Genomic DNA, 60,948 nt, shown 5'->3' on the forward strand with positions numbered 1-60,948 from the left:
TAGTGGGTTTATATTAGTAGTAAGTTAGGGATTAAGAACTATAAATAGTAATTAGTTATTTTATAGGTCTAATTAAGTAATTATAGGTCTTTAAAGGTCTTAGTAATTAATTAAGGCTTTAATAAGAGTTATAGAGTAATTATTACTTAGGTATAGCTAAAAGTATTATAAGTAATAATTATAAGTTAATTACTAAAGAGCTATAGAAGTTTATCCTTAAGCGGACTTAAGTCTATCCTATATATAGGTCCTGGGTAGTCCTATTGCTAGGTGCTGTATATGCCCTATATGGCTCCTATATCCTTGGCATATGGCTTCCGTCTTTCTGGAATATAGATGCTGTATCTTGATTATATGGATCTAATCTCTTATCTTATTGTTATGTGACCTATACTATAGTTCTTCCGTTCCTAAGGGATCCTTATATGTTCCTATGATCCTATATATAAGTGTGTTATTATAACTGCTTAGTATCCTAGTGGGGCTTCCTTTGTTGGTTATGCCTAATGGGTTGTAATATATACTATCTTTAATATAAGAGATAAATAGAATAGAGTAAGCCTTATTAACTTCCTATTAGGGTATAGTAACTATAGCGTAGATAATAATTAAGACTAATCTTTTCTTTTTAGCATAGCAGTTATAAGTCTAATATACTTAATATACCCTACTGCATTAATATTTATAGAGGCTAGATTTACTAGAGACTTTACTAATCTATAATACCTCTATAGGTAATAATTATAAAATAGCGCTAAAACTAAATATCTAGTTAGTATACTTAAAGTGTTACTTAGTAAGTTATATATTTTAAGATTAGAAGTAGATAAATTACTAGATTATCTCATATAGAGATAGGAGATAAGTACGTTATAGGGAATATAGGAAAATAAGATAAGTAAGATAATAAAGTTATATAGGAATAGCCTATATAACTAGTTAATAATAATTAAAGTACTTTAGCTAAGTTAGCTGCTATATATCTTAATATATATAATACCTATTATAACTATTAAACTAGCCTTTTCCCTAAAATTAGGTAGGCTAGTCTTTACTAGTGCTACCTCTATGCTTAGTCTATAATAACCTTTCCTATAATAGCTAAGTGTTAGCTAGTAAAGAGCCTAACTAATTATCTAATTAATCTATATAATAGGTATAGATATTACTACTAGTAGACTCTTTAGGTTAGATAGGAGAGCAACCTCTTAAAAGATATAGTAGTAGCAACTAGCCTCCTCTAGTAAATAAAATTAGATACCTAAATTGCCTATAAGGAATTTATTCTATCCTAGCGCCTATTACTAGGTCTACCTATATCTAGCCTAAGTAGTAGATAGTCCTAATAGATAGTAGTAGCAATATAGCATTAGTATAGCGCTAAGCAGCTAGCTAAGAAAAGGTTATATAGTAGCAGTAAAAAGGGTACAAATAGTCGTCTAGACTTAGTAGGCGCTTCGCCCTATTTTTTGCTTTATCTAATTATTAGCATCTTAGCGGGCGCTTTACCTATCCCAGCGCTAAGATACTTCTAGTGGGGTATACCGGTGCTCTACCATCAGGGCTACTACGCCCGGGGACCTACACCCGCCAAAATAGTAGTTTATAGCGACTTAAGCGCTTCTATTTCCCCTAGTGCTACGAAATCTTCTGGGGCGGAGGCCGGTCTATATCTACCTTAGACTCTAGCGTATTTATTAATTATCCCGGCCGTTCTAGTAAGAAGTCTTAAAACTACATATCTATAATATTTCCTTTACGCTCAGTTTACATAGAAGGATTCGCCTTCTATATATATAGCTATAATTAGTTTTATAGATACTATTCTACCAACCTATATACTTCACCTAACTATCCTAATAATGCAACACTAAAACTATTACCCTCAGCTACTTAGGCCTCTTAGTCTCTAGCATTAGAAGCTTTAATATCCTTTCCCTCTTCCTTAGATACTTCCTTTAGGACCTAAATAGGGACCTAGACGGTTATTACTTAGATAGTAAGCATTATAGAGGCATAAAGCTCTAGCTATAGGATAATCTTAGATTTATATATTAGGCTAATAGTAGGCCTCAGACTTATTCTTATAGCTAGAGTTATATTTATAGCCTAGCGCTTAATAAGCTAAAGGAAATAGTGCCCCCTAACCTCTAGTGCGTAATTTATTATAGTAATAATTAATAATTAGAGTAATAGCTATTACTCTTTTATAGGCTAATACTTCCCTAGCCCTAACCTCACCTTATAGCTCTTTTATCCTAGCAATAGGTATAGAGCTGCCTATAGAGTTGCCTATTAAGCTACCCACAGAACCTTATATTCCTCCCAGCAAGTATAAAGAGACTAAAGGTAGCATCTAATATAGAAATAGACTATAGGCAACTATAAATACAACCTTATGGGAACTTTCTAGGAATAAGTATATAACTAGTTAGTCTTACTATAGTTTTAATTTTAAAGCCTAGGCTGAGGCTAATATTGCCCTATATAGATTAGGTACCTTATCTAAAATCTAGCGTCTTAGCGCTAACTAGAAGCTATAGCGCCCTTCCTAGTAATTATTATATAGAGTAAATATTACCTATAGGCAATAGCATTAATTTAGCTATTTAAGGTCCTACTGTGTAACTTTATAGCCTACATTTATAATAGCGTCCCTATAATATATATATATCTAAGGCGTCTATAAACCTACCTTTATTTAGGTATAAGAGGCATATAGATAATATAATGAGAGGCACTAGGGACCGGTATACTAGCGTTTTCACCTATAATATAGATATTAGTTACCTTATAGGGCAGTAGGCTAATTAAATAGCTCTAGCTTACCAAATAGTTACCTATAAGATAGCATATATATATAAAATAATAAGGACTAAGACTTTTATAACTACCTTCTAAGAGGGGTAGTATTATAAGATCCTCTCCTTTTATATACATTTTCTAACTCCCTTACCTATCCTCTATATTATTAACCCCTAGCGTAGTGTATCTTATATAGCTATATCTATATAGATTTAGACTAAAGTAAGCTACTACTTACCTTATACCTACCCTAATAACGATCTAAGAGTATTAAAGCTAGGCAGCCTTAAAGCCTACTTAAGCAACTAGGCGATACATCCGCCTTAAAATTCTTAATAGATAGCAGAGTAATAAGTAAAACCTAATAATACTGCTATTAGCTATCTATAGTCCTCACCTTATTAGTCTCTTATATAAAAGCCTTAGTATGCCTACTCTTATTCTATAGCTTAATAATCTAAATTACTATTATATTATACTATTATTTCTTTATAACCCTAAAGCTTTAAGTATTATATATAAATAGCTATAAATATCTATAAAGAACTAGTAAATAGGGCAAAATGCCTAAAGGCGGATTATAGCTTTAATAATATATCTAGTAGGGAGAAGTATAAAAAGTGCGATACTAGCCTTTCTTAGACCGTCTAGGCGTAATATCTCTATAAGTTATATTATCTTATATCTATCTAGTTAGTAAATCTAATAACTCCTTAGCTAATAAGAAATATATTAAAGCTATCTTAGCTACTTTATTATATATTAGTCTAGTCTTTATCTTTTAACTATAGCGTCTATATTTTAGTAACGTTATAGAAGCTATCTTTCTGTAGCTATTATTAAATCCTTTATCTCTAGTCGTTCTTTAAGTTATTATCTCAGCTAGGAAGATTAAGGCCTATAGAGATATAGAATTTAGTTCTTATCTACTCCTTTAGAATATAGCTAGCTATTTCCTAATTAATAATTCTAATTATTCTATTTATATAATTAAAAATAACGTTACCTAGGCTTATATTATAGTAGTAGAAGTTAAAAGAGGAATAGTCTATCTCTAGCTATTAATAGTTTCTTAGAAGAGCCTTAGGACTTATATCCTAGCCCCTACTGCTAGCTAGGCGTTCCTCTAAAGGGTAAAGACCGTTAACACTATAGATTATATTACTCTCCTATATAGCTAACTCTTTATAAGCGTTAACTACTTAACTAATATAGTAGTCTCTAGTCTTCTTATCTATAGTCTACTACGCCTCTACTATAGTATCTCTACTTACTTAACTCTAGATAATAAAATAGCATCCCTAATGCTCACCTTAATATATAACGGATAGCACCTTAAATATTATAGGTTGTTTCCCCTTAATAAAGTCTAGAGTAGTATGCTCTTATATAGAGTTAGTATATTCTAAGGCCTTTACTTTATAGTATACCTTACTAACTCTTTAGACTGCTAATTATTTCTTAATATTATAGATAAGTTAGATACTACCCGAACTAGAAATTAGTTGAGACTGGGGTAGAGTAGACTTTAACTAGGAGACTATAAAGAATCTACTATTACTATTACTCTAAGACGTATATAAAGGTAAGATCTTATAAGATAAGATAATTATCTCTCTAATAATCTAAGTGTTTTTAATAACTTCCTATAGGGATTCCTTAATAGGATTAGATAATATTTTAGTAGTTTATAACTAGAATAATATAAAGTAGAGGATATTTATTTCTATTAGAAAAAAAAAACTTAGTTATTTAAGCTACTATAATAGTATATAATTATATAGTCTTCTATATTAGTAACTCCTAAAAATTAATAATATAAAAAGCCCTTAAAAATTTTAACTTTATACTTAGATCCCTATTTATAATAAGCATCCCTTAAGGGCGGGAGATACTACTAGTACTAAATACCTAAGGTATATTAAGCTTATAGTTACTAGTATTATTATTTACTAGTAGGCAGTTGCTATAGCGGCCCTATTACTAGCACTTTAGTAGTATAAGTCTCTAGGTGCCTATATGCCGCGCGGCCCTATTACTAGCATCTTAGCGACCCCTACTGCTTATTACTAATAGGCTGGGTTAGTGCCCACCCTTTTAGCTAGTTTCTAGTAGGTAGGTTGCTACGGAATAGGTCTATAGGCGCTTATACTTAGTGCCCCCTCTTATTAGCATCTTAACGCCCCCTATATATACTAGCTTATTACTAGTACCTTAGCCTATAGCACCCCTATTAATAGTTAAGTTTTTTAATCTTAAAATTAGATTTTAAAAAATTAATTCCCTTATAAGGCAAACTAGTTAAAAGCGCCTACTATCTATATTAGTATAGTTATCCTATATCTATAAGTAAAGCTATAATTAGTAAATATAATTAACCTTTAAATAAATAAAAATATACTATATATAGAGTCTATTATATAGTTAACTTTATACTATACTAAATTTTCTAGCTTTATACCTAATAATATAGTTATCCCTACTAAAGATAGTAGCTCTAAGTATTAGAATAATTTAAAATCTATTAACTATAGTATAAAGACTAATAATTATCTAGCTAGGCTATATACTTATTTCTAGTATAATTTAGTATAGTTTAATAGGATTACTTAAAACCTTATTGCTTCCCTTATTACTTAGGAGTAAATTCTTTATAAGAAAGAGAAGTAGGATATACTAAAGTTATAACTTAGGTTTAACTATAAGTAATATTTTAAGAGCATTAAAAATAAAATAGAAGTTAATAAAGCCTACCTCTATATAATAAATATTATTATTAAGTAATTCTAAAGGTTTATACCTACTATAGATATAGATATTAGCAATTTTTCTATTTCCTTAAATTGCTTTTAAAGTTATATTTTAAGTATAGACGCCTAGAGAAGGAGTTAGAATAGAGAAATTAAAACTAATACTAAAGAGTAGGGTTATAAATAAAACCTTATTAAAGAGTATAATAATAAGCAGCTAAAGAAGTAGAAATAGGTAGATAATAATAAGTAGCTAAAAGAGAAGTTTTAGGACCTAAGCTGTAAATAAAAGGGGGTTGAGGAGGATAATAATAAGTAGCTAAAGAAGTAGAAATAAGTAGATAATAATAAATAGCTAAAGGAGAAGCTTTAGGACCTAAGCTATAAATAAAAGGGGGTTGAGGAGGATAATAATAAATAGCTAAAGAAGTAGAAATAGATAGATAATAATAAGTAGCTAAAGAAGAAGATTTAGGACTTAAGCTGTAATTAAAAGGGGGTTAAAGATAATATGACGCTACTAAAGAGATAAAAGCTTAGTAGTATTTAAAATTAGAAAAGGAAGGGGTTAGAAGAGTATAAGGATAAGCAGCCTAAGAGGCTAAAAGAAGATAATTAATACTAAATTAAAAGGTAGATAGGGAAATTAGGTATAGAGTAGCTTATTATCTACTTCTAGGTTAAGTCTTTTTACTCCTTTAAGATTAATTTTAAGTTATTTATTAAAATATAATAAAATAGTAGGTAGTTTTATCCTAGAAAGTAATAATATTATAATTAATTTATTAGAATTCCTATAGTCTTTAGACGTAATAATTAACTAGTCTAAGTAAATTGCTATCTAAAGGAGACGCTATTATTATTAGTCTTTAACTTAAACTATAACCTCTACTTAACCTAAGTATTATAGAATTAGAGTAGCATTAAATAGATATAAAAAGGTAGTTATAGTTATAATATAATAGAAGTAAGATAATAGTAGACACTAGCTATAGGTTTTTATATTCCCTATAAGGTATCTTATATACTAGACTTATTTAATACTCTATTATTATTTCCTATCTACTTTTATCTAGAGTTTATAATTAGTCTAACTATCTTACCTATAATAATTCTATATATATTCTAACTATAAGTTAAATCCCTAAATAATAACCTCTATATCTCTATTATACTTATAAGACCTATACTAGAAAACTCCCTTAGCGTTATTTGACTTATATATTTTATTAGTATATTATAAGTAGCTATTGCTAATAGAGGCTAGGATACTATATAGTAGATAATGGGTTTTCTCAGGTTTAGGTTATAAACCTCAGCCTATATAGTTTCTTTTAGACTTATAGACCGCCTTTATTATTAAGAACTAGGACGTATATAGTGCGTATAAGGCTCTATAGCGACGTTTAATATAGTTACTCTAGCTTAATAGACTAATAATGCTCTCTATAGGTATACTAAACTAGACACACTTAGGATAATTAAATAGCTAGTTAAAGTTATTTATTTTAATTATATACTATCTATATATATATCTAGTTAGGCCTCCTCTATAGTAGAAGCTTATAGTATAGAGTAAACACCTTAAGAGCGTTTATATAACCCTAGAGGGTAATATAATCTTATCCTTTTAAAGTAGCTAAGATATATATCCTAGGATATATTTATAGGCTAGTTCTATAGCCACTTTAGGGCGGTTTTATAAGTATACTACTACTATATATATAAATACTATTAAGCTTTATTTAATAGTGTGATTTCGCTAGCCTAAGAATTACTTAATAATAGTAGCTACTTTAGAACTTATTATATACGCTTGCTTCTAAATGAGCGCATATAATTCCTAGTGATTAATAGATATTAGCTAACTAGCAGCTCATAGGTCGTCAGCTTACTTAAAGTATTACGCCCTTTTAGCCTTAATTATAAGCATTTTAAGTATATCCTTAATAGTATAGATCTTACTTATAGTCCGTTTAATTAGTAGATTATTAGCTTAATAGTTCTTTTAAAGCTTATTATATTCTTTTTATAATTCTAATATATCGTTCTAGCTTTCCCACTCTTTTATATCTCCTTAAGTTATATAAATTAGTACGTTCTCATCCTACTATAGACTTAAATTACTAACTAAAGCGTAAAACCTTCTAAGGTCTTTAAGGTGAGAGACTTAGGAGAAGGCTATCCTTAAAAGGTCCTTATTAATATAAATAGGCTAATAGCTTTCCTAAAATATATTAGGGCTATATCCTAAAATATAATTATATAGATATAATTCTAAACCCTCTATATATAGTGAGTATAGAGTTTTAATTTTAGAGATAATTATATAGAATATACTATATAGCCTACTACCTATATTAACTCTTAATAAATATAGATAAGAAGGGTCTTAGATTCCTATAATAAGAAGAATCCTATACTATATCTTATAGAAATTATAATACTTAATATCTAATATAGGCTAGTTAAGTATAGCTTCCTTCTATTATAACGCTATAAAGTTAACGCTCTTTATATTTAGACGCTTAAGAATATTATTAAGGAACTTAAAGGGAACTTTAAATACGTCTAGCTAGAGAGCCTATATAAGTAAGAGGCTTATAACGTAAAGGAGGGGCTATAGAATAGTTATAAGGGTAATAGAAATACTATATATAAGCAGATTAGATAAGAGATAAGCTATATAATATAGATAGTTACTTATATATTATCCTACTTCTTCTTAATAGTAAAACCTAACTATTTATTCTAATATATAACGTGGTTAATAAGTAAGTAGATTAGATAAGTAAGTAGATTAGCTGACCGCGCAAAACCGTCTTCTAACTTCTATATTATATCACACTATAACTAAATATATTATTATAGAGTAATAAAGGTTAAATAAACTTAGCAATCTAAGCTATTAAGAAGATACTAACTCTTAGTATTTAAGCTATATCTTATATCTACTTAGTGCCCTTTTTAACTTTACGTTATTATTTAGAGGGAAAGGGATTATAATATAATATTATACCTAAGTTATAAAATTTAATTATACTTAAAGAAGAGAAGCTAGTTAAGTATATTCTCAACTTAGATTTCTAATTATTTCCTCTCTATATTAATAGTACAAAAGATATAGCTAATTAACTACTTACTAATTATAATATACCCCCTATTAGGAAGCATTAAGCCTTAAACTTTATTAAGTAATAACTATAGCTCTAGATATACTTTTTTTATAAGTATAACTATATAAGGGCTTAATATAAAGACCTAGATATAATAAATATATAGTTTTAGCTTATAGTAAATATAATTATAAAATATAGTATTATAGATTTAGATATCTATAACTTTAATAAGACTAGGTTTATAATAGGCTAGATTGTATTTAAAATAGTTATAATAAGCGCTAAGAGGCATTTAAATATAAAAATAATATAGCCTAATAATTATAAATAGGTTATAGTTATTTAGGCTATTAGTTTATTAGGCTATAGCGTTCCACTATATATTATTATTTTAGGGTAATATTACCTCTCTACTTAGTATATAGAAATAGGTCTCCTATATAACTAGGTTATTATAATATCTAAAAATAGATAGAAAAAAAATAAAAGAGGCTTAAATTAGCTCTAGCACTTTAATTAGTATATAAAACTATATATAAATAGTAGATATTACCTCCTTATTATTAATAGGTATAAAAGTCACTATACTACTAACTTTAAGATATATTATAAGGAAAACAATATTATTATACTTTATATACTAACCTATTCCTCTTATTTACTTTAGCCCTTAGACGTTAGGTATTTTAGACTACTAAAGAAGGTATATAGTTAATAAATTGAGGATAAGATATACTAAGGTAATACCTATATTATAAAGGAAGACTTCTTCCCTATATTTTATAAGGCTTTTATATAAGCCCTTATAGTTAAAAACATCTAGGGAGGTTTTAAAGGGGCTAGGCTTATCCCTCTTAGTATAGAAAGTATACTATTAAAGCTTAATATTAAGTTATATACTCTAATACCTCTAGAGTCCCTCCTAATAATACCCCCTATATAGACTTCTTAGACGCTAAATAACCTAATAGAAGCATCTTCTCAGTCTAAACTTATTAAGAGAAGAATTTCCTATTATTAAAATAGCTTACTAACTTTAATTATTAAAGCTATAAAGTATCTATTAAAGGGGGCATATAGATTTATATACTAGATTGCTTTATTAAGGTCTAAGGTCTAGATCCTTTAAGAGGAGAACAACCTACTTAATAGACGCTAGAGGGCTAAGAAAACACGTCTTAGATAAGGAGGAAGTCTCACTATAGCTAAGGTAGAGGACCTTTAATTGCAGAGAGAGGCTATAGCTCAGATTGAGGAGGAAACGCGCTAGAGTAGTGGTTGCTAACTGAGGATAGAGATAGGCTAATAGCGATATAGCGTCTATAGGAATACTAGTTATAATATATAAATATATCAATTTGCTAAAGAAATATCTAAAGAAGAAGATCTTAACTAGTTTATATTAAATTAATTTGCTTAATATTAGTTATTAGTTATAAATATGCTATAGTTACTATTAGCTGATCTACTCGCTTATCTGATCCACTCGCTTATTAACCACGTTAGTAATTTTTATAATTAATTTAGTTCTTTCTTAATTCGCTAGATTATATACTATAGCTATCTTAACCTACTTAAAAGGTAGCTATATAATTATACTTAGTCTGAAACCTATAATACTTATAAGAAGTAGGGCGGTATAGAATAAAATCCTTATCCCTAGAGCATATTAAATATCCTCCACTCTCCTCTAGAGAGCATTAAGGTAAAGTATTATATCCTTAGCTATTATTAATACTTTTATAAACGTCTAACTATAATTAAGGCTAAGCTTATTAACTAGACTTTCTCACACCCACTAATAAACTAATTAGACTTAATTTCTAAAATAAAAATAAGCAGCAGACTTACTAAAGATATCCTATAAATAGGCCTATAGTAGCAGTTTATTCTAGTTATACTTACTTTATTAAAGGTAAGCCTCTAGTAGTATGCGTTTTATTAATCTTATGCCCTCTTTGTCTAAAGTATAGTCTTATCCGCCTATAACACTAGGTTTCTCTAGAACCCTATAATAGCTACTCCTATATTTATAGAGGCTACCCATTTAGATTCCTCTCTATCTTCTATTAGAAGCTTTACACATTATTTACCTAAATCTCTAGTATATACTAAGAGAACTAATTAAATAATATCTATAGCTCTATTAGTATTAGAGTAGAGATTAATCTAAACCTAGTTAGGGTTAATTTCTAGAATCTCTCCTATATACCTCATTAACGTTAGCATCAGACTACTATATAGCTAAGTGCAGGAGATTATATATTTTCTAGTAAGCCCCTACTTGCGAGCGCCCACCCTTTGTTTTGGACCCCACACTGGCCCGGTCTCATAAGGGTACCTGTGAGACCTTTTTTAGGTCGGCTTGGGCTCTCGCCTTTTGGGATATTGGATCGCCAGGCAAACATCGTCTGCGGGACTCAGTGTGGACGGTTCGACGAGGAGGCATTGTCAGACTGGAGTCGCAAGCGCCGGCATTCACGTGTCGGAATTCGAGAAGGTGGGAGAGAGTCTGAGAGAGAAAGGCGAGAAGGACGGTGGGAAGATTGGCGCCGCGAAAAAAAGTGGCCTTGAAGCTCATTTTCAATTTCTGGAAAAGAGAATGCAGCTGCACGCGCCCACATCTGCCCGGTCTAACGTCACGCCCGTGGTCCCCCGAGGCCGACCGCAAGCCGGCGCCGACGGGCATGCAGGAGGAAACGGAGGTTGTGTGGGCCCGCTGAACGGTGTCCGAAGGGAAGGAATTGTGGGTCGGTCGTTCCGTTAGCGGTCTGCTTTGTCAGCATAGGCTCTCCCATAGCTAAGCCTGCCCTCACTGGCTTATCTATGGGAGAGCGGACGGGATCCCGAGTTTTCCAGTGGGTATGGTCGTATGTGGTGGCTTAACGATAGCAAGTTGCCTATGGACCACCCGCTGAGGCATAGACACATAGAAACGCTTTAGCTGTTGGCGAAGACTACATCGATAGGCAGCAGAATATTTCTAAAACACTTCAAAGCTATCGTGGTCTATGGAATTCCGCTTCTCAACTTCTCAAGAGAGATGTTCTCCTTGGGCAACGTCTCAGGAGCCCGGTCCCAGGCAAATTTCTTAGCATTAGGATCATAGACAGCCAGGCTTTTCCTCACTGCATCGTTTCCGCGTTGCAGCATTTCCTCGTTGTACGATGAGAGAGCCTCTTTGATCTCCTCCCCAGCGACCACTTGGCCAGGAAGATTTCCGATTGCCTTTGCCAGATTCAAAGCGTCTATGATAGCCTGGACACCTCCTTGCCCGCCAACTGAGGAATTCTAGTCAGCACTCCCATCTAGAACGAGTTTGAGATGCAAACTTACAAGGAGGCATGCAGTGTGCCGCATCACCAAGAAGAGTTGCTCTGCTGGAGGGGAGCCCAGGCGTGATCAGAGTCCGGAGTGGGAAAGGGTTGCCAAGAATCCGGTCGACAGACGTCGCATCAATAGTACGACGGAATTCCGTGTTCAGAGCTTTCGTGGCCTTTTGCACAAAGTCGTACAACTCTTGCTGGCTTGCGTGCTTGGTCCAAAAGTCTTCTTTTCCGGCCTTCTCGTCCCGCCAAGTCAAGATCCAGTAGAAGTCGGCCGAGTTTCCGTCGGGGTGAACCCTCTCCAGGGCCGCGAACAGTGTGACAAAGTTTCCAGAGTTTGTATCTTCGGCGTCATCTTTCAGGAATACCGTGTAAGTCGAATGGCCCAACTCCAGCTGCCTTTCCATGTACCGGCCGCCGAGACTCAGCTCGCCGCCAATGACACCGAGCGGGAGGTGTTCCAGTGGATCGCTGGTGAGCAGGTGGCTTCTCACTGCTTCAATGTCAGCTTGTACGGAACTGATACTTGGTTTTGGTCGCAACAAACCAATGCTGTTGACTCCATCTGCCCCAACAACGATGTCCCCAGTGGCAGACGTTCCGTCCTCGAAATGAACCGTCACTCCTTCAGATGACTCTTCAACACGAGAGCACTTCTTGCTCATATGGACGTTCACATTCGTAACGAGGACTTGACGCAGCTTTTCTCGGTTGCACCTCAAGAAATCGTTGGATCCTGCGGCAGTTGTTCCAAAACGGACATCGGGGTCGTTTGATGGATATATCACCGACTGCGATGGCAGCTTCAGAGGCTTCAGATGATCTGCCTCTTCAAGGCTTGGGACGTCATCTGGGAATGAGGCTTGAAGCTCTTCCAGCATGCTGCAAATCGTTGAAGTGTCAGAGGGCTCATCAGGTCTCAGACATGGGTACTCACGTATGAAGTGCGATACACCAACCAGTGGTCCTTGGCTCGGGATCTCTCTCAAAGATCTCATAGCTGATGTTTCGCTTTCGTAGAAGTTGAGTCAATGTCAGACCGCCGATTCCAGCTCCAACTATGAGAACATGAGGCCTCTTCGGACCCTCGTTAGAGTCCGTCATGATGATCGATCTAGTGTTTGCGATGATTGCACCGATGAGAAGAAGAATGAGTGCAAGAGAACGAGGAAGCGCTTTAAATCCTGTTAACTACCTCTCAATATGTAGTTCTTCTGTCCTCTGAATGAAGTTTGTACTCAACGGCGGAAACCTATTCCCGACTCTTCCAAAGCATGGACTGCGCGGACAGCGCTACCGTCACTGTGAACGGTCTCGGTGTTTTTTCAACGCCGAAGCCGCGAGGTTTTCCATGATAACCTGATATCATACGACTCGTATGCAGGGATAACGCGAATACATTCATGCTGGCGAGCTCAAGACAGCTTAGATGGATGTGGCGGTCACCATCAGGTCCGACCATACCTCAACCAGCATTGAACAGGACTCTATAAAATTAATAGGCCTAGCTCAAGACCATCTATATTGTTCTCTAGGCTTGCCAGTCAACGTCCAAGATCTAGCATAACAGGATTCTACACCACCACTCTTATTTTATATCCCCCGATAGCTATTCGGGCCGCAACGAAACATGCGCATGATGCGAAGCACGCTGAGCCGGCAAAGACCTTCATGTGAGTAAGATTCCCATTGTCTTGCGAGATCAGTGCCGAGCCGATTGGCGGTCCGGTCAAAGCAGCAAAGGCTGCCACGGCATATGCGGCGCCGTTTCTGACCCCGATCTCTTCAATATTCGAAATCTGAGCCACGATAGCTGGTGGCAAGCTAATGCCAGCTCCCGTAACCACCCCGATGGCGGCTGCGTAAGCATAGAAAGCACCCGCAGACGAGGCCGGAATCCAGAAAGCAACGATGAAGAGTGCTGTCAAGAAGGCGGCAACGACCATCGTGTTTGCTCGGCCATATCGATCGCTGATAAAACCGGGAATAACCCTCCCGAAAAAGGCACCTGCGTTCAAGATGGACACGAGGTAGTGCGAATTGGGTATGGCCATGTTGTTCTGCCGAGCATCCACAGCAATGAAGATGGAGGGTAGGAACATTCCCCAGTTGAACAAGAACATGGCGGTGGCCACGAGAGCGAACCTGAGCTCGCCCCACGGTCGGATGAAATCAACCCAGCGAAGAGGTCGTTTGCGGGGCTTTATTCGGGAACGAATCGTGAGGTTTGCGAACGCCATCAACACGAGGATCAGGAAGCTGCATATCCGCATCGTCCACGGAAAGCCAACTTCCGGGATGAGTTTGGTGACCATAATCGGGAATATCACCCCTCCGACCGAGGTTCCCGCAAACGTCAAGCCAAGGGCGGCGCCGCGTCTGTTGCGGAACCAGGTAGACACGCTTGCCAAGGTAGGATTGAAGATGAGACTGGCACCCACAGCGCTGCAAATGCTTTGGGATAAGAGGAACTGATAGTACTCGCGGCAGAGCGACGCCATCATGAGGCCGAAGACGTGTAGAATTGTCCCTGTGAGGAGGACCCAACGAGGGCCGTAACGGTCGAATAACACGCCCGCAATCGGGGCACCGAAAAGCATGAAGAAGACTTCGACTGAGACGATCCATCCGATGTCGATTGTTGAGTATTCTTGGAGCAGTTCGCGTGCGTAGTACTCCTGGAAGACACCGACCGAGCTAATATCTTTCGTCAGCTGGTTTTGCTAAACAAACAAACACATTTTCCATACCTAATCCAGCCGAATGCGCAGAACGACGACGCAGCAGCGCCAGCAACACATAACCACGCTTTTGCGCCACCGTCGGGGAACTCCCAAGGACCTTCAACGCTTGCTCCAGGCGTTTCGCAGTTGCTAGGATCTGTTCCACCTTCGCCGGCGGAGTTTTGACGACCACCTTCTGCAGAATCAGAGCCACTGCTGTCTGTACCGGAAACTGTCTTTTCTCGCATTATGTTGTACGGCCAGGAGGATTGATTCGGTTTTACGTGGCGAACGCGAGTCAAATGGATTCCGAGTAAGGAACTGTTGCAAAAGCAATCTTCCTATGAAGGGGAAGGTAAAAATTGGAATGAGCGAAAAGGAAAGGGGAAATGCCCTCACAAACATGACTCTTATATTGTCCACGCGGCAACTGCACCACCAACATGGATAGAAGAGTGAGTTGGAACGAACCACCGGGAGAAAATCGAGGGGGGCAGAGGTCTTTTCGAGGGGGAAGATCCTTTCGAGTGGGCGGCCGGCCAAGCACCTCTTCGATGCATCGGCCTGTACCGAAATCCGAAAGACGAGCCACCGATCGTGACCCCTGGTCTGAAGATATACACAGGAGCGTCGCATTCGCGTCTGGTTCATGTCCGGCGCGGCTGGTGCCGCATGCGGGCCATCTTCGTTCACCGCTGCAATGGCATTGACATGCGAGTCCGGTGAGATGGACTCACAAAGTTCCGAAACTCGCCGCGCAAACGATGCTGTGGTTTCTGACGTAGTCACCACATGGCAGTAAGGATTCTCTGTCAGTTAGAAACTTCGGCTTTTGTATCGATTTCTCTTGGTGAAGAAGCGAATTCAGCAGGCTCGGCTGAGGTGCGAATATCACGCGGACAAGAAACTGCCGGATGATAGTCATGAGGTCAATGATGTTTCATTTGAGTCAAGACTGCCAATTTGATCGGACGTCGAGTTGAAAAGACTGAATGAAACAGTGAACAGTGAAATCTAACAGTACCAGTATGGCGTGGTGTAGTGATCATATTGTGTCGGGTGACTCTGGTCCCCTCCCTGCCACTGCGGATGCCATACACCACTTAATCGACTCAGATAGATCCAGACGCTTGCGCTGAGTTGTCGTTGGATGAAGGGTGAATCCACGTTGTGTTTTCCAATGCGGACCAACTTATACGCCACATGACAATCTACCAAGTAATATGGACATTGAAAAGCTTGTTCTATGACTCAACTACAAAATGTTTTCTGAGACTTGCCGCCGCTCCTCAACCTGAGTACCCGTTCCAAGCCAGACCTACAAGCTGATGAAAACAGACTTCATCTCTGTCCAGGCTTCAAGGGCATACTTGCTGTATTCTTTGCCCGTACCACTACTCTTCCAGCCCCCAAGAGGCATGTCCATCGCCAAAGTTGGGCTCGTACAGTTCACTCCGACCGAACCAGCCTCAAATCGCTTAGCAATGCGTAAAGCCCGAGATATATCTGCCGTAAACACCGATGCGTACAGCCCGTAGTCGCAATCGTTGGCGCGCATCAGAACTTCTTCTTCGTCTTCAAAGGTACAGACGCAGGCAACAGGCCCAAAGATCTCCTCCTTCATCAGCCGTGAGTCTTCCGGTGGATCCAGAATGAGTGTGCCTTGAACCAAGTAGCCCTGGGTGCCATCGCGACCTCCCCCGGTCTTGATGTCAAACCCGTTCTTTCTCGCGTAGTTGAGGAACTCCAGAACGCGGGCGAATTGAGATCCGTCAGCCTGCGGACCCCTCATGGTGGACTCATGCAACGGGTTGCCGGCCGGAGTCTTCACCATGATGGCTTCCAACGAGGCAACAAACTTGTCTCGGATGCTTTTGTGGACATAGAATCTGGAGCTCGCGATGCAGGCTTGTCCGCTGTTCATGAGAATCGACAGAGCCGCGGCCGCGGCGGCCTTTTCGACGTCTGCGTCCTCAAACACGATCAACGGGCTTTTGCCGCCGAGTTCCAGCGTGACGTTCTTGAGATTGGAGTTTGCTGCCGCCCGGCTGATTGCCCTCCCCGTTGCCGTGGAACCTGTGAATGAGATCTTGCGAACCTCCATGTGCGTCGCAATAGCTTCTCCACAAGGCTGGCCAAATCCGTGAAGAATATTCAGAACGCCGGCAGGAAGCCCGATTTCCTCGCAGCACTTGGCAACCACGGAGCAGCTTAGAGGTGCTTTTTCTGACGTCTTCAGAACAATGGTATTTCCACATACGAGACCGGGCCCGACTTTCAGCGCGAGCGCCAGGACCGGCGAGTTCCAAGGGATAATGGCTCCGCAGACTCCGTACGGCTGACGCAGTGTCAGGTTCAACATCCCCGCGCTGTTCAGCGAGCTGTCTCCTGCGACGTCCAGTGCCTTGCCTGCGTAATAACGTAAGACCTCGATAGCTTTGCTATTCAGTACTGAAACGATTAGCTTTAGGCACATGAGTGATTGACGACACTTCTTACCGTCAAAGTGCACGGGCTTGCCCATGTTGATTGCGTCAAAGTATGAAAGCTGCGGCAGAGCTTTCTCAAGCGCATCCGCCAGCTTGAACAAGTACGAGCCGCGCTCTGCTGCCGAGAGACACGACCAGGTTGGGAAAGCTACTTTTGCCGCCTTGACGGCTTTGTCGACGTCGTCGGCATTGGCTTCGTAGACAGAATAAGTTGGTTTCTGGGTGTAAGGGTCGAAAAGGTCAAATGTACGCCCAGAAACAGAAGTCACAAAGCTGCCTGCAATGTAAAGGCGGGTCTCGGGTTCGTAGGAGGCCATTGTGATCGTTTCAACTAGACTTGCCGGTGGGATGAAGTCATGTAGTTCTTCAAGGGGATGAATTGCATGAGAGCACTCACCCTCGTCAACTCATCGACCTGACGTCTTTATATGACGGGGAGGAAAATTATGTCAAATAGGAGGAGTACCACAGATTCTGCGGTTAGCGCGGGAGTTGGGTTTCGCAAGTTTGGACTTCGTGCTTGGAGTGCCGGTGACCAAGGCCAAGGATACTCGCTCCTGTTACAAGTCCGAGCCGGTGGGTGATATGGAAAACTGAGTTCTCCGGTATGGGCGAGTTCTAAGTCGGTACTCTCATCCCCTTTGAGAAGTCTACACGCAGGCAACTTGTCCAAACCGAGTGGTTCTCATGCAATAGAACCAAGCCATGCTTGAGCCAAATGTGTAGTACCGCTGTAGGCGCGATGGAAGACTAAGACGCTTCGGGAAACAAAATGCCGGCGATAACTGAGTTACGAATAGATTCACAGAATACGTGGAGACCCGGATGGAAAGCACAAAAGTCCGTCAAGGCCGAAGAAGCAAACTAGGGTAATGGGGGGATATTCGTGTCGCTGATCCCACGAGTACATGACTGGCATTTCGAAAGGTCTGGTATTCGAAGTCACCGCTGATAGTTGCGGCTGTTACCCACGTCACAAACGTAAACGACGTTTGTCATATTATTACCTCGTTATCCTTACGTCGGATGGTCTCAGATTCTGGAAAAAGCGTGAGATTGCTGCCTTAGAGTGACTACGCCCAGCTCGTATTTAGTTGCCGTATAGGGTCCAAATTTTGACGTAGCAAATTCTCAACCCCAGCGACGAACCTCAACAATCTCATTCACTTTTATCTCTCTACACTTGTTCAGCTCCTTGACGCAGTATACCATGACTTCTAAGGCATCTGAGATCCCGATCCGAACTCATTATGACTACATCATTGTTGGAGGAGGTACATCAGGCCTCGTTGTCGCGAAGCGCCTTTCGGCGGACCAGAAGCTAGCGATTCTGGTCATTGAGGCCGGCGCAGACCGCACCGACGATCCCCGAGTCTTCACGCCTGGGTTGATGAACGACATGTATGGCAATGCGGATTTTGAATGGTTGATCTCCGGTGTCCCGCAGGTAGGCGTGATCCTAGCATTTACGGCTTGTCCCTCGTCTAATCATCACGCAGCCCCAACTGAATGGGAGAACTCTGGTTCATCCTGTTGGTCGTACCTGGGGAGGTTCCTCCGCCATCAATATGTGCTGCGTGGTATACCCCTCGAGAGCCAATTTTGACAGCTGGGCGGCTCTGGGAAACACAGGGTGGGACTGGAATGCCATGTCACCCTATCTGCAGAAGTTTTCCTCCGTTGAACCCCCATCCGAGGAGACTTGCGGCCAACTCTCTTTGCCAGCTACTGGGAGAAGCCTGGGAGGCGAAGGACCCATTCACGTATCATACGCACGAAGTTACCTGCCTTGTCACAGGGCCTGGGTTCCTACCTTTGAGAACCTCAATCAGCCGCCGCATGGAGATCACGTCTCCGGCACCTTTTCCGGGCCGTTCCTGGCCGGCGTCACGATCGATCCAGAGACTAAAAGGCGGAGTCACGCTGGGGCCGATTACTGCAGTCCAAGAGCGACCCATCGGAGCAACATAGCGGCACTCACCGAAGCCCAGGTTCAACGGGTGATGCTCAAACGTGAGCAGAACGGCTCGGTCTCAGCCGTTGGTGTTGTGATCAGGACCAAGAATGGGATGGGGCACAAGATATATGCCCGCAGAGAAGTTGTCCTCGCTGCTGGCAGTTTCAAGACTCCCCAGTTGCTCGAGCTTTCGGGCATCGGGAACGCATCCCTACTCCGCGCCCACCGGATCGACGTTTTCATCGACAACAAGAACGTGGGTGAGAATCTCCAGGACCACGGACTTGTCCCCTGTTCCTGGGAATTGGCGGACGGCCAAGTGTCCGGCGACATGATGAAAGACCCCGGCATAATGGCGGAGGCAATTTCTGCGTACGAACAATCCAAGGACGGACCTCTCGCCGAATTCCCCTTCATGTCCTCATACCTGAATTTGCAACTGCCCAAGGAGTCAATCAACCGGATTCGCAATCATATGTCGGTACACGGCTATCTGCCTCCGGGTAACAATAAACAGCAAGATGAACTGTACGGAATCTTGGACAACACAGACGAGCCTATCGGGCAGTGTAGCCTAGTGCCGCGTCAGCTGAAGTCTGGTGACGATTCGACGGCTAGGTACATGTTTGGCTTCGATGAGGAAGGGCAATACATCACATTCTGTGGAGTGCTGAACCACCCGTTCTCACGGGGCTCGACTCACATTCATTCGAACGACCCGAACCTCAACCCTACCGTCGACATAGGATTCTTGCGTCATCCGCTTGATCTTGAACTTCACGCCCATATCCTGCTGTTCGTCGAAAGGCTGGCATCAACCGAGCCTATGGCTAGCCTACTTAAGCCCATGGGTCGAAGGCTTCACCTTGAGGGCGGGAAAAAGTCAATGGACAGTCTGCGGGACGCGAAGCATGTGGCGAAGCAGAAGATAGTCTCGAATAACCACCCGTGCGGAACGTGTGCGATGTTGCCCATGGAGCAAGGCGGAGTGGTGAATTCCCGACTGCTTGTCCATGGGACGAACAACTTGAGAATAGTCGATGCGAGCGTATTCCCGTTGATCCCGCGAGGCAACATTCAATCTACCGTGTACGCCGTGGCCGAGCGAGCGGCGGATCTCATTCTCGAGGATCAAAGGAATGCTGGGTCTCAGGAAGCACGTCTGTAGTCAATAAAATTATTCCATGCCTTTGAACGGTTGGATACTATTGGGCGCCAAGATATTTGAGTACGCATCGTAGAATATTTAGGAGATATTTTCCGTAACTCCACAGATAGACAGAACAACGCAATGCAGCCGATTCGACAGTTGATCTTAATCCCACAAGTGGCAATCCCACCGGCGTTCTTGCCGCGTAACTCTTCATCCATATCGGCTTATACAAGGTAGAACCGGGGTGCGGACAGCGAAGTTTCCGGGAGCGGGATTTGCGGCAGCGAGATTTCCACGAGAGTCTCTGACAACTATGGTGTCCATGCCGAACGCGACCTAACCTTGATGTTGGGGGTTAGGGGTTGGGGATTGTCGAAGACTGAAGTCCGCCGTCGTGCCGAGAGCAAGCATCGATTGCCTTTTTGTCGACCTCTGTCAGACCTACCTCGCATTATTTCTAGCAAGACGGATCGCCCATTTCGACATTTAGAATCGGCATCTGATCCTGCTTCTATCAGTCAGTCATGCTTAACTTCCAACCCATTGGCCTATATGGCGTTCTCGCCGCTTTGCTACTCGCATCCGTGGCTAAGGTAACTACATCCACAAACCACGCCGACCCCACGAAGTACAACAATCCTTCAGGGAAAGCTACTCAACTAACGCCTGAATTCACCAGGTGACATCTGCGGCTCTCAGAAACCCTCTTCGACGGATACCGGGACCCTGGTATTCCAGCTTCACTCACTACGTATTGAAGTTTCACACCATCACTGGTCGCCGGATGCACTACGTTCACAGCCTTCATCTTCGCCACGGGCCCGTCGTGCGTATTTCTCCTCAGCAAGTTGCCATTGCAGACCTCAAAGGCTTTTCCGCCATCCACAAGATCGGATCTGGTTTCCTCAAGACGTCATGGTGCGAGCAGCTGATAGGGGGTGCTCTCGGCGGGCTCGCATTCTTCGCCATGCGAAACCCCAAAGACCATTCCTCACGTCGAAAACTATTTGCTCGGCCGTTTTCACAAAACTTCCTGCGCGAAAACTGCGAGGCGATCATTAGATCAAAAGTCGAGATGGCAGTCAGCCGAATACAGAACGAGGCGGCCCACGGAAACTCGGATGTGTTGAAATGGTGGGTATTAATGGCTTCCGACGTCATTGGAACCCTCTCATTCGGGGAATCATTCGAGCTGCTGCAATCTGCAAAGGTAAAAAACGTCTTTACGCAGGTGCCGAACAAGTGTGGACTAACACTCGATCTAGAAGAACGAATATGTCGAAGTTTTGGAAGCCGCCGCTTTGAGCACGACTCTCCAGGTCGAGTTTCCACTGCTGTGCCTGATCTGCCGCTACATCCCTATCAAATCTATTCAGCTAGCACTCAACTCCGGCAACAAGCTGATCGCCTTTGGTCGGGAAGCCGTCGCGAAGCTCCACAGGAGCAACCATGAAAAGACCCTCTTCGCCAATATGGTAGCCAAGAGTGAGTCGACAGGCGAGGCTCAACACATCCTTTCGGATGAGGATATCCGGATCGAAGCCAGCGATTTCATACTCGCTGGAGCTGATACGACCTCCAACACTCTGACATACATCACCTGGGCTGTTCTCAGAGACACGGATCTTCGGGACCGACTCGTTGAGGAATTGAGCTCCTTGCGCCAGGATTTCGACGACGCGGCATTGGAACAACTTCCTCTGCTGAATGCTGTGATAAAGGAGGCACTCCGCCTGTATGGCGCTGTCCCTGGCAATTTATCCAGGGTGGTTCCCAATCACGGCATTACTATCTGTGGCCACTTTATTCCTGGCGGATACGAGGTCGAGACCCAAGCATACAGCATGCATAGGGATCCCCGAATTTGGCCAGATCCGCTTCGGTAAGTGCTTTGCGAGTAGAGACGACTTTACAAGTGGCTGACGATGTCAAGATTTGACTACACTCGGTGGATCGATCCCGCTAAGCTCACCCCTGAACAGAAGGCGAGCTTTTGCCCGTTTGGCGCAGGCACTCGCGTTTGCATTGGGATACATCTGGCGAGAATGGAGCTCCGGCTAGGCGCAGCTCTGCTTCTGAAGAGCTGCCCGAGACTGAGGCTATCGGACAACATGAACGATTCCATCATGGAGATGTACAACTTTTTCCTGGCAGGGCCGGTAGGAAGACGCTGCGAAGTTACATCGTTGTGAGGGTACCGTGCAGGGTTTGGCTCGCCTTGTGTGGAATGAAAAGCCTATAGGTATACGAAGATGTTGCGAAGGAGACCGAAGGGTTCGTTGTTTGTTATCAACTGGATGGGTCTGTATTGTCTGTCAACTGTGCGAGATTGAGGTTTGGGAATGTGTCAATACGTACACAAGTCCAGCATTCTAAATTTTCAACAAATCGGATGCTTTTCTTTCTTAGTTGAACACTGCTTTTGGTAGATAATGAGCTGTGCAGAGCATAGTCATATTTGTGCGGCTGGATGACAGATTTGGCGGCTGGATGTACTCCTCCACGTATGACATCTGGATGCGAAAGCTTGGTCCGTAACGCGAAGCGCAACGCAGGGATGTTGAAATGCTGTGAAAGTGAATAAGCCAGCTGACAGATCATCGTGGCCACTAGCAGCATAATGAACGTGGGATCAGTATGGTTGTGTTCTCTTGAATAATCTGCTGGCCCTGCAGTAGATTTGCATAAACGATTGGCGCGTATCCCCTGTCTGAGTCTATTCTGACAACAGGTGTTTTATGAGAGTTGACATATGGTGAGTTTCACGTAAGCAAGCACATGGTATTCCTGGTTCTGGTACCATTTCTATATCATAACACGTATACAGGAATAGCAGCTGAACGACACAGTCGGACTGTAGAACGGAAACTTCAATACTCAGGATGACGGACTGTTCGTGCGGGAAAGGGTTTTCCCCGAGCTGTCGAGGTGCTTTGGCGCGACTGGCGTCGTTCCGCCCCGGACGATGAATCTCGGCTGGAGATCAAAGCATTCGGAGCAGCCGGGCGGGCCGCGCCGCTCGGGTACGGGCCGCCCCTCACAAGCACGACCCGGTTCACTCTGGTGGACTGGGCACGTGAAGAGAAAAACGCGGTAGCGTGGCAAGAGACCATGAGGCAGAGTGAGGAGAGTGACTAACGATCCGTTCGCCGATCCCGACAGTTTCTACATGGCCAAGTTCGCCTAGCTCCGATCAGGCTCCCCCTGTCTTAACAAAGCGAGGAGGATGGGTTGGACCGGGTTCGTCGACACCATCGAGAGCATCTTTGAAACCTTTTCTGAGATGTCGCCCTTGGCATGCTGCCTGAGATGCGGGCTGAGTCGGCCCAGCCCTTGATTTGAGGTGGCTGTTGACGTGGAAGTACTGGTCTCTTAGCTCTGCATCTTAAAGACATAGGTACATCTAGAAGTTGCCACAAGATTGAGCAAATAAAGCCGCAGTTCTTACGTGTTCTGGACGTAGCTTTCCTCGATAGCGGAAACCTATTCCCGACTCTCTGGCGTGGTCATTTCAAGGCCTGGAATACGCAGACAGCGCTCTCTTCCACCGCAGGAAAAGCGGTTTGTAACTCGTAGTGAATTGCCTCCTCAATGCCGAAGCCGCGAGCTTTTCCATTGCCGCCCGAGTCATTGTACGACCCGTATGCAAGGATGATGCATATGTGCTCGAAGCTGGCTCGACCTTTAGACGATGGGATCATCGGACGAACGGACGAAGTATCTCGGCGTTCACTCCAAGGGTGGAAATGACATCTCTGGACCTCTTTAACCGCCGTGCCGAAGCAGACAATCAGCCCCGCTCCGCTCCGCGACGGTGTGAATGTCCGCCGAGCGGCCGGATGAAACGGACGGCCCGTGTGGGATGCGGCGGCCGAGAGCCCCGACACAACCGTTTCTTCCACCTGAGCTCCCAATTACTCCGTCAACACCTTGAGAGGCTTGAGCGTTGGTAATTGATATATATTGTGAATGGGGCTCACTCGGGGCCGGGCAATGGAAGCCTGATCGCATATAAAGACAAGGTGGCCGTGTTGTGCGAAACCCGATCATTCTTCTGGGTAGACGAAAACTCAGCAAAGTACTCTATATTCTTTCCCCAATTGCAAACATGGGTGTCGTAGCTGTTGCTGGCGGCACAGGTGGTGTGGGCAAGGCCATTGTTGAACAGCTTCAACTTGCGAAGGCTTCGTTCATCGTTTTGAGTCGGGAGGTAAGCGGGGTGACACATTGGATCATAGCCCTTGCTGATATCATCAAGAACAATGCATCGCCAATCGGTCCACCGTCAGTGAAGGTCGACTACGAAGACGTGGAATCGTTGACCGAAGTCTTGAAATCAAACAAGATCGATACGGTCATCAGCACCATTTCCATAGACTCCGAGGCATCCTTTCAAGCCCAGCTCAACTTGATCGATGCAGCAGTGGCTTCGAAGACGACGCGGCGCTTCATACCCAGCGAGTTTGGGGTTCTCAACAGACCCGAGTATGACCTTGACTCCGTTTCAGTGTTTCCACTGCATGCAGCTGACGTGTTCATGACAGAGACGTCAAAAACGAACCTTACACGACACCGTGGATGAAGACTGCCGAAAGGCTAAAGGCTTCGGGCCTCCAGTACACCCGTTTCGTGAACGGCTTCTTGATGGACTACTGGGGGATGCCTCACTTCCCTAGTCACTTGTCGCCAAGTATTTTTTCCATCGATGTCGGCAACAGGAGAGCTGCGATCCCTGGCTCCGGTGACGATGTCCTCAGCCTGACTCACTCCAACGACGTCGGCCGCTTCGTTGTTCGTTCCCTCGACTCCGACGACTGGCCCGAGTACAGCATTGTTGTCGGATCGGACATGACTTTGAACGAAGCGCTGGCCACGATCCGGGGTGTTCGAGGTGAGTAGCTGCAATGCCTAAATGTCTGTACCGGAGAGCTGATTCACGGCGCCAGGCGGCACTTTTGATGTGACGTACGACAGTGAAGAGAGACTCAGAAACGACGATGCCACTATTTTGGAGGATTTAGAGGGAGACGCGGCCCGGCAGGCGAAGCAGATGAATTCCTTCTTCGGACGACTTATCATCAATCATCTGATGGAAATGCCAAAGGAGAATCGGTTGAATGCCAAGTACCCGGACATACGCCCAATCACTGTCCAAGAGATGGTAGAGGAAGCTTGGAAGGGGAGGTGAATGATCTTGGCCCATTCATGAGTAAGCAAGCCCTTGCAATAGTACCCTCTCTTCTCGTGAGAGGTGCATCCGTATGCATGCAGTCGTCAGCCTGGTCAGCCAATGACAATGCCTGGATGGGCTTGCTTCATGCAGGCTGACCTGAAATCCACCAACTAGAACATAGAGATTGTGTGATGAGTCCTCGTGATCTGCATGAGACTTTGTAACTGTGCCACTCATCAGATAGAAAACCTTCAGACATGCGAGCGGGGAAAATTGAGACCTCGACAAGACTTCAATCATTCACACATTCTGTTCAGCTGTGTCTTCTCCACGATCCAATGGAATGCACCGATGACGGTCCCAAGGAACCAAGTTCCGTGAAGGGGAATCGGGAACTTTCGTCATCTGAGTTCTCCTACCCAAACGCGAGCGAGAACGAAGACGTTGACGGGATAGCAGAATCGAACGATGGGAACTACGACGACCACGATAACGATGACCTCAACCGGCAGGTGACAGTAATCGATTCATCGGCCTCCCTGGATGAAGATATGCGAAATTCTTTAAACAAAATGGCGTCACGGCTCTGCTCCATCTGTCGAGAGTTTCCGCGGGGGCATATTGAAGAAGGAGGTGACCGATTGTACCACCCTTCTCTTGCGTCACTAAGGCGGTCCGTTGACTACGGCTGCCCTCTTTGTAAACAGCTTGAGGAGGCGTGGAGTGAGCTCCACAAACAGTCAGATCCTCCCAAAGGCCAAAAGGAGGCATACTCTATTAAGTGCTCCATATCCGACACGAGTTTATGGTTGCGTCACTCAAGTTTATGGTTCAAGTTTTATTCTTTCCGCTACAGACTTGGAGTGGGAACATACTATCTACTTAACGGATGCTTATTTCAGTTCAATCGGCCTTTTGAGGCCGGGGCCTGAATACTTGGGTGTGTGAGGCAACAATCACTTTTCTTCGTCATTTGGGCTAACTGATCGCCAGATCCTGATCTTGAGACAACGACGGCCAAATCAGCGACCAGCATCGAGCTGGCTCGATCATGGCTACAACAGTGCTTACACCATGTTCCTTGTCGGTCTCACAAAGTCACCCAGAAGCGTCTTCCGACCCGTTTGATTCAAATTCGCAAATCCGGCAGTTCACCCTCTGGCGTTGCGGCGAAGCTCTGCGAAACGAGCGATTTGCCCGCAGCAGAGATTCGATACGTCACGCTGAGCCATTGTTGGGGGACAACTCCTCAGTTTATGTTGGAAAGCCATAATTATAGAACACTTACACAGGAAATACCGGTTCAACAACTATCCAAATTGTTTCGAGATGCATTATACATGGCTGATCAACTGGGTATCAACTATATCTGGATCGACTGTCTTTGTATTATACAAAGTTCAACAGACGACTGGGAACAAGAGGCAGTGACCATGGGAGATGTCTACCGATATGCGGAATGCAACATCGCGGCAACTGGGTATAAGGACGGCAGCCTGGGATTGTTTGGAAAGCGGAAAGCACTGCCGCTCAGTGACCCCCCAATGCGAGTGGATTGCCTTCTGCCCACTTCGCTAAGCGGGGAGTACATCAAACGACACAAAGGCCTCTATATCCCAGTGGACGTGTGGGGTTTTACTGAAAAGATCGCCAGAGGCCATCTGAGTTCACGGGCCTGGGTTGCTCAGGAGAGGGCTCTTTCGCCTGCCGTCCTTCATTTTACTCCAGAACAACAACTGTGGTGGGAATGCTCGCGTGGCATCGCTAACGAGACTTTCCCGGAGGTCGGTATGGGGCCATCATTGCCATCCCCGGATCCTCACAAGACAATACGCTCCTTGAATTCTGAAAGTACGAAAAAACGAATTTATCACACGTGGAGACTCTTCGTTGAGTTTTACGCTGGGACCCAGTTGACTGTCCCGACGGACCGGTTTCCAGCAGTCGCTGGAATCGCACGCCTTGTCGGAGCAAACTTGGATGACAATTTTGTTGCGGGGTTCTGGGAGGGTGATCTTGCCGGCTCGTTGGTTTGGCGTCCACGACGAAGGGCGCGACGGATCCCTTCTGTATCCCTCGCACCTTCGTGGTCCTGGGCTTCCTTGGGCGAGGAAATCACAATCTGTGATTTGAAGCTACTTGAAGGTATGCGGATACAGGTCCTCTCCGACATACCAGGCTTTCAATCCGACTTAAGTCTCAATTCGGTTCAGAAGTCGGGCGTACGAGGACTTGCCATCAGGGGACCTTTGACAACGATGCCGGTAGGATTTGAGGAGACCTCAAGCTTTGTCATGATGCATAAAGACGTGGAAGACATGTCCTTCTTCTCAGAACACGGCATTCCCATCCCTGCTGAGCAGCGTTGGCGATGGGAAGTTTGCACACATCTGTTCCCTCTTTTAGTGAGTTATACACATGACGACTACCTAGAAGAAGTACACGGCCTTCTATTAGGGCAAACATTGGATTCTGATGAACCCAACACTTTTCGCCGACTTGGATATTTTCAGTTTGGAATTCCATCAGGTGATTGGGTCTCTGAATGTCTCGGTCTGTTGGAAGATAATGAAAAGTTCAGACCGGGTCTGCTCTTCGCAGAGTCCGGTTTCCAGGATTTCATCTTGATCTAAGTTCGTCTCGGTCAAGACTGTCTCCCCAAACATCCATAAGACTGGCGTTGTTGTGTTTTCGGGGGTTTTTTTGCAACACAACGATCGGTTTGGTCAGGCTTTTGGTCCTTGTTCTCAACAACAGAACAGTCCAGCTTGGGCTGTAAGATCTTGCTCGCAAAAGACATCAGACATTCTCCTCTGTTATCCAAGCCCGCCCCGACTGCAAACCATCATCGAATGCTATGGCTCGGCAGGAACACGGATTTGTACTTTCTGTTATCCATAGAGACTTAGGGGACTTACTCTTCATTGCGGGATTCCTTGGCGTGACGGATACCTATCCCAGCATGGCATCCCATCAAGTGCCACAACACGCCAGAGACCCCTCGCGCGGAGTGAAGCCAATTACCGCAGCTGGCGGAACATGAAAGATACGATTTGAGCGTTTTTGGCGTGTTGTAGGACTCGATGGGATACAGCTGTGACAAAACATGAAATGCTGGAGCTAGACGGTGGAGAGGTGAGTTACACAACATATCGCCCCCAATTTAGACCTAATACCATGTTTATCCCTTTCGAATCTAGCAGCATCGACCTCATGCATGCCCCTGAACCTCTAAGCTTACAGTCATGGTATGGCTGCATCACTGATGTGGCTTGGTGAAACCTCTCGATTGGGGACCTTTTGATCCAAGTAAGAAGCAGTCACGTGTGTCGCGGTATGCTGTTGGCACATAAATGGCTTGCCGCCCGCATCTCGCCGTCCGCCAGAAGCGCCTGTGACACATCGACCGATCCGATCGGCAAGTCGGTCCAACTTCACAATGCCCCACGATCCACAACTTCACTCCGCCTTCGTCGAAAGCCTGCCGCGCGAGGTCCGCGACGCCGTCTACCTCCACCCGTGGCGCTCACGCGGCCTCCCGCCAGCACATCGCGTGGCACGGCCACCGCCGCGGACAAGCACTTCTGTCGCTGGCCGTGCACGACAGAGTTCCAGGTCGAGGACGAACTGCAACGGGATTATCGAGAAACGGGCTGTCCGGCTTGGGGTCGTGCCGGGCCGGGAAATCGAGAGAGACCGGCACGACGGCGCGCCTCCGTACTGGCAGACGCCTACAGTCCCCGTGGATGAATCACTGGCGCTGCGGCGAGCGCGGCTTCGAGAAGCACGGCATTGAAGCTATTCGGGGATCGAGTACCTCGATCAACGTGTGCTGGAAGATGAAGAAGGGGAAGAACGCTCCCGATGGCCCCCCGTCGAGCGTGTATCTTCCCATGCTGCTGTCGTGCAAGCTGATGTAGGTCGCGGACAACCTGAATCCAATTGTTCGAAAAGCTCCTCGGTACTGATCGCCCCAGTTCCAAAGAGCGTCTCCAATCCATACGAGTCGACGACGTTCATCTTCACCGATCTGCGGACAATCTAAATGTTCTTCGGCCACTGCGCCCTCCACCCGGCCATGAAGACAACGACCAAAGTAAGAGCGACGCCACCAGCTTTCTTCGAGCACGCCCGGAGCCTGGAGCTCTCGCTGAGTCCGGACTTCCCGGCGCTGCTGATGTGCGCCAACTGCAGCCTGCCCGGGCTTCCGCGCCGCCACGACGTCTACGACTTCCACTGGCTGCGTCTGGATCGGTTTCGGGGCCTGCGGCGGGTCGACGTCTGGATCGCGGGCGTGCGGGATCGACGCCGAGAGCAGCTTCCGCGGCATCAGAAAGTCCAGCAGCGCCGGCGAGTTGAAAGACGTGCTGGCTGCGTTCAAGACCATCGGATCCGTCAGGCTGAGTACCCCGCTGAATCAAAGCATACGCCCTCAGAAAGGCTACGTGGACGTTGGAGCAGAGTCCGGCGTGCGAGTCTACAAACGGGGGCGCGCGGGTGACAGGTTCCATCCGTTCCTGACCTTGATCGATCCGGAATGCGTGTTCGATCGGCTGATTTACACCAGCCGTGCCGAGTCGGTTTACCTGTTCGTTTTGCCGCTGGTATGTGCTCATCATGTTCATCACAGGGAGGTTCGGCTTGCCCACCACGACGGTACTCGTGACGTGATGAAGGATGTGTGATTGTTTGATGGCTGCGCTGCGGGCAAGACGCGTAGCGAATAATAACTCTGCTAGCGAGGCAGATATGTCCTACACCATCGAACATACCTACGTGCGATGACGACGACGTCAACTGAAGGCGAAGTCTCATCGTTTTGGTATTCCCTATCCCATCCTGCACGGCATCATCACATCATCACGAAAGAGCAGAGGTTGTGGCATGTCAACAGCAAGTTATATTGCTCTTAGCTCCCGCACGTTCGGCTCCGTCCATTCCCAATCATGTACAAGAAAGCGTACTTTTGTTCCCGCGACCGAATATCCCCTCCTCCGTGGTCCCCATCCGGTACATGACCATCCCCTTCCCTCACTCCGGCATCAGTGACATGACAGAAACGAAAAATTACACAAAACGCAGGTCCCATCAGACAGTGTCGTGGGACCACAACCAGACGTCTCTCGAGGACAGTAACTCGGAGTCAGAACACGGTGTAAACGAAGAAGAAAAAAACAAATGTGGTATCTTTCCGGCAAAGCATGCGCTGCGGAGCGGTAAAGACATGAGCAGCTATATGGGCGAAAAAACAACAACAAATAAGTGAGCTGTAGATCAGGGGTATGATGTTGGAAAAAGACAAGCCATGCCGGGTAACGACCGTAAGAATGTGTTTGTCCCAAGGAACCGATGCGCCGCCGCTTGGTCGTCCAAACGTCCAAGTGTTCCTTTAAAGCCAGCCATAAAAAACAAGCAAGGCGAGAGGGAGGCGGCTGTTCTAGGCCTCCTCCATGATGCCGCCCTCGCCGCCTCCCTCGTCTCGCCACTCACGGCTCTTTGACGTGAGTTTCTTCACACCCGTGACCCGGCCGGCCCAGAGAGATTCGATGGGTGTGCGGAAGGTGAACGCGCGCTGGGAGCTGATGACTCCGATGGCCTGGAGCACGGCCTTGCGGCTGTCGCGGCCGAAGACGGCGGGGTGGCTGATCCACTCCAGACTGCTCTCCAGCTCGGAGTCGAGGGCGGCGACGGTGTTGGCGTCGATGCCGGCCCCGAGGCCGAGGCCGTCGTTCGAACGGCTGCGGCCGATTGCGCCGGCGGGGGCCAACCCGTTGACCGCGGATGAGTTGGCGGATTGAGTCGGTGACGGGGACTGCTTCCTGTCGGGGGTGATGGAGGGCGAAGCGTCGTTTCCGGGGTGAGGGGTGGATGGAAGGGACCTGTTCGGCGGGGGCGGCGGGGGAATCGGAGGAAGGCCGCCCTTTCCGAGTCCCTTCAGGATGGAACGGGTCTCGTTCAGTAGGGTGTGCGCTCGGTCGTGCTGGCCGCGCGACACGAGCGTCAAGGCGCGGGTCAGCATGTCCGACGTCAGCAGCTCCATGCGGCGCTGGACGATGTGAGGGTGGGGTGGGATCGGGGGCGAGTTGGCCCACGATTCCTTCCGCTTTGCCTGGGCGGGGAGCATCGTAATCGCGAGGAGAGAGGGGCGAGGGAGATGCGACAGCGTGCCGTCGCGCAGGATGTCTCCCCAGGTGAGGTCTGCTTGGATGAGGGGCACCTCCTCCACGGAGGTGATCCGGGGGTCGTCGCCCTCGCCGGCTCCGCCCAGCGCCTCCAGACCAGAGACGATGTTGTCCCAGGGATCTTGGGGAAGCTGCTCTTGCGACGTGTTGTCCGGCACGATGACGAGCTGCACCAGGACATCGCGCTTGTCGCCGAACCTGAGGTCGCCGAGCGAGGCCTCGGCGTCGCGACCGGTAGCCCGCTTGGTAATTTGCAGGGCGCCGGAGATTTTGTGGAACTTGGCCGGCGATCCTTCGGGCAGCTTCAGCTTGAGCTTCACGTTCTGGTGCGAGAGCGTCTGCATGGAACCGAGGCAGCCGGCGAGGCACTCGCGGAGCATCATCCAGTCCTTGACGTATGTGTACGAGGCCTTGGTGCGGGTCGACAGCTCAATCATGGTGTCGGGCTTGTGAGTCATGCCCAGGCCGAAGGAGTGGATGGTGATCTTGGCGGCCTCAGCTCGCGAGACGACGAAGTCTACGCTGTCGGCATCCGAGGTCGACGCGTCGCTGATGAGCATGATGGTGGCGATGGGGTTGTTGTACTTCCGCTGCATGAGGAGGTCCATCGCGACGTTGGCGCCCTCGACGACATCGGCACGGTGGCTCTTCTGGCCGACCGGCTTGATGGAAGAGAGGACGTTGCTCCAGCCGGGCCAAGCCTTGGTGGTCATGCCGACGATGGGCACGCCGCCGCCGCCGGAGCCGAAGGTGACGAGACCCATTCTGTCGCGCTCGCCGAGGGTGTTGACCATGAACTTGAGCGCGTCGCGGACCAGGTTGATCTTGACGCCCTGCATGGACGACGAGATGGGCACCACAACGACGACGTCGATGGGGACGTGTACAGATGCGGGCATGGTGGGACTCCTCTGGAAGTTAGTGTACTCTGTCGGAGCAGTGGTGACAGACTTGGGTCCGCCCCAGGACGAGGCGACTGACGATACTCTCTGCTGTCTCGATCCGCGCTGCCAGTCATCCTCCTCCGTCTCTGAGAATTCGCCCCTGTCGTACTCCGGGCTGCGGACAGGCGACGTCTCGACGGCGTTCAGGTCGAGCAGAGCCTGGTGCCACAGCTTCAGCTGGTTGCGGTTTTCGAAGCGGAGGTGGAACTGCGGCAGCTCGGCCACGGAGAGGTTGAGCGTGAGAATGTTCTCATCGACTGCGTGGATTGATTAGCGCCAGGTTCTGTGGCCTCTCGAGGGGCACTCACTATTACCAGTTTCTGAGACCTCGTTGAGGTGCTTCTTGATGAGGATTGATCCCTTGAGCGTGCACTTGGTTGTCTTCTTGGGCATGCCGTTCTCGTCCCACTGCCCGGGGATGGGCACCTTCTTCTCCTTGACGCAGATCAGCATCTCGGCGAACAGGAAGCATTCCAGCTCCTGCCACGAGGCCTTGTCCTTTCCGACGCGCAATGTGCCGTAGAGGCGCAATTTGCCGAATCTGGAGAGTGTCAGTCATCTTATTGGCCGAGAGCCGCTTATTGAATCTCACCTGCTGAAATCCAGCCCGTGCCAGTTGTCCACGCGATTCCTCAGGGTCTCGGTCATTTCTTCCAGCACCTCCCGAGACTCGTAGGGGTAGAATCGCGGTGCGCTGCGGGCCGGGGACGGCGGTCTCGCGAATGCCTCGTCGATTCTGGCGTTCACGGCGGGCGGGCCAGGAGGAGCGGACCCAAGGTCTTCGGGGTCGGGCCGCCATTTGTTGTCGGGCACTTCCACGGTAATCAGGCAGGTCAAGGTCTGCTGCGTCCGCGACCGGTTGATGGTGGGGAACTCTGAGCGCACCGTGACGGTCGGCGCGGGAATCGGGTTTCTCGTGATGGCGCGGGGGCTGCCCGGCGTGGTCTCCATCGCCTGGACATCGTAGTCGTGCCGGCGCGGCGGGCCGCTCTGCGTCGTCTCGGGATATCCACCAGACGAGGCGACGCCGGTGGCCTCGCTGTCGCTGCGCGCGTGTCTCGAAGGGCCGTATCGTTCCGACGCGGGCGGTTGGCTGCTTTCCCTGTCGCGCCCGATACTCCTCGGCGCGCTCTCGCGGGTATGCGTGCTGGGCATGTTCCGTTGGTTCGACTCAATGCTGGTGGGGCGCTGCGGCACCGGCGTCGGGTTTTCCCATGCCTGGGCCGTCGGCGTGGGCGTGTGATTTGACCTGTTGTCGGTAGATGAAACCGATCGCACCAGGTTGCTAATCTTCTCTGTGGCGACATGAGAATTCAGCGATGTCTTAGACAGGGAGGAGCGCAGAGGGGGCCTACCGATATCCAAGACATTGCCGCCCCGGCTAGTGTCAAGGTGCAGAGGCGCGTCGCACGAGGGGCAGTACTGCGACTCGAACTCGCGGATGAACTCGTAGAAGCATGCCTCGTGCGAAACGTGTGAGCATGAAAACTGCAGAATGCGCTCCCCGCGCAGCGTGTGCTCCAAGGGCTCCTCGCAGACGGCGCACTCGCTCCCCACAAAGGTGCGCTCCCTCCTGTTCCTACCGGCGCCCGATGCCATGGTGCTGGATGAGTAGCTCTCGCCTCTCCGGTGGGCTTCTGAGGAGCTGGTAGCTGTTTCTGGTCGGTGGATGGCCCCGCGACCTGCGGCTATGGAGACGTCTGTGGTGGAAGCTGTCAGCGGAAAGTTTGCGCAAAATGTCTAAAAGCACGGGCAGGCTCGACAGCAATTGAGACGCACAAGGCGTTTCGCTGCGCTCGGGACGGTCTGAAGCAGAAGTCAAGGGTGGACGTACTCTTTTCAGGGAAAGATGGTGCATCCGTCCAATCGTTCCAGGTGTTGTTCGATCGCGTCGTGGTGGCGGTTCCAGGACGGTAGGGGTCCTTTACCGCCTTGGGGCTCACGATTCCGAAATCGAGGTGGTGGTTGCCCTGGCCGTCTTTGTTGCTGCTTGAGCTTCCGAAGCCGAAGGGTTTCGATCCCTTGCGAGACCGACTAAACATTAGGAAGCGGCCGGATGGAGAGCAGGCGATGTCGTGGGTGAATGGATCGGCTGGTCGAGTGAATGGCGTAGGTCGGGGTTTGCGCGAATCGTCGAATCGTAGGAGAGGTCGGGTTGGTGTGAAGGAGGGCTGGGCGGGAAGTATATTTTAAGAACGGAAGGTGATATCAGAGCGGCGGCCGGTATAGACGAGAGAGGCAGACGATCTGGGGGCTCCACCCGCGTGACTGGTAAGGCGTGGATGCTGGCGAGGTGCTGTAAAGCGCAAAAAGAAGAAAAGACCTGATGTCGGCCCCGGGTGGGTGGCTGTGGCGGGTGTCACGCAAGGACGTGGGACTGGGACGCCTGGCAGGGTGTTTCAAATGGTTGTATCAACAATGCTGGGCCGAATGGGATGCAGACTGAAGGTGCATGACTGCAGGGTGGTCGATGATGGTGGTTTGACAGAAACGGGAAAACCGCAGTCGAGAAGAACAGCCGAAAAAGTCAATCGAGAGTTCAGGCAGAAGAAGCGTTGGCGGAAGCGGGTGCGGGTGCGGGAGCAGTGCAGGTGCAGCAGGTTCGCGCGTCGTCGCAAGTCGGTAGATTTCCTTGGTTCCTCTGATGGAGTCTTCTTCAATTCGTCGTGTGCGGATGATGCGTCGTGTCTCGGTCGTTACAGGTGTGTTAGTCGAAATGAATTGGCCGGTGGCCAGTAGAGGAGTCGGGTCAGACTCTGACGGGTTTAGTCGTGGTAGCAGCAGCGGCAGCGGTGGTTTTGTATGCGATTGGCGGCGCCGTTGGCAGCAGGTGAGAAAAGGGCCGCAATTGGGGGAAATGGGTGTTCCAATCCGAGTATCCGATGCGTGTCAGGTCGACAAAGAGGGTGGTGAAGACGAGAAGTCGGATGGTTCTGGTCCTGGTTCTCTGGTTCTGGGTTTGTCTTGTCGGGAGCGCCCGCCAGCACGGTAGGGAAAGGTACTATGTGTTGCGAGAGGGCGCAGAAACGGGGAAGAGAGGAAGTATATAGAGCGAAGAGGCAAAGACTCAATGGAAGACCAGACGTAGGCGTGGACGGGGTTGATGAGGAGTGGGAAAAGAGGCCTGTCTGTGGGACGCAGCTAAGGCAACTCAGGATGGGACGTGGACGTGGGACGTGGGACGTGGGACGTGAGGTGGAAAGGGAAAGGGAGGTGGTGAAAGAGGCCGACCAGGGGTGAGGTACTTTGGTCTGGTACCTGACCTGCCGTACCATCTCAGGTACCTCTGCCGTCAGGTCTGTACCGCTGCACGTTTTCCCCTTGGCTTCTTTGTTCGGCTAAACCTGGTAGCCTGTAGCTGTAGGCTGTAGGGAGCCCTGGCATGGCTGTGTTCCTGTTCCTCTTCCTCTTCCTCTTCCTCTTCCTGCTGATGCGTTGCAGAAACGATGAATACTGTGGCAATGGATATGCATCTCAAAGTGTACGGTACGGTGCCTAGCGTGGATGGACATCTGAACCCTTGAACACGAACATCACCATCCAAGGCGTGCCGGAATCGCACCTTAGAGTTTCTTGGGCTGGACAAGAGATACCTTGCTTGGTCATAAGGTTGGTCGACTTGTCTATCGGACTCATTCTCTCCTATTCAACCCATGGCCACGAATACTGACTGCGCCGCCAGCGAGGCCGTATCTGAGGAGGTGGTACGTGCCCGGTGGCCCTTCTAGACCTCTAGAACGACCAAACCCAAGCTCGCGTTGTCAGGATTCGGGACTTCGGACGTGGATGAGTGTTTGCTCGCAGTCACAGTCACTGGAAGACCAAAAGAGGCAGCGAGTGGTGTGCCCTTATGCAGGCCGGCGACGGACGACCTGGACAACAGGCTGTGCGTGAGGACGGCCGTGTTGTTTGCCCTGCTTGCGCGGCGCAGGACGATCGGACACCAAAGCGTGCCCCAGGAACAGACTTTTTGGAGATGCGATGGATCTCGAGAAGCCGAATCTGAGTTGTCCCTCGTGTGCTCTGTACGGACCGGGTTCTGACTTCCGCGAAGGCCCAAGGTGGGCTTCAGGAGAGATGATCGGTCCAGTGTAATCCCAATCCGCCACGAGTTATCCGTCGCGGAGAATAAAAGGAGGTGCCGGGCGTGGACCTGCGACTATTGACCGGCGCCGAGTCCGTAGAATGTTGGATTGGATAATCGACCCCAAGACGAGGCGGATCTTATTGTCTTAGCGATTCAATGGTTGAGCCGCTTCCAATCTTGTGCCAAATAGCCAATAATGCCCCTTTCCCCTTTCGCCTCCGGTAATGAAGGAGATATCCGTACATATGTCGACGGAGACGACTACGGCGTCCGTGTCGTTCGTAAAAAAGCTATTTCGCACACGGCATGGCAATGATAGGCATTCAACAAGGAGACAATAGGCAGGAAAACCGGGGCTTTTATTGGATTTGCATCTGGGTAACTTCGTCTATGTACCATCATCATTTTCAACGAGGCCTGTGTCCTCCGTGTTCCGTTTACCGTCGAGTGGTGTCTATTTTGTCCCAATTGCAGACTTGACAGCTAAATACGGCTGATCAACTTTGTGAGTGACAAGTCCACTCTGCTCGGGCATGAAGATTGATGAATCCGATGTTTTTGCCTCTCTCACCTTTTCACTGTCATTTTTTCCTTTTGGTCATCGACCGTGTCAACCCGGCCAGAATGAGAGTTTGGCGAGGGGACCGTGCTCTTGTCTCTGCCAATGACACCTCGTCCGGGATACAATTCGGTACCCCCTCTCCTCGCTTCACAACTCTCATAAACGGGGTACAATTTAAGTATTCTGCAGCCGGTCTGTCATGGTGTACAAAGTACTCAGTACCTCGCACAAGCCGTCCGTTGTGCATTGCATCAGGAATTAGATGCCCATCACGAACTGGCCGCCAGAGGAACACCCCGGGCTTACAACACCGTCTGTGGGCAAACGCAAAAGCCTTGTTTCTTGCCTTGCCTGCACATGAACGCCCCTCTCTTGAAGTTGGTGGGCTTGATTCAGTGTCTGCAGAGAGGTGTAGCGTAAGGCGGAGGAGGGCCTCCCCCGCGAGAATTTCATAGTGGTGATGGTATTCATACAGACACACATGACATGTAGCGTCTCAACACCGCAAAGGCAATTCACTCTCCTACCACGGCTCGTCAACCCCAAGTCGAGCAAACTGAGGTACCTCACCTCGACTCACATGCAGGCCATTCGAGGTACACGGCCGCAGGCAATCTGATGTACCTGACCAACCGGTGGAGGCCGCAGGTACATCATCACACGCAGCAAATATGCAGGCGATCAAAGTACCTGCGACTCATTCTCATCCTCTCCTCCACCGGATGGCAGGTTGGAAATTTCCACGCCTGCCCTTCTCAGCCAGTCGCCTTTGCTCATCGAGACCAGGAGCCCCGAACCGGTGTCTTTTTTGGCCTTTTGGTGCCTCTTTTCCTTGACGAGCTGCCCACGGCCGTTGACCCTTGGCCCTTGGCCCACCACCCCGGTCTTCGAGCCCCGGTCGTCCTTTTTTCTCCTCCCCCCCTGAACCCGGCAAGTGCATCTTTCCAAAGGAAGGAAACGGCCGCCCGGGTTTTTCTCTCTTCACCCTGCAGACTGCCTCTGCCTCTGCCTCGTCGAATCCCATCTTCCCGGCTTGGATGATGCTGTCGACAGTCCCCCAATCCTGGGATCGCCCTTCTTCTCATCAATATCGGACGCACCAGAAAACCCCCTCTTCTCCTCATCCGCGTTCAATCACCAAATAGGGGATCCCTTCCTCCTCTGCGCAACCCCATTCAGGTCTGTCGCACAGCGCAAGGGTTCCCACCCCGTTACCACGCTATTATTGTCCATGACCTGACCGAGAGCATGGGAGACAAGTTTGCTCGCTCTCTGCTGCGCTGCTGCGCTGCTGCGCTGCTTTGCTTGCACGCCGACTCCAAACAATCATCGCCAATCATTCGCCTCGCACGAGACCACGCGGATATGTCTGCATTGACGCCGACTCCCAACGTCAGCACCCAAACAACCTCTTACGCACGAAGGCACGACACCCACCGCCCTCAGCTCAGGAACCGCTACCGCTACCGCCACAGCTACCACACCACTACGATCGTCATCGTTCGCAACAAGTCTGGGGTTCACCAGATTCCATTGGGTCTTCCCGTCCCTCCTCTCGGTAGCATCCCTGATTGAACGACCTCCCTCTACGCCATGCGCACGCTACTATGCAGTAGTCGCACAAACGGCATGTCGTGTTACTGAGGCCGTCCGCTCCGCCTCCATCTCACATCCAGAGATCCAGCAGACGACGCAGTACGGTCAACAGCTGGGCTTACATCAGTGCGCAAACCTCTCATCTTGATGGAGGGCATCGAATGACAAGTTTGCCATGTTTGCCGTCCAGCCGTGTTTGGATCAACATCCACGCTCCAACGACACATGACCCCTACGTCCTCGCACCCCAGCTCAGGCAGACTCATGGGCAACCTGGAGAAATCTCTTTGTTGCTGCGAGATAACGACCCGATTTCATCTCGTTTCCCGTACCGCTGGATCGTTTTGGTCTCCCTGCAGGCCGCTCGAGTGGCACGATGCCTGAGAGATGACTCCAAGGGCCTCTACGACTCGCAGCACGTGGCAAGGAAGGGCTTGGAAGCCAAAATGCCACTGAAGAATCCAAATCCAATGGGGCAACGGGACCCCTGGACCGTCTTGGTCAAGCGCAAACCTTCGCCTGCTGTAGCGCCGTTTGCCCTCTCGCCTCCCGACGTCGTTGTGAGATTTGGGGGACGGCCTGGACGAGGTGTCCGTCTGGCCAGCTATCCATGATTTAACCCCGCCATTAACGGTCTTCCAGGAGTCGATAGGCTCCAAAACGGCATGACGGGATCGCACCCTTCCGAAAGTCTCGACATCCGCGACAGACGCGAGCAGCCCGTCAATAAGGCACCGGAGGCGCTAATTTTCATCCCATACGGCGTACGGGGCGGGTCGATCATATTCCACCCGTCCGCTTCCCACGGCACGGCTTCCGGAGCACGATGGCCTGCGAAACTTGGTGACCATGTACGAACATCATACATCACACATTGGGAGTTCCAGACTACGCAACAGGCGTTGCTTGGACGAAGGGAAGGAAATGCGGCCAACACACGTCAGCCGCGCCCGCAGATGCCCGATGATGGCATTGTTCAATCACGCCCGTCTGCCCGGGACCTGGCTATTTCCAGAACGCCATCTAGCGTGCCCAAGTCTGAGCTAAAGCACCGTGCTGCCGAGTGACACTAGGCCTGCAGAATAAGTCCTGCTCCCATTCGATTCCGAGGTACCTTTCAGGTGCATCGGCCTGCCCTCAATTGCATTCTTCGAGCTGACAGGGCTCGGACATTGATCATCGGATTACTGACCAACAGAGCTTTTCCGTGAGATAACACGAGGTTCCTTTCGGATGACTACGACGGACGCTCGCAGTCAACTAACATCGCAAATACGGTCTCTGCATACGTCGGACAAGACCGTCCACCGTGGCCGGACGGACGCACAAAAAAGGGGACGCTTAATTAGCTCGTGGGGACGGATATGTGCATCAAATTCCCCGTCGACGAGGGTCACCGCCTTGCCCGGATTTGACCTGCTGTGATCACCCAGTGGATCGCCGTGGGGCCCAAGAGAGCCGACCCGAATCGTGCAACATGCTCTTCCAAACAGACGCGCACAACAGGTCGCCCGCACGGATAATTGTCATGTGTCTCGGCCATTCTTTGGCAGTTGACATCGACATTGTTTGCTTCAGGTGTTTCTCCGACGCTTTGGACCACGCAGAAGCCATCTCTGGCGCGCATCAAGACGAGGCAATTCTTGGGGGCCGGCCCCGTCCTGTGCTGGATATTACTGGGGAGTCCCTCTTTTGAGTTACATCACTGCGAGAACAGGGGCCAAACGTTCCATCATTATCACACTTTCACTTCCAACCGACGCCTTCTGTTGGCAGAGTTTTCCCTGCAGAAAAAGGAGGGTGATCCCTGTGGCTCGGTTCGAATCACAAACGGGGCCGGATCGGAAATTGTTCACAGACCAGAAGTCGTGGCCGCCGCCGGACCTCGACAGACGTCTTGGGAATACCGTCTCGCCGGTACGGCCTTTCCCTTTGGCGTTGGTCCAGATGGTTTGACGGTGCCAGTGGCAGCTCTCGTCATGTACCCTGCATTCCTGGCCAACACCATCGAGAGGTTTCATGACGGGCAGCGCTGGCTTCGTCCGCGAGTGGTCCAAGCTCGGAATGATGAATGATGAGCGCGATCATGTCGGATTCTTCAGAGAAGCCCCCATTCGGATACGTAACGATATCAAAACTCAGCTATTGTGCGCCTCGAATCTTCTCACGATGCGGACGCCGGCCCCGATCTGGTACGTCAACCGATCCGAACGAGGTCTGCCGCGGTCTGCGTTGGCCATGCTTTCTTTTTCCCATCGCCGACTGACATTGAGTGTGGGTGGTGGGCTCATCTATTTCCCTGTTGTGCCAGCTATCCGGACAACTCTCGGCGCCCTAGCACCACATCATACATGAGCACATCGGAATCCTTCGAGGGTCCCACACCGGTCGGATGTGCCGCCTGGGCCTGCAGCGCCGAAAGCATCTCATCGTCAGAGCAGACCCTCCTGTCCGTTGACGACCGTCTGCGGTTCGATGGTGTTCAATCTTGAAGATATCTCCGGAGAGTCGTTGAAACAGACTGGTGCTCGCCCTCGTCAGACAGGGTTGCCCCGCTAGTGCCACCGAGTGCCCGTGTACCTGGCTTTCGCGAGGAACTGAAGATATGCCCGGCTCTTTTGGCGATGTGATTGCTGACTCTAGTAATGATGCGCGCCGGTTGAATCTTGGGCTAGCCGACTATCTCCTATACCGTCATCTTTGCCACGTGTGGCTGTCCACAGAGAGCTTGGGGTAGGATCGGCCATCTCTCATCGTCAATTCTCGCCGACACGGGAAACGGCGGTTAGCGGCTGAGGCCGTCGAGAGTGAGGTGTGAAAGACGTTGCAATGCCCGGCTCTTGTTGGATTGACTTTACACTGTGTCTGTCATGTTGCAGCCGTGCCTAATCGGACAACGGGGCAGCTCCAGATTCGATTCCTGTGATGGTGTGCTGTATCACTGCATCTCGAGAACGTCGTGGCACGGGCCCCTTTCGGTGTTAATAGCGTTACGGCAATGCACACTCTGTGCAGCAGACCACGTCGCATTCGCAGAGCGGTATGCGATCCAACACGGGACGAAAGTGAGGGGCATCAGAGACGTCAACGACGCTGGAGATGGGTGGTTGGGAGAAATTATCGGAGCGGTCTGCTTCGAGTGATGAGCGGCCTGCTTTGAGCGATTTCACGGTTGATCGAGTCGACTCTCTTTTGCCTCCGTCAGAGCAGAGGCAGAACGTCTGCCATTCGAACCCTTCGTCAGAGTTTTAACTGCTGTCGAGTCGATGCCATGAACGGATGATGGGAAAACTGGAGCCCTGGATGACCATGTCTCGGGAGCGAAGCCAAGACACTTCTGTGTCTCACCATTCCCACGGCTCGTGTCCGCGCTGCAGGCCCTCTCGAACATGCTTCGCGAACACCGGGCGGAGGTTCTTCTGAGCTAATCAGACTCTCGGGTCGGGCGCTGGGAACAGTCTCGAACGTTTACATCAGACGATCCAGATTGCACACTAGCGTCCGCTGCGTCCGCTGCGTCGTGGTTGGGAATCGGGCATATTGCACGGCGCGTGGAATGCCATCATGCTTGCGACACATCATCGGCCTTTTTTTCAGTCGACGCCATAAATAGGCCGTCGTGCAGTTTAATCCGATGCCAGGTCTCCCCCCCGACCGCGGTCTTGGAAATTCTGCTCGGTGTCAATCAAACTTCCGCGAAGATGCTGGTAGGGGTGGTCTCGACGGTCCAAGGCCTTGTCCTTAGCAACGTTGACAAATGTGTGTCTGCAGAAGAGTCTGCAGCAAGTCCGGAAAAGTGCCTATTGTCGACGTTGAATGTGGCTGCCGTCAACCTGCCAAAGTCGATTCCGTCTCTAGCTCGTCATTGTGGCGTGCATTGGTGACGACGATCCTCATCAACATCGCACACTAAGAGCTTCGAGGTCTCGACCGGCGCCGTTCTAGAAGCCAGCCGTGGACCGTCTAGCGTCGTCGATGTCCTCCCCTCGACCGGTTCGCAACCTGCGATTGTATCGGGACTAGCTAACCACGGGATCCCCTCGTGCTCCTTGAGTCAGTCTTGTGTCCCTCCGAACACACGTCGATCAAACAGGAAGCCGGCAGCGCTCAATGCTGCGTCGATTTGAGGAGTCCACCACACAACGTCGGATTCGATAAGGCTCAGCCCGCAGAACCTCCCAGAGAGTCTTGGTTGGGACGAAGACCGACTGTTCGCGCGGGTCATGAGTCGAACGCCGCACACCTTTTTCGGCCAAGCTTCGTCGGAAAAGCCGAGTCGCCGCATACACACACATACGTCTCCGACGATACACATAACGATGGCGGTGTTCGATATAACCTGTAGCAGAGCGAGCTGACGCGGTCTTTCTCGAGCCGGAAAACGTCTTGATGCCGCTTCTTCGTCTCCATGAAGTTCAGACGTCGACATTTTGCCGGGAGCGGTTCGGCACCCTGATCCCCGACCTCCTCGCCGGAACGATAGACGAAGGCGAAGGCGAAGGGTCGGGCAACTTTACAACAGACGTCGAAGTTGCATTCGCTGCTGCAACGTGTCCCACGGCCACTGCAAAGATACCGCGGAGGAATTACCAACTTCCAAGTTTGGGATTGCCCGTGGAAACAAGACCACTTCATTCCAAATTGAAGTCTGGAGCTGGGGCCCATGCAAGCCCAGCGTTGGATCTTGATCTCGTCCACCTCCCCCCACCGATGAAGTGTTTCACACTATTTTTCAAACATCCTCCAAGACGGCGTATCCTGGAGGTGGGAAACCCTTTCTCAGCCCGACCCAATCCCAGGCCCGCCCGAGGTTCTGCCTCGACACGCTTCCGCTGGCCCATGGACGACGATCTCGTCCTTGATTAAGGCGAGGAGGGCGGGGTTATTGCGTCGTTCTGCGAGCAATTGAGGAGAGCTGCATCTCATCTCTCGCGCGCAACGTTGACGCCGTCTCAGATCAGGTCTCTCTGGCGCCCTCTTCGGATCAGACGACGTGCTGATCAGGTAACCTTGCTTTGCACAGACGGCTGCTTCTAGACGTTCCCAATGACCGTTTCTGTCAAACTTGTCAAGATCAAACTCACAGACGCAGACCGCCACTCGTGGCGATTTGCTGCTTGCTTCCCTATCAAAAAGGGTCAAAGCTACGGGCGCCCATTCCTACATGGGACGGATACGACATACGGATTTGTTTCAGACGTCTGTGCACAATCGAGAGAGTGACCGAATAGACACAACCGGACAGGCGATGTCACCACACCCGTATGCACGAGAGAAGAGAAGAGAAAACGATGGCCGGCGATTTGATCCTCGGAGGGGTTGGTTGGGGGGGGCATGGGATGGGATGGGGTATATCAGACTGGCTTTAAGACGAACAGCGTCGCCCACCGGCGATAGAGAGCAGCAGCGTTCCTGTTGCAACGGCTCCCCGCCCTGCCGCAGCGCACACGTCCCCACCAGGTTGACACCGTGACCCGGCTTCGGCCAAATCGCCGTCAGGGCTAAGCCTTCGTGTGTGTGTGTGTGCGGTCAGGGCCCCGCCGCCGACTCGTGGCTGCTACCTCCCCCGATTGCAGTCGTCCAACGTGCCGATCACGATAGGCTCGCAATTGTTCGCGAGGAGGGACTTGGGGCACCTGGGGACAGCGCGCTTGGCTCGTATGAACGAGACCTTGTGTTTTCGCCCGTGGTTCTCGTGGTCCTGGGCTGCTGGGTTTCAATGTTTCAAGCCCACCCCGTGGGTCCGCTCTGGGAGTCATGTTGGCGGTGGTGCTGCAATGCAGTTCGCGCGCCGCCGCCGCAGCGGCCAACAACGTGAACATGACTCTCTGTGTTTGGTTATAACCAACGGCGGAACGGCCAGACGAAAAAAAGCGGGAAGAGGTAGGTCGGCCCTAACCGCAAGCTTAAGAGCAGCGAAGTGGGGTCCGCCGGATTTTCGCGGCCAATCGGATCTCGCCGTTTCTGCGCACACTCACCCTCGCGCTTCATGTGCAACTTTCAGGGTTGAGGTCCTCACCAACGGGACTCATGGCGCAACGGTAGCGCGTTCGACTCCAGCGGATCGTGAGATTTTCTATCGAAAGGTTATCCGTTCAAATCGGGTTGGGTTCATATGCAGGCGCTGCGGCGCTGTTCTTTTGCTTTTTTGTGGTGTTTTGGTGAGTTTTGTGGTGGTTGTTGATGTGAGGGTTCACGATTGTTGCGAGGGAGGGGTGTGGCGGGTGAGAAGCGTGTGCTGGGTGGCTGGTGGGGTTGGGGCTGAGGGGACTTGCCTCGGCTGAGCGTGATTGATTCGAAGGAGGCATGAGAGGCCGGTGATTCCGGCCTCGTTATGCGTATGTGAGGATGAGTTGGGTGAGATGTCGCGGGGGATGTGATCAAGTTTGGGATGAAGTCTGCACGTGGGAGCCTTGTGATGTAGGTGCATCATCCTGGAAACCGGGGAGAGAGCGGTCCTTGGAAGTCTCCCGGCAGGGGAGCGACGACGTGCTATGAGTTGGCTGTTCTCATGTGAGGCTCATCATATCGAGCGTGAAATTCGCGGGTGGTTGTTTAGGTGGGCGTATTTGTGCATGAGATTGTACGACGGTGGTTTCACGTCAGGTGGCAGGTCGCCATCGCCGGAGGGGGCTTGGATAGCTGTTGAGTAGTTCTCACGGTCCATCGTCACAGCCACGCCGCAAATATCTGTGAGAAGAGGGCTTAGATGGACTTCGTCTTTAGCTGCAACGGCTTCGGCGCAGAGTGTGAGAGATGTAGAACTCCGGGGGCAAGAGTCTAACACCCGTTGGTAGTGATGACATCTTGCTTTCACAATAATGTGGCGATGGATGGAAGATTCGCTGATACGAAGAGCAAGATTTCGAGGACAGTGTGAAGGATGACGGAAGACAGTATGTGTATTATGCGTTCATGAGGCTACTTATTTGATAGCACGGATGCATTACATATGGCCCATAGTCAACACTCTTGTCTACATGATGATGTCGCGATGAATGGATGTTCGTCCTGATCAACCTCTGACGAAGACGGCGATGAAGATGACGATGAAGACGCCAGCATCCCATGTCCGTCCTGCTCTCGCCACATCGTTTGCGGATTGTGTCCGCAGACAATCCGCAGCAACGAATACCAAGCTTTGTTCAAGATAGATCTCCAAAGTGGCACTTGGACAGAAAGTTATAGCCATGTGGTTGAATTTAAGCAAAAGCCAAGTTACCCTACTGCCTAGTTCCTGTTTTCCAGCCAGCCCGGATGCACTCCATCACCACCATCCTCTAGTGAGTTACCCATACAATAAAGAAACCAGCGGACAACGCCCTCTACAGTGCAAACTAATCCAGAGTTTCTTTTCCTGAGCCCTCACTGCTCATTGTCATTCGCTGACGACTCATTGGTTCCCGCAGACGACTCATCAACGCTCGCGGACGGCCCATCAATACTCGCGAACGGCTCATCAACACTCGCGGACGGCTCAGCAGCGGTTGGGGACGACCCGTCAAAACTCGCAGATGGCTCGCCGGCGCTCGGCGATTCTTGGCGGCGCTTCTTCAGTAAACGACGATAAGTAAGACGCATCGCGGCCTGATGCTGACGTTCCTGGAACCTTTTGACGGCACGCTTGCGGCGAAGACGAGATTTCTTTGCCCTGGGACGGTCAGCTTGAACCCGAACATGGAAGAACCATATGTAGCAGACACTTACATCTCGATGGCTACATTTTTTACGGAAGCCTCCTCCAGACCGAGACTCGTCTCCTAGCGGATGTCTGCCAAGGATGCCGGGACCCCTGCCAACGCATGCAGTTGGGTCTCGACGCTTGCCGTGGCCTCCGGGACTCCTCCCAACCTGTCCAGATGCCTATTGGACATGTCTGTGTTTATGCAGATTCGGGCTGCGAACGTCTGGAGTAGGGACAAGGTTTGCTCCATGCGGGCTAGGCCCATGTGAGAGCCATTTATGGCTGCTTCGATGCCCCTGAGGCGATGCTCAATGGCGCTGTTCACTTCCCTCAGGGGTCGGTGAATGTGTCTGCGGGGAGTTCCGTTGGGGATGCCATTGGGAACTCCATTCGGGATGCCATTGGTGATTCCATTCGGGATGCCATTCGGGATGCCATTCGGGATGCCATTGGGAACTCCATTCGGGATGCCATTGGTGATTCCATTCGGGATGCCATTCGGGATGCCATTCGGGATGCCATTGGGAACTCCATTCGGGATGCCATTCGGGATGCCATTCGGGATGCCATTCGGGATGCCATTGGGGATGCCATTGGGGATGCCATTCGGAATTCCATCCGGGTTTCCATTGTGGTTTCCATTCGGGGCCTGGCTGGCGGGGGCCGGACTGCGGGCTGTGATTGTTAGATGGGGACGGGCCGGAAGAACTCGACGATGTGGGAGGAAGAACATACCAGCGTGCCCGTTTGTAATTCCTCCAGGCATTGTAGTTGATGGAGATTTAATGGGTGTACTTGTTGATGGATACACGGGGAACGATGAAGATGACGGGGACGTGGAAGACGACGGGGGATGTGGAGATGAAGATGAAGAGGGGGTGGAAGACGACGAGGACGTGGAAGACGACGTTAAATGCACCAGAAACAGCCCAGGCGGTCTTTCTGACATCGATGCGGACGGGAAGGGAAAGAGACCAAGGGATTGTTGCCTTGGGAGCAGCGAATCGCTGATGCGCCAGGAGCGAAGAGCAGATGGCACTTGTAGACGCGGCAGTGATTAAGATGGTGCATTGCGGGTGAAGCTGGCCGTGGACCCGCGTGCGTTCATGTCAAATGAAGAGGTCGATCGGACTGAACCCTCGTTGATACATCATGGGAACTTCGTAAGATCATCTATTCGTCACGACAAGTGTGCGCGTTGCGAAGACGGGACACGCGGTTCATTTGATATCTTCATTCTTAGACACCTCCCATCGTGTGGTCATATAATCCACGACTGTTCAAGCTGATCAAACGCCCTACGCCTCCCTTTTGGCGTCTCCCTTATTCGCCTCTTCGTCCGCGACGTGCTCCTCCAAAGCTCCCCCCTTCCGGTCCCTCCTGACGAGATACCAGATCGCCGCAGTCAGAACGAACTGCACCACCATCGTCGCCACCACGCTCCTGAAACCCCGGCGGAAGTACGGCGCCTCGACCGCGGGGAACTGCAGCAGCTGCGCCCACGCGACGATGGCCTGCCCGATGGCGTTCATCGACGCCGTCACGACCGCGCGCTCCTCGGCGTCGCCCGCCATGGTGACCGTCGCCCACGCCATCGTCAGCGAGGGCACCGCGCCCTCGAACCCGTTGAGCATGAACGCGGCCAGCCGCCCGCCCTCGCCGACGTCCCACGCCACCAGCATCGCGACGCCGACCAGCGACGGCACCGTCGCGGCGGCGGTCAGCCCGGCGAACCAGCCCGTGCGGTCGGCGAGGGCGCCGGCGGCGAAGGCGCAGACGATGGAGACGGCCGTCGCGACCGTCGGCAGCGTGTTGATGCGCGTGACCGAGTATGTCCCCGGGAAGGCCTTGAGGTACAGCGAGAAGGGGGACCCGCTGGGCTGCAGGTTCTCGTTCATGATGGTCCACTGCGCGACGAAGAGGTACCAGTGCCAGCGCCGAAAGACGCGCCGGAAGATATCGCGCGAAACCTTTAGCTGCGGCGGCGCGGTGAGACCCTCGAGGCGCTTCTGCGCGAGCGCGTGCAGGTGCGCGGGCAGCAGCCTCGGCCTGGAGCGGGAGGGCACGTCCGGGAAGACGAAGAAGCCGATGAGGGCGATGGGGATGGTGATGATGGCGTCGACGATGAAGAGCCAGCGCCAGCCGGCGAGGCCGTGGACGTTGTGCAGGTTCGTGTAGGCGGCGGCCTGGAGGTAGCCGGCGAACATGGTGCCGAGGGGCGCGGCGATGTAGAAGACGGCGACGCGTCTGCCGATCTCCGAGGGCTTGAGCCAGCTCCCGATGACGTAGATGATGCCGGTGAAGGAGGAGGACTCGAAGAGGCCCGTGAAGAAGCGCATGGCGTAGATGGTCTGGACGTTCTGGGCCCAGGCGAGGCCGAAGGTCGACAGGCCCCAGCCGATCTCGAGGATCGGCAGGACGATGTTGACGGGGTATCGCGTGAGGTAGTAGCAGGCGGGGATCATGGAGGTGCAGTAGGACGACCAGAAGACGATTGTCATGTAGTTGAGCTCGTTGCCCACGAGGTTGAGATCCTCCTTCATGCCACTGGGCTTGGTTAGCCAAATCAAGCAGTCTAAGCATGGACACGTACCTGACGTAGGCGTTGGCGATGGACGACTGGTCCAGGTACTTGGTGAAGAAGCAGAGACATCCGAAGATGAGGATTAGTAGGTCCAGTCGCAGGACGAGGGCCTTTTCCTCGCTGGGCATGTCGGGAGAATACCACCGCAGAGCCGTCATGAAGCGAATCCAAGGGCCCTCGCGAGTCGGTGTCCGCGTCTCCTCATCGACAGCAGGGCTGTCGGCCACGGCTGGCGACTTTTCCGTGAGTGAAGCCATCGCCTTTGTAAGTCAGTAAGACGTCCAGGAAACAGCGCAACTAAATCGAAAGCATCACGATTTCCCCATCTTATATCACGTCTGACTCGCCGCAGTGGTTGAAGAAAAAAGTTCATCGGCAGCCATATCGCGAAGCTCGTTTCCTCATTCGGCCAATATCCGCGGCGATGGTTGGGCAACGCGATGGCGCAATCGCTGCCCACTATGATTGCACATGGCACCCCGTCCGGGTCTCCCAATGAGACACCGCTGTTGAGTTGCATTTTGGAGGTCTGCGGGGTGGGTCGCGATGCAAAAGACCCTGATCGTGGGCCCAATCCGTGCTAAGCTTTGAGGCGCCGGGGACCGGCGGGATGGGTCGTGAGTTAATTCAACGACTTCGTCGGTCACTGTGCTGACCGTCCTTCTGCGACATGAAAAGTAGGCGACGGACTGACGATGCGAACAATGACATTGACGAACAAGAGCCTACACGGCATTTTCATTAGTAGCTCTCACTGTTCCCCCCTAATCCAAACTTTTGTGACACTCAATGCCTCGCCTGGCCAATTCCTCAAAAACCCCATCCATCCACCCATTAAGCACCCCATCCCAATATCTTCACACCTAGTCGAAGAACCCCTTCCGCGCCTTCACGGGCGCCCTGCCGCGCGCCAGCAGCGCCTTCTTCGCGTTGACCGACTGCTTCTGCGCCTTGGGCGCCAGCCTCTCGTCCTGCTTCTTGACGACCCGGAAGACGGTCGACCCCACGACCTCGTCCCGGGGGCCGCGGCTCTCGCGCGCGATCTGCGCCTCCGCGGTGTGCAGCTTCCGCACCTTGCGCGGCTTGCGCTCGGCCTCGGCGTCCTCGCCGTCGTCTTCGTCGTCCGAGTCGAGGAACTCGGCCGGGAGCTCCGCCGGGAGGTCGAAGCGGGTCCGGCGTCCGGTCTTGGTGAGCAACGTCGAGGGCTTCTCTTCATCCTCCTCCTCCTCGCCATCCTCCTTGGCCTCCTCGACGGCCGCGGTCTTTTGCGATTTGCGGGAAGCGGCCTGCTCTTGGAGGCGGGTGTTGCGCTCCTGACGCTTGCGCTTCTGCACGGCGGCTTGTCTGTGCGGGGGTCAGCAGCGAATTCGGTGACGGGCACCAGGTGACGTACTCTAAGATGGCCTTGTTGGCAGCCTGTGCGGACTTCTTGGCCTGCACGGCAGCCTTGGACGTCGAAACGGCCTCGGGCGCCTCATCCGAATCCGAGTCCTCCCCCGCCGCCTCGGCAGCCGGTGCCTCCTCCTCCGCCTCCTGCTCTGGTGACGCCGCCTCGTCCTGGGAATCCTTGATGGTCTTCTCCTCCACCTCCGGCGCCGGCTGCTCGGGGCCCGTGATCACCGTCTGCTCCTGCTGCTCCTCCCTGCCCTTGGACGGGGTCGAGTCCGCCTTCAGTTCCACCACGAGCGTCGACTTCTTTTTTGACGACGGCGGCCTCTCGTCCTTCTTGGCGGAGCCCTTCCTGGGAGTGGCTTTCGGCGTGGGCTTGGGGGTGCTGCCCTCGGCCGTCTCCTTGTCGTCCTTTGAGCGGACGGGCAGCTTCTTGGGCGTGGCGTTCTCGCCCGGGGACTCGACCCCGGAGCGCATCATGTTCCGTGTGGTGACCATGGTGAGTGTGTGAGTGGTAGCGTGAACTTCCCGCGACGGGCGGGTGGCGAATGGCGATTTGAGTGAGACCACGAGTCGCGACGGTGTGAAATTCGCAGAGTACACAGTCTAAGGCGTTGAAAGGTGCGTGTGAAGGGGACGGGTTGTCCGGCGATGTATTTGACGGATGTGTTGGTGAGTGAGCAGGACTGAGAGACGAGCAAAGCGTGCAGTCGCAACTTTTTTTTTGAGGTGGGGACTGCGGCCGAGCAGGCGTTGTTTGATTGGCTGAAGTGGAATGACCCACTTCACTCATCGTGAACCTCAGTCGAGCTTGCTCCTAGCTTCATCTCAACACGTTGAAGCCGGTCCGTCTATTGTGAGAGTTAAACTCGACGCCAAACACTCAATTGTCGCGAAACGCCGTGTGGCAATATAATTGAGCACATAAATTCAGAAGAACTCATCCGAGCGCCATCAATCGCCCGCCTCACGCCTGTAGCCTCACCTCGGCTCAACGTCCCCCGATGAGGGACCACTAAGAAGACACTCATCCCGTCGCCCTCACATCGAACCGCCATGTTCCGCCTCACAACGATCCCCGCCCGTCGCGCCAGGCCGCTGGCCGCCAGAGCCACGGCCCTCCCCGGGCTCCCGATCCCTTTCGCACCTCCACCCGCCGCCGCCGCCGCCGTGGTGAGCAGGAGGACGGCGGTCCAGAAATTTAGGATTCCCGCGCAGGGGATCGTCGTGATCGAACGCTCCCTGGCCTCGTTCAAGAAGCAACACAAGGAGCTGGGCATCAAACACACCACCCCGGAGCAGGCCTACGCCATCTACCAGGCGGGCCTGGAAGCCCTGCGCTCGAAGGGGAGCAATCCGTACTGGGACCAGTGGTTCATCAAGGGTAACCCTCACCTCACCTCCCCTAGCGCAAGACCGGAACGGGCGTCGTGCTAAACGAAAGACTACAGACTTGGAGGGAGCCTCGGCCGTCGCCGTCCACGACACGGCCACGTTCCTCTACTTCTTCCGCGACGGCACCGAGGGCGAGACGCACCTCATCCACCACCTCCTCAACATGGCCGCCGGCATGGGCCACGACGCCTCGGCGCTGTCCAACGCCAAGGTGCTGCTCCAGATGAGTAACCAGAAGACGGGCTACTTCAGCTACAACGGCCCGGCGTGGGGCAAGACGCGGGAGCGCGTCGCGTGGCTGATCAAGCAGGGCCGCGACGCCAACGCCGTCGTCCTCGAGGGCCTGATCCACATGAACCGCAAAACCCACGAGGACAACCTGCTCGCCATCGACGCCTTCCGGCGCGCCTGGAACCTCGGCAAGGCCGCGTCGCACTTCGACTGGGAGGCGACCTGCCTCGAGAGCTGGGGCGACGTCCAGCTGCGGCTCGGCCGGAAGGAGGACGCCACGCACACGTTCCGTCGTCTCATGAAGCTCGGGTTCAACCGCGGCTTCTACCGCTACGCCATGATGCTCGAGCCCGGGAGCTCAGAGTATCTGTCGTGTTTGACGCACGCGGCGGCCGCGGGCATGGTCGAGCCATTGGAGCCGCTGATGAACGAGCACCTGAAGCGGAGCGAGCAGTGCCTGGCCCAGGGCAACAAGGCACATGCGGACGAGCATCGGTCACATGCTCTGGAGTGGTCGAGGGTACTCGAGTTCATTAAGTCATTAAGCCGCGGATAGGCCCCGCTTCTAATTCATGATTGTAAAGCTAGATGTACTTCTACCCACATACCTTTTTCGCCGTTGATTGAATCAAGCGTATTCCCGTCGATCCTCCCACCCCGGCTGGAGGTAGCTCCAGTCGCGGTTGAACTTGAAATCCGTCTGGTACTGCCCGTAGCGCACCAGCTTCAGCCCGTCCAGCTTGGCGCCCTCGCCCGTCTGCGCCCACAGGCTGACGGCGATGGTGTTGCGGCCGCGGTTGTTGAGGACGCCCGGCGGCACGGGGAAGCGCGTCTGCGGGCCGATGTGCGGGACGTACTTGCCGTACTGGTACCCGTTGATCCAGAACATGACGCGGGCCGTCGTCCCCGCGGGCGCGGAGAACTCGACGCCGAGCGGGGCGTCGAGGTCCGAGTCGATGTTGAGGGTGAAGGTCGTGACGTAGAACCGGATGCCCGCCTCGGCGAGCCCGTCGAGGGGGGACTGCGACGCCCAGGACGGCCCGGAGGGGGCGAAGCCCGGGAGGTGCCAGCCGAGACGCTCGGGGTGGAGGCCGCCCTCGTTCATGGGGCCGCGTACGGGGTCGATGTTGGCCTCGCCGCCGGCCGCGCCCGTGAGCCTCCACTGCTTGAATCCCGTGGACGTGCGGGAGCTGCCGGGCTGCAGCTGCGCGCCGAGGATGCCGCGGGGGTTGTTGATGCCCTGCGCCGTGGAGGCCTGGTCGTGGCCGTGGTAGTCGACGACGACGGTCAGCACGTTGTCTGCTTCGCGGAGGGCAGAACGGGGGAGGGGGAGCGTCTTGTTGGTGGTCGTCGCAGACGCGGAGCCGACGTCTCCGCCGACGAACTGCCCGTTGAGCCACGCCGACCAGCCGAACGCCAGCCCGCCCGAGGCGGTGATGTTCACGGCGGTGGCGTTGGCGCCGTCGAAGTAGCCGCGGTAGATCTTGGCGCCCGCGTAGAAGCCGTAGTCGGAGCTGTAGAGCACAGGCAGCGTGACGGGGGCGTACGGGCTCGGGGTGGTGGTCTTGTTGCAGACGACCCAGCGCGAGTCGTCGTAGTCGCGGGCCGCCTCGGGGAGCGCGTCGGCGGAGCGCCAGTTCTTGAGCTCGGGCAGGGCGACGGGGCGGTCCTCTGCGCCCGGGATCTCGGCGGTGAACGAGCCGTAGGCGGTCTTGGTCGCGGCGAGACGCTTGCCGTTCCAGTCGATCGTCTCGATGGGCTTGTCGCCGACGTAGGCCTCGAGGGTCGTGGCGCGGTCGCTGTCGCCCGAGATGTGGAGGACGCCGTGGGAGATGCTGGCGCTGCGGACGAGGTAGGGGCCGAGGACGAACAGCTGCTCGTCGGGTCTGACGGTCGGGTTGGACGTCGTCGGCGGGGCCCAGAAGCGCCAGGCAGTCTTCTGTTCGAGGAGGTAGACCAGGACGCCGTTGGAGAACTTGACGACTGTGGAACCGGCGACTTGCTTCCAGGTGAAGGCCGGATGGCCACCGTTCGTTGTTTCCGTCAGATCGGTGTCGCCGTAGACTTCAAAGGTGAGGTCGGCCTCGTCCTTGAAGGCGAACTCCCCCGTCTGGCCCTCCTGGAGGTAAAAGACCAGCACGTCCTTGTCGAAGATGCCGTACGTGGCGATGTCCGCGGATGCGTAGAGCAGGGTGTGCTTGCCAAAGGTGTAGTCTGAAACGAGAATCTTGCTTTGGCGTCCGTTGAGGATCACGTCGGGCACGGTAACCGAGCCGGCTGTGGTGTTGAGCGTGACGTCGAACTGAATCGGGGTCATGGAGCGGGTGCTGGCCTGCTGGACGACGGTGAAGCCGGCTTGGGTGTCTGGGTTCCGGAGGACCCAGCTGAAGGCCGACGGAGACGAAAGCTGGTAACCGGTGCCGTTCCCGATCATTTCGACCTTGAGCAGCTCGGTTGAGACTCTGGTGAAGAGCCCGATGAGCTTCGTCTGGTAGAGCTTGGTCCATTGCTCGCGGGTTTCCCGGAGAGGAGCGCTTCCTGATGTCAGTCATGCCTTGAGATGGAGCGTGCATCGTACCTGTAGTCGTAACTGGTGTAGACCTGAGGTGCGGCGGCTTTATTTCGTTAGCAGGATTCATGGTGGGCATCGTTGTACTCACAGTGACCCCAGTTCGTTCCTCCGTAACTCATGTAGATGCTGAGCAGAGTGACCCGCTGTCCGATGTTGTTCTTGTAGTAGATATCCGCAAACGCCGGATCATGCTCAGAAGCACACTGCATCGTGTCAGCCACTTCCTCGAATCGTCCCTCGGCCCACCCACCTCATCGTAGAAAGTCTGGCTTCCCCAGTTCGAGAACCACCCGCCTTCAAACTCGGCGAGGTAACTCGGCTGCGTGTACGAGTAGTTCTGGAACCACTGGTAGTACGTCCTGACGACGTTGAACCCAACGGTCGGATCCGTGCAGGATAGCGCGCCGGGGTAGCTGTCGAGGCCGTAGACGTCGATGGCGCCGCCGACATTGTTGTAGTCCGTCGACCACGAGCGCGAGCGCATGCCCTTTTCGTTGTGGGTGAGCGGGACGACGACGCCGGCGTCCTTGAAGGCCTTCTTCAGCTGCTCCATGTAGACGACGGAGGTGTGGTTCGCTTGGTAAACGCTCTCTTGGTATTCGTTTTCGACTTGGTTGAGAATCACAGGCTGGCGAAGGTCAGCGGTGGCCACATAGACCGTCCTGAGAAGACTTACTCCGCCGTTCGTGATTTGGTTTGCTGCAATGATTTTGCCAACCTCCGTGATGAACGGCAGCCAACCGTCGTAGTACCGTTCGTCCGAGGTTCTGAGCTTGCCGAAGCGGCCGTCGGAGCCCCAGAGGGCAAGGCCGCCGCCATTCGTCTCGGCCTGTCGGCAGTTAGCACATATTCTTGGGGCGTCGGTCTGGGGTTCGTACGTTGCAGTATGGTCCGGCTCTCGCGATCACATATAACCCGGCCTCCTTGCAGTAGTCGAACAGACGCTGGATGTTCTTGCCGGCGGTCTCGAAGTCGAAGACGCCTTCGGAGGCGGAATGGTAGGACCAGAAGAAGTAGATGCTGGAGAGATCAGCGTCATTCAAGTCGGACAGGCGCTGGGCCACCCTACCTCACGGTGTTGAAGCCGTTGGCCTTGAACTTTTGGAGGACGTCCTAGAGAGTCTTAGAAGATTTGAGTGAGCGGTAACAAGCTGACGTACAGGCCACAACTCGGGAACTGGTAGACGTTGATAATGGAACTCGGCGGAGCTATTGTCGTCAGCAGTCAGTTCGGTTGGCAGAGATAGAGCAGACCGACTAAATGTAAACCCTGCTGTTGTTGACCGAGAGACTGTACTTGTCCCACGTCACCGCATCAGTGAGGCCATTGTCAGTCGCAACGGCCCCGGAAACCAGCAGCCAAATCAAGGCCGACACAGCCCGAAAGAAGCGCATCTTTAACAGCGCTTATGCGAACGATGGCCTTGGCAGTCAAATCACAGCTGCGCAAGACGAATTACGTCGCATAACACAGAATCCCCCTTGGCGGGTGGAACGCCAGATCTTTAAAAGAGCCTCACACCGATCGCACGGCTTCTGACAACGCTCTATCGCGGGAAGTGAGGCCGAGTGCGACACCTTTCCCCCACCGCGCGGGTTGTCCGTCATTCCAGCAATCAGCTCATGGTTATTTACTTCACTTGCGGGGTATCCCAGTCTGTCGCTGGAGGCAGCAATTCAAGGCGCAATTCTTCCGCTCGACCTTGCGGGACTAGTCAACTGTCACAAGCGGTAAAAGAGGTGATGCAGGTCGAGCTGCCACATTCGGTACAGCCTAATGGAATCTCGGCGTTATGCCTGCCGAAGAACTGTTGATGCTGCTGGAATTGCGGGGTCGAACTTGTGATCATCTGGAGATCGGAGGGGCGACCCGAGCTTTTGGCTCTCCCCCGGACGTAAAGATAGGCGTGCCTGTCACGTTGCGGGAAAATGACGACGAGACAAGCTTTTTGGAGAATCAGCCGATGCCCGTAGGCCGTTCTTCCGTTGGAGTCCATTGACCGATGCATCTCTGTTCTCACGTACGCCGAACAATTCGTCCTCACAGATGGAACGTCTTTGAACGACAGATCGCGTCGCAGGCAAGTCTTCTGTCGCTCTACGGTCTTGTTCCTCTCAATGGCGTCCGGTAGACCACTGCCTCCGGCGCATGATCATATACCGACCACGTCGATTCGGATCGTTGCGCCTCAACAAAATTGGCATGCGTCTGAGGGGAAGACGAATGACACGAAGCAACACTTGTTGGCTCGATACATTGACGCCGCGGCGCCAAACACATTTGGTCCAAAAGCAAGGAAATCGACGGAGACGGAGTCACCGAGCTCCCTGCCGCCGGGCTGCCACCGCCAACGATGCATCGTGGGTTCATAGAAACCGGCTCGTCTTGTGTCGGGGAGCAATCGCGCATGGCAACTTGTCATAAGACACCCGCAGTCGTATCCGCAGCGTGAGGAGCTGAGCCGCCGGCGCAGCGTCGGAGAGAAATGTCGGACGAGTCTCCACGACGTGCCTTGGAAGAGTGACCGTGGCGGTAAAGCGTTCTTTATGCGCTGCGGGCGACGTTCTGAAATATCGGATCCGTCACAAACGACGTGGCCGCATTCCTGCGGCGGTGGAGTGCCGTTTCCAAGGTTTCCTGCGATCTCGTATTTATGGAAGCCGCCAGTTTCCAAGGAAGGCGCCCAGAATACCATCATCGTGAACTCACGATTGCATCTCGTAGCACTGACTCGGACCTTTGAGGATGCCCTCTGCACTCAGCGACAGACTTTCCATCCCTGTCGATAGTAGTCGGGCAGTCTGTTTTTCCTGACGGTCGCCCCCGATGTAAAAATCCAAAGCCAGCGACGAACTGACACTCGTCAACGAGACACCCACGTCCACAACCCGGTTGACTTTGCTGGTGAATCGATAGCGCCAAAGCTTCGGCAACCCCTGAGAATGGTGACATTTGGTACCAATCATGCTACCAACAATTGCAGGCAATCTAGCAGAAACTTGACGAGATGCTTTTCCGAGCAGGGCCTGGACACCCCGTTGGACGCGACCGGGGTAGGCGAAATACAAAGGGAAGCGAAATGCAACGAAAAAGGGTGCATTCAACCCCCTTTCGAGCGATGATGGCACTTGGCAGGCCGCCCCTCTCATCAAATGTTGGCGAGTCTGCGCAGTGATTCGGTCAACCGTCTTCACCCCGGATTCCTAGACCCCAGGACGCGGCGCGGGAGTCGGAGAATATCCTTCGGTAATTGAACATCAACAGCAAAGCAGACGACGGGTGAAGTCGGCAGCGTCCCTTGCAACGTCGTGCAAGTGCGACGTCGGCCTTCAGTGCGATTGGAGTCGTCGACCTCCAATTGCTGACCGAGAGCGGACACCACCGGTGAGGCGCCGACCCCAAGGACTGAGCCAAGGTGAAAGCGGCCGGTGCGCTGTGTCCGGGAGCATATGCTGCCGTGGGCAGATCTGAGTGGACGATGAAGCTCGTGGCCGAGTGCGATGGCTGAGCAGCCAGCAGCACAGACGTCGACAACGTCCCGGCGCTGGCGCGCCAACGGTCTCTGCAAGGCCACCGTGAGGATCTACCCGACGGGTCTGCAGGTTACCGCGTGCGAGGGCGGGATGAGGTGTCCATCAACTGTCTTCACGATGAAGCGACACGCAGTCCCGGACATCAGACTGACGACGGCTGCACGGGTGACATGACGGACGTCAATCACCAGATGTCGAGGCACGACTGTGAGGTCAGCTCATCTGCGATGGTAAGTCAAGGTCTCTTGGAGAGCAAAAGCCATGGATCGGCATGTGGCGGCCTCTAGAAGCCCGGATGCTTCGAAACCACGCTTCATTTATTTTGGAGTCAGCAGACGCTGTCGTAGGAGCGAGAGACACGCTGGGTCGCGAAACACGGAGAGAAAAAGAACGAAACGAAACAAGAGAAAGATTGCCCGACGAAAAGGCAAGCGTCCCACGTGTTGGGCGCGCGTTGCCCGCGATCGTGTCGTTTCAGCTGTTCCTGAGAGGAGAGGGCGACAGTGACATTGTGTGTTGACAAGCAACGTGAGGTTGCAGCGCTCGTCCGCTCTGACCGCGAGTAGCCATCGGGCTAACCAGGCTTTGTTCGCGGACTAAGACGAAACTCTGGCGTAGGAGTGCCGAGCGTTTCTTCCAATTTTGGCAACATTTCGACAAGACAACCTGAATTGTCGACAGAGAAGCGGGTAAAATTGTAGAATTTTTTGTTTCAAACTCGTTAAACATGTCGGGCACGTTGCGAGTGGGCCTGGAGCAGATGGTGCTGAGAATTTGGCTTCATCGTCGGTTCTTCTCCCACGGCGGGGATATCCTCCCGAGCCTTCATAGCACCGAGTCATAATGGCAAACTCAGTCCGACTTTGACTCCCGCTCCTGGGCAAAGACCGAACCGCCTTCTGGTTCGTGCCGTACGGAAATCCCCTCTTCTGACAGCGGGTTTTCCAGGCAAGATCCCAGAGAGGGCTGCGAATGGGAAGCGATGGGAACGGCTCAGTTCGGGCGTGAGGAGCACCCGTTCTTGCCAAGTTGCTTCTCTCTCGTTCTCATTGCTGCGAAGAAGTTTGAACTCTGGGTCAATCTCCGCAATCTGTGGGATGTATGACTCTTTTCCTCTCTTCCCCTCTTCTTGACTTGCTCGGCGCGCTGTAAAAAAACCAGTCGAAGGCAGAAAAAGACTCAAACTGACAAAGCAACGCGCATCGTGCAGATGGCGCAGATGGCCACCCCACAAGTGGTGCATCAGCGTGAGCCCTAAACGCAGGAACAGGCACGTATCTGGGCCCGGCATTCTTCGTCCGATGCAGATGCGACGAATGAGAAGCGACGGATTTGCTCGATCCTTGGGCCGCGGAAGGGCGAGAAGTCGCCTCAGCATCGCATCGCAGCGCATCAGACCGGGGTGCCAGGTGCTTGGTCAGGTACCGGGTACGTATCTTTTCTGGCTCTGTAAGACGCCGCGTCGACTTTCCACACGGCGAATGGCGAAAGGCGATGGCAGCCGACCGAGGACGGTTGTACGGACGTATTGCAGGAAGAGACCGCATCTGCGTCTGCGTCTGTATGTCTAGTGTCAGCCAAAAGCCGCACTTCCGACCCTCCATCGCGGCGGAGGCCTAAAGTCAGGAACAGGTCTCGAAATCAGAGACTCACCCATTCCAGCCAGCCCGATGAGTGGCCGCCAGACCCCAGACCAGGTTTGTCTCAGCTTTATTCCATCTTCCCACAGATTCTCAGAGATGACGAGAGGCGGGGGAGGCGTGAAGTGACGTCTCTGATTGGGAAGTGTTGGAGAAAAAGGAAGCAGGAATAGAACATGTGGAAATGTGCCACAAGCCCCCGAGGCGTCGCCGGCTGGCCTGCTGGAGGAGTGGGCAAAGGACCGGGCGATTGGGAACCGATCTTGGAACAGAAGACGAGTGATGGAAGAGAGCCAAGTCGAGGCTAGATGAATCTCAGATCCATCCCTTTCGTCATTTGGGCCGATTCTTGCTTGGCCTGGGAGTTCCAGCCTCTGGCCGTGGAGCTAATTCCCGCAAGCCCCATCGAAGAGCGTCCGGTCTCTCGTGTCGTTGGGTCGGTGGCAGTCGTGCCTTGTCGGGGGCTTGTGATGCCCTGTCTTGCCCTGCCCTGCCCTGTTGAAGGCCTGTCTTCGCTTGGCCGGGGAATAAGTCCTGGGTTGCACTCGTTCTGCAGCCCGGTGGGAGGCAGGCCGTGGCAGTTGGCAGAGGAGGATTCAAAGAGGAGCGAAGCAGGCAGGGCTGTGTCGTGGGAAGTGTGGCCCTGTGGAGAGGCAGAGACATCGGTTGTCGAGTACTTCTGTAGCGAGCGAGATTTGCAGTGGACAGACGGAGATGACAGGTTGGCGAATCAAGGCATCGTAATGGTAACAGCGGACCTCTCTCGTCGTCTGTCGCAAGCCCAGAGAGCTGCGATGTTTTGGCTGAGAACCGAAGTTGGAAAAGAATGTGAACGGGACGGGAGCTGGGGCCCACGGCTGGCGGAGGCTGGCGGACCCGTTGGAAGGGCTCTCCCGGTAAGGGGCAGCGAAGTACCTTTGGCGAAGTACCTGCTGCTTAGGTAAGGTGGCCAGGCAGTGTAGCATCTGCCATTGTTTCAAGCTCTCCCGCTGTCCTTTCATCAAAGCTTCCTTGCTCTCCTTTTGCAGAGTCTCCTATTATTGTCCACGACAC

The 60,948-nt window shown here is 51.3% G+C and overlaps 11 protein-coding genes across 11 annotated transcripts; 5 read left to right on the plus strand and 6 right to left on the minus strand.

The window, feature by feature from the left end:
• Positions 1–11,683: 11,683 nt before the first annotated feature.
• Positions 11,684–13,104, minus strand: CkaCkLH20_09424 (putative monooxygenase; the record flags this gene model as incomplete). The annotated part of the gene is made up of 4 exons (XM_038892139.1): positions 11,684–11,955; positions 12,011–12,493; positions 12,548–12,882; positions 12,938–13,104. 4 exons carry the CDS (start codon positions 13,102–13,104, stop codon positions 11,684–11,686), a joined length of 1,257 nt encoding a protein of 418 aa, XP_038742375.1.
• Positions 13,105–18,422: 5,318 nt separating this feature from the next.
• On the plus strand, positions 18,423–20,337 carry CkaCkLH20_09425 (aryl-alcohol dehydrogenase; the record flags this gene model as incomplete). The annotated part of the gene is made up of 2 exons (XM_038892140.1): positions 18,423–18,659; positions 18,712–20,337. 2 exons carry the CDS (start codon positions 18,423–18,425, stop codon positions 20,335–20,337), a joined length of 1,863 nt encoding a protein of 620 aa, XP_038742376.1.
• A 509-nt stretch (positions 20,338–20,846) lies between these two features.
• CkaCkLH20_09426 (cytochrome P450) lies at positions 20,847–22,514 on the plus strand (the record flags this gene model as incomplete). The annotated part of the gene is made up of 4 exons (XM_038892141.1): positions 20,847–20,915; positions 21,002–21,532; positions 21,588–22,204; positions 22,256–22,514. 4 exons carry the CDS (start codon positions 20,847–20,849, stop codon positions 22,512–22,514), a joined length of 1,476 nt encoding a protein of 491 aa, XP_038742377.1.
• A 1,916-nt stretch (positions 22,515–24,430) lies between these two features.
• On the plus strand, positions 24,431–25,510 carry CkaCkLH20_09427 (uncharacterized protein; the record flags this gene model as incomplete). The annotated part of the gene is made up of 4 exons (XM_038892142.1): positions 24,431–24,532; positions 24,581–24,807; positions 24,867–25,213; positions 25,269–25,510. The coding sequence occupies 4 exons, from the start codon at positions 24,431–24,433 to the stop codon at positions 25,508–25,510; spliced, it is 918 nt and encodes a 305-aa protein (XP_038742378.1).
• Positions 25,511–28,934: 3,424 nt separating this feature from the next.
• CkaCkLH20_09428 (uncharacterized protein) lies at positions 28,935–30,180 on the plus strand (the record flags this gene model as incomplete). Its single annotated transcript, XM_038892143.1, has 4 exons — positions 28,935–29,048; positions 29,233–29,411; positions 29,473–29,591; positions 29,690–30,180. 4 exons carry the CDS (start codon positions 28,935–28,937, stop codon positions 30,178–30,180), a joined length of 903 nt encoding a protein of 300 aa, XP_038742379.1.
• A 752-nt stretch (positions 30,181–30,932) lies between these two features.
• Positions 30,933–34,663, minus strand: CkaCkLH20_09429 (von willebrand and ring finger domain containing protein; the record flags this gene model as incomplete). The annotated part of the gene is made up of 5 exons (XM_038892144.1): positions 30,933–32,878; positions 32,930–33,162; positions 33,214–33,916; positions 33,977–34,321; positions 34,456–34,663. 5 exons carry the CDS (start codon positions 34,661–34,663, stop codon positions 30,933–30,935), a joined length of 3,435 nt encoding a protein of 1,144 aa, XP_038742380.1.
• Positions 34,664–46,626: 11,963 nt separating this feature from the next.
• Positions 46,627–47,569, minus strand: CkaCkLH20_09430 (uncharacterized protein; the record flags this gene model as incomplete). Its single annotated transcript, XM_038892145.1, has 2 exons — positions 46,627–47,218; positions 47,346–47,569. 2 exons carry the CDS (start codon positions 47,567–47,569, stop codon positions 46,627–46,629), a joined length of 816 nt encoding a protein of 271 aa, XP_038742381.1.
• Positions 47,570–47,848: 279 nt separating this feature from the next.
• CkaCkLH20_09431 (uncharacterized protein) lies at positions 47,849–49,391 on the minus strand (the record flags this gene model as incomplete). Its single annotated transcript, XM_038892146.1, has 2 exons — positions 47,849–49,097; positions 49,144–49,391. The coding sequence occupies 2 exons, from the start codon at positions 49,389–49,391 to the stop codon at positions 47,849–47,851; spliced, it is 1,497 nt and encodes a 498-aa protein (XP_038742382.1).
• A 606-nt stretch (positions 49,392–49,997) lies between these two features.
• CkaCkLH20_09432 (uncharacterized protein) lies at positions 49,998–51,021 on the minus strand (the record flags this gene model as incomplete). Its single annotated transcript, XM_038892147.1, has 2 exons — positions 49,998–50,478; positions 50,528–51,021. 2 exons carry the CDS (start codon positions 51,019–51,021, stop codon positions 49,998–50,000), a joined length of 975 nt encoding a protein of 324 aa, XP_038742383.1.
• Positions 51,022–51,579: 558 nt separating this feature from the next.
• On the plus strand, positions 51,580–52,705 carry CkaCkLH20_09433 (uncharacterized protein; the record flags this gene model as incomplete). Its single annotated transcript, XM_038892148.1, has 2 exons — positions 51,580–51,907; positions 51,975–52,705. The coding sequence occupies 2 exons, from the start codon at positions 51,580–51,582 to the stop codon at positions 52,703–52,705; spliced, it is 1,059 nt and encodes a 352-aa protein (XP_038742384.1).
• A 72-nt stretch (positions 52,706–52,777) lies between these two features.
• On the minus strand, positions 52,778–56,116 carry CkaCkLH20_09434 (glycosyl hydrolase family 35; the record flags this gene model as incomplete). Its single annotated transcript, XM_038892149.1, has 9 exons — positions 52,778–54,683; positions 54,728–54,764; positions 54,810–54,924; positions 54,972–55,349; positions 55,398–55,550; positions 55,600–55,741; positions 55,791–55,834; positions 55,882–55,930; positions 55,980–56,116. The coding sequence occupies 9 exons, from the start codon at positions 56,114–56,116 to the stop codon at positions 52,778–52,780; spliced, it is 2,961 nt and encodes a 986-aa protein (XP_038742385.1).
• Between the last annotated feature and the right edge of the window lie 4,832 nt (positions 56,117–60,948).

Source organism: Colletotrichum karsti (assembly GCF_011947395.1).
Source record: "Colletotrichum karsti strain CkLH20 chromosome Unknown Scaffold34, whole genome shotgun sequence".
Taxonomy (NCBI): domain Eukaryota; kingdom Fungi; phylum Ascomycota; class Sordariomycetes; order Glomerellales; family Glomerellaceae; genus Colletotrichum; species Colletotrichum karsti.